This window comes from Myxine glutinosa, chromosome 14 (genome assembly GCF_964187855.1).
Source record: "Myxine glutinosa chromosome 14, kmMyxGlut1.1, whole genome shotgun sequence".
Taxonomy (NCBI): domain Eukaryota; kingdom Metazoa; phylum Chordata; class Myxini; order Myxiniformes; family Myxinidae; genus Myxine; species Myxine glutinosa.
Window position 1 is genome coordinate 64,365,693 of NC_136274.1, and position 72,089 is coordinate 64,437,781.

The 72,089-nt window shown below is 46.9% G+C and overlaps 1 protein-coding gene across 1 annotated transcript; it reads left to right on the forward strand.

Moving 5' to 3' along the window:
* Nucleotides 1-10,247: 10,247 nt before the first annotated feature.
* LOC137439271 (uncharacterized) lies at nucleotides 10,248-47,692 on the forward strand. The gene is made up of 4 exons (XM_078767897.1): nucleotides 10,248-10,649; nucleotides 39,529-39,961; nucleotides 45,851-45,988; nucleotides 46,116-47,692. Exons 1-4 carry the CDS (start codon nucleotides 10,617-10,619, stop codon nucleotides 47,105-47,107), a joined length of 1,596 nt encoding a protein of 531 aa, XP_078624023.1. The 5' UTR covers nucleotides 10,248-10,616; the 3' UTR covers nucleotides 47,108-47,692.
* Nucleotides 47,693-72,089: the final 24,397 nt, after the last annotated feature.

Below are 72,089 nucleotides of genomic sequence, written 5' to 3' on the forward strand. Positions count from 1 at the left end.
TGAATCATTTTCCTCAAAATTTTTGCAATCATCCTATGGGACCAAATCCCTGTCAGGTCGGCGATTTCACTTACGGATTTCCAACCATACCCTGAGTCATGTCGGAGATGCCGCACCTTCACAATACCAGCTGCTATAAAGTGTTGGCAAAAATCTCGACTCTTTGGAATGTCGGGAAAGAGAGGGTTATAGAACAAAGGCTCGTGTGCCAGCATTTTCGTTACATATGTGTCCGCCTGACGACTCACAGAAAGGCTCTGCCAGGCATTTAAGAGGCTTTGGTAAAAAGCAGGGAGAACCGATATGTCGACATGCTGGAGGTTCATTTGAAAGAGTTCAAACCCGTACCCGAGCGTACCCGCTCGCTGCAGTACAAGGCGTGCAGGGAGCCGGCCTGGCAGATGTTCCATGTAGAGGAGACGTTGAATGGACCGCAGCCGGAAGGCCATTAGGCGGGCTTTGATGTCGACGAGGTTGTGGCCACCCTCAGCCGAGGGGCGACATATCACATCGGGTCGTAGCCAGTGGTAGCCTCCCCAGAAGAAGTCCACCAGTTTGCCCTGGAGTGCTTTGAGTAGGGCCTCCGGCGGTTGCAGGCAGATGAACCTATGCCACAACATTGTGGCAACTAAGTTGTTGATCACTAGCACACGGCCCTTGAAGGACAAATGAGGTAAAACCCTTTTCCATCGGTTCAATCTTTCTCCCACTTGCTCAATTACCCCGTCCCAATTTCTTTGAGCATACTGTGGGGAACCAAGGAATATGCCCAAGTACTTAATTCCCTCACTTCCCCACAGCAACCCTGCGGGGAGGGATGGGGGCGGCTGTGGTACAGGCTGAAGAAGGTTGCGATAAAGGGAGGGTATCCATAACGTCTTGCTCTTGTTCCAATTGATTTTTAAAGAGGAGGCAGCGTGAAACTTTGACAGGCACTCAACAACGATATCGATATCATCCTTATCTTTTACAAAGATGCAGACGTCATCCGCATAAGCACATAGGGTTAGCGGTGCACTCATGGGAGTGAGTGCTATTCCAGAAATCTTCTTTCTCAGTAGATTGAGAAGAGGCTCTAAAGAAAGAGCAAACAATAAACCAGAGACTGGGCACCCTTGCCGGACCCCTCTCCGAACCTTGATGGGGGGAGCCAGCACATTATTAATCTTAATTAAACTAAATACATCCGTGTATAGCAAGGAAATGTAGGAACGAAAGTTTGCTCCGAGGCCGCATGCCTGTAACACATGATGCATAAACTTATGGTCGATACTGTCAAATGCCTTTTCAAGATCAAGCGACATCATTCCAAAGTCTTCTTTAACACGGTTACCATCAATGAGATCTCTGATTAAAGAAATATTATCATGGATGGATCTTCCAGGAACACAGTAACTCTGTTCTGGCAGTACTAGATCACCGATAACCTTTTTTAGTCGATTAGCTAGTACTTTTGAAAAAAGCTTGTAGTCTGTGCACAGCAGGGAGATCGGTCGCCAGTTCACCAAAAGTCGGGGATCTTCAGTTTTCGGGAGCAAGCACACTACGGCTCTTCTTAGACTCAGCGGCATTATACCAGTCTGTATAGAAGTGTCCAAAACATTCAGCAACTCAGGGCCTAAAAGGTCCCAAAATGTCAGAAAGAATTCGGGAGGTAGACCGTCAATACCCGGAGCTTTCCCTGAATCCATGGCAGCAAGAGCACAGGTTAGCTCAAGGAGGGTGATTGGTAGGTCAAGCTCCAACCGTTGAGCCTCAGTTAGGGAGGGGAGGTGAGAGGTTAAATCCATCATAGTATCATTACAAACAGTCTGCTCCTCAAAAAGTTTTGTAAAGAATTCAATAATGTTTATTCTAACATCATCTTCGTTGACAACAACGTTGCCTCTTGAGTCCAAAACAGAAGAGATTAGCCGTGATGGCTTGCTTAAGGATTCTAAATGAAAGAAAGACTTGTTTGGGGTGTCTGATAACTTTACATTCTGTATTCTAAGTCTAATTAATGTTCCGGCTGCTTTCTCTTGAACTAACTCCCTTAAAAGAGCTTTCTTTACAAGCAATAACCGGTAATTGGCGTCATTGTTTTCATGAGCCAATTTATTCTCCAAATGTAGAATATCCAATTCCAACCGGGCCATTGTAATGTGCTTGTCGTTTGTGCTGTGTGATTGGAAACATTGACAAAAAACCCGAATTTGAGATTTCATGTTATCCCACCATATGCTGGATGAAGAAAAGGAAGATTTCTTTGCTACTAGACTTGCCCAGAAAACACGAAAGGCTTCCTTAAACATACCATCTTCTATAAGTCTAACATTAAACTTCCAATAAGCTCTCCTACTTGCGGGTTGAGGAAAGGAAAGGTTTAGGGTTACCATATGATGGTCTGAAAACACGGAAGGAAAAATATTTGAAGAAACCGCAGTATTTTTAAAGGGTACGTTGATGTACCATCTGTCAAGCCTTGCCAAGGATACTCGACTATTGGCGCATCGACACCAGGTGTACTGGGATGTGCTTGGGTGGTGCAACCGCCAAACATCAACGAGGCCCATTGTGCTAAAAAAATTGGATAAGTGTACATGGGACTCAGGATGGGGTTCGGCAGAATTTCTGTCAACCGATGGGTCGAAGGTGCAATTGAAATCACCTCCGACACACACACAATGATCAAAATCAACTGATCTTAAGTGATTTATCATTGCGGTGAAGAAGGACTTACGCTCTACGCTATCACTTGGCGCATACACATTAAAAATAGTGTAATGGAAGTTATGGCTTACTAGTTTGAGAGAGCTAAGCCGACCATTTATTACCTCCTGAAAATGGCATGACTCACACACGAGGCCTGGCTTCAGCAAGAAGCCGATTCCAGCAGATGAAGCTGATAAATTGCTGAAATAGCATTGGCTCTTAAAAAGTTGATGCCAGTTATGTTCCACATTTGGTGTGATGTGAGTTTCTTGAAGTAAGATCACATCCACCTTTTTCCGTTGAAATATGTTTTTTACTTGGACCTGGCGGAGGTGTCTAGCACCACCACCGTTAATATTTAAGGTTGCGAGTTTTATAGTTTTCATCCTGTATTGATGAAATCAGCCTGTGGCTGGGAACACTCTACACCTGCACGTGTGATGAATTTTCTTAACCTGTGGTATTGTGACTTATTCAGGTCGAATTGTTCAGGCGTTTTAATTATGGATTTTGCAGTGTGGATGAATGCAGCCAAATCGTCAAAATGGTCTTTAATGACTATGTTACGCTGTCTGTACGTTTCGGCTAGAAACGACACGATGTGTTGGGGGGGTATCTGTGACTGAGATGCTGATGACTGTGACAGCTCAGTCACTTCCACCTCGTCCTCAGACTCTGACAGGTCTGATAATGTCCCACCTGGATCTTGGGCCTTACTTGCAGCTCTCACAAGCTCCTCTGGAGGCATCTCCTGAGATTTCGTTGGGTACTCTGGTGCACACTCACGAGCAGACTGGTGCTTACTTTCTTTATGTGTGCTTTGGCAAATGGCTGCAGATCTCTGCGTAGCCGGGGTTACGATTTCTGTTTGTGAGACAGAGCAATTTGTTTGGTCACCAGTCCGCTCAGCTACTGGAGGGGGGACCGGTGGGGCTTCGCGTTCAGGCTCAAAAATGGCCGCATTGTTCGGATCAATGTCGGCTTTATTCTCAGAGCTTGGGAAATCAGTAACATCTTCTTTACCACTTTGGCGTTCGATATTTTCGTTTGCTGTAAACGTTTTGCCCTCTTTTGCAGAGACAGTGTCTCTGCCCAAGACAGCCTTCTTTATCGCACCATCGGGGCTATTTGTTAGTGGTGCTTTCCGTTTTTTGGTCAGTATGACAAGTTCTTCATTCATGGGTTCGTCAGCAGTACTAGCATCACCAAGTGCCATCTCACTGGGTTTGGGTAGCACCGGGGCGTCGGGAAGCACGGTCGGGGCGTCGGGAAGCACAGTCGTGGCGTCGGGAAGCACAGTCGGGGCTTCGGGAAGCACGGTTGGGGCTTCGGGTAGCACGGTTGGGGCTTCAGGTGGCACGGTTGGGGCTTCGGGAAGCGTAGTCGGGACCTCGGGAAGCACAGTTGGGACATCAGGAAGCACAGTCGGGGCGTCGGGAAGCACGGTCGGGGCTTCAGGTAGCACGGTTTGAGCGCCAGGAAGCACGGTTTGAGCGTCGGGGAGCACGGTTTGAGCGTCGGGGAGCACGGTCGAGGCGTGAGGAAGCACGGTCGAGGCATGAGGAAGCACGGTCGGGGCGTTTTCTTTTTTACAGCCCACATTGGTGTGTCCCAATTTGCCGCACTTCGTACAAGATGCTTTGGGACAAAACCTTTTAACGTGTCCGAAGGCTCCACAAAGGAAGCACGTTAAGGTGCCTGACGAAGCGTACATTTGATATTGACGATCATTTACCGAAATTTTAAACGAGATGTTTAGTCCTGTATCGTCGCCGCGATCAGGAAGCACCATGAATACTTGTCTCCGGAAACTCATAACATGTTTCACTCGTTCATCCCGACATCCCAGGGGAATCATCGAGATTCGGGAAACAACAGTTCCATACCGGGTCAGAACAGCCATTAATTTATCATCTGTGATAAACGGAGCGACATTTGAAATAATAACTTTAATCGCCGGTGTGTCCATCGGGGAAACCATGACGATCTGCCCACCTTTCAATGACAGACCGGTACTAACAACATCATGCACGAACTTCTCGTCCGACACGAAAACAACAAACTTTTGGTTCATCCGCGACGCGGCGCGGACATTTTCATCGCCGATAACATTCCCTACAGCTAGGATAATGTCCTCGGTAGGAACACCTTCGGGAGGGACACACACGAAAGCATGCTTCCTTGTTAGGGTTTCAAACCCTTCCTGCCGTGCACGAACACTCGCCATAACGGCGATGTCTCACCTTTCCACCTTGACCAGGCGGAAAGGACACAAAATAAATAAAGTCGAAATGAAATAATGAATAATAAAGTTCACACGACGCGAGTAAGGTAGACAGCACCGACGGAGCAGGTAAACTGAACCGAACGGGTCTGCTCTCACCTTTGGGCTCTTCTCTCACTCTCTCTGTCTCAAGGGGGGGAAAGGGATACAGGTGGTAAAGAAGGACACGACAAAAGCGCGATAGGAAAGGAGGGAATGGGGGGGGGGACAACACAACACAAGCACGGAGCTACAGCACACGAACACCAGTGCACGCCATCTTGCCACGCCCAACACACGAACGGCCAGCAGGGGGCGCGAGAGAGAGAGAGAGAGAGAGAGAGAGAGAGAGAGGGGGGAGAGAGAGGAGAGAGAGAGAGGGGGAGAGAGAGAGAGAGGGGAGGAGATAAGGGTGGGAGAGGGGAGAGTGACACCTCTACCGTGACTTGATTGACGACTTGAGAGAGAGGAGAGAGAGAGAGGGGGAGAGAGAGAAAGAGAGAGAGAGAGAGGGGGAGAGAGAGAGAGAGAGGGGGAGAGAGAGAGAGAGAGAGAGGGGGAGAGAGAGAGAGGGGGAGAGAGAGAGAGAGAGGGGGAGAGAGAGAGAGAGAGAGAGGGGGAGAGAGAGGAGAGAGAGAGAGGGGGAGAGAGAGAGAGAGAGAGAGAGGGGAGGAGATAAGGGTGGGAGAGGGGAGAGTGACACCTCTACAGTGACTTGATTGATTTGACTTGAGAAGGGGGAGGGGGAAGGAACCTGCCTTGACTGATTTACTTCTATTGTTCATTCTTAACCTTGAATGCATCGAATATACTTCGATTTACAAATTAAAATTTCCTTAAAACTAAATGTTATCAGTAAATATTGTATTCACAGTCCACAAATAAAATTTTTTAGGTATAAAGTTTTTCGAAGTATGGTTTAATTCCATCATTGGAAAAGTTAACTCGCCTTAAATAAATTATATGTACTAGGGCATGCCCGTACTATATATATATCTAAAATTATATCCCCCCCCTCTATTTACATGAAATGGTTTGGTCCATGAAATGTTTTGGTCCATTCGCAACGCCAAAGCGAACGGCGAACGCTTTACATGAAATGTTTTGGTCCATGAAATGTTTTGGTCCATTCGCAACGCCAAAGCGAACGGCGAACGGCTTGCGAGTACAGTGACAATCCCCCCCCCCTCTATTTACATGAAATGGTTTTAATTAGTTTTAAAACATAGTTTAACGCCAACATAGCGGCAACATAGTTTGCCAACGTGAAATAAATGAATACGCTCTCAAATGTGCCGTCCGAGGCAGAGTGTGTTCGCCACGTTCGGCACACGCGATAGCTCGCTGCTCTCTGATTGGTCGAATCGTTTTTTGGACATAGCTCGGTAAGTAATTGTCCGATTAATATGAAACCTTGAAAGGCACATCCTCGGGTCCCCAGCAATATACCTGGCAAGTTTCAAGTATATCGGACCGGTAGTTGTCGAGAAACAGCGGTCGCATGCACACACACAGACAGAGATTAGTGGAATTATAGATAGATACTCTGGAAATTTGAAAAATATATACTTAGCCTACAGTGGCTGTACGTTTATTAAGTAATAATAAATAACTATTTCTCAAATCGGGAACCCTACCCTCCCACTCTCTCCTTTCCTCCTCCTCTCCTCCCTCCCACTTCTCCCCTACTCTCCACCCCCTCCCCCCCTCCCTCCTTTCCTCCTCGCCTCCCTCCCTCTTCTCCCCTGCTCTCCACCCCCTCTCCCTTACCTCCTCCTCTCCTCCCTCCCTCTTCTCCCCGACTCTCCACCCCTCTCCTCCTCCCTCATATCTCCCCGTGGTGGAGATTGAATTGTGAAGCCCCTACGTGAATGGACAGACTGGCACAAATGTTTATTTATATATATATACAAGATAGATCGATCGATAGATTATAGATGATGACGAGCAGGTAACCATGGATTTTTTTTCACATTTTCTAAATGTAATTTGTGAATGTAAAAAAGTTACACCTTTACATTGACATTTTCCAAACCGGGACGTGGGGGTATTGGGGGAAGAGTAGAACAACGGAGTGAATGGTTAACGAATGTAAATGGGTGAAGGGTAGATACTTGAACAATAATATATGGATGGAGTGTAGTCCAAAAGGATGGAGTGTAGTCCAAAAGGATGGAGTGCAGTACAAAAGGATGGAGTGCAGTACAAACGGATGGAGTGCAGTACAAAAGGATGGAGTGCAGTATAAAAGGATGGAGTGTAGTACAAAATGATGGAGTGCAGTACAAAAGGATGGAGTGCAGTACAAAAGGATGGAGTGCAGTACAAAAGGATGGAGTGCAGTACAAAAGGATGGAGTGCAGTACAAAAGGATGGAGTGCAGTACAAAAGGATGGAGTGTAGTACAAAAGAATGGAGTGCAGTACAAAAGGATGGAGTGCAGTACAAAAGGATGGAGTGCAGTACAAAAGGATGGATTGTAGTCCAAAAGGATGGATTGCAGGTGAAGGGTGGAACAGAGTCCAGCTGGACGTACTGAAGTTGAGCGGTAGAAACAGAAGAGACCACCAGGTGGTGGTGAGTAGAAGATGTGGAATCTTGGATGGAGTTGTTTGAGATTATGAACTCAGTAAAATGGATCCACAGGTGAGAAGAGAGGGATATCCTCCACCTTCATTTATATACCTTCTCTCCATCCTCGTTTATATCTTGCTTTGATGAAGGGCTCATGACCGAAGGGTTCACAGAGTTATGAAGATGTTTCCCCTGTACACATAACACAGAACAAGTGGTTTACTGACCCCTGCCGGAGACAGTAGGGATTGCTACCCATTTCTAACTGTGTTGGCATTTATAGCTGGGATTCAAATCCCAGCCAGACATCTTAACCCACCTGGAGTGTTATGGGTAGATGTCGCCCTGAGAGCACCACCTGTTTTCTCACGGTTTTGTCTCCCGCCAGGTAACAGGTAGGTATGATTTGTTTATCACAGGACGTGATGTGACACCTTCTCAGGTCCTCGCGTGATGACGCCACCTTTAACTTTGTGACGTCATCACGCCTATTGTTGAATTGTGATTTTATCTCTCGACTGTTACATCATCACAATTCACAAGAATCTCTTTAATGTGATTCGTTCGCACAGGGCATAGGTGACATGAAACTTCCACCAGGTGTACATCCTGACATGTACAGAGAATTCTCCACCAGTAAGTTTGTTTTTAAGCAGACAGTTTTGTTTCATTTATTATTTTAATTTATTTAAACGAACAGTTTGTTTTCTTGTCGAACAGTGTGAACATCGCAAAGGTGAACATCAACTACTACCTGTGAGTACGAAGGATCGACAAAATGTGATATGGGAGCAAGAAAAGGTACTCGGTGATGATGATATGGTACACCATATCCAGGTATATGGTAACAATTGTGGTGACATGATTGATAATGACTTCAGGTACCACAAGTCCTGTTTGTGTACAAATAAGACAAAGTCTCACCTGCAGATGAAACACACCTGTGATCCAGTAAATGATGATGCTTTGCAGTGGTTCACCTCTTACAAAGATGGTTTAACCTATCTGAAGATCTGAACAGTATCATCTTTCTGAGTTCACTTCACCACAAATACAGGAGCTGGCTGTCCGTACCTGGTATAGTGAATACCACTTTCTGCAGGTGCTCCATTCTCAAAAAGGAATGAAGAATACTACGCAGACCGTGGTTCAAAGGTCATGATAGTACCACCAAAAGGTCAATCTTCTATAATTTGTTCATCAGATATGTCAATGGGTTATCTTTTATCAAAGGTTACCAGCCTGAAGAAAAGTGCAGAGGAAAGTGATGACGAATCCACAACCACAGGTGCTGATCCTGAAAAGAACGTTATCTTCCACCATTCTGCTAAATCATTCCAGAATGATGTGAAGGACACCTCTTAGAAACTGAGAAGAAGAGAAATCCAGAAGATGCTCCATCGCTGTTTATTCATCGCCATGATTCTGCATCTGAATGTGTTCCTGTGTCACTCTACAATCATGTGACCTGGATGGTGTCGGATGCAACTCCAGAGATGAATGAGTCAGACTTAAAAGTGGAACTGAATGAGAGAAATCGGGAAAAAGTGCTCAATATGGATCAAGGTAGGCCTATTTGTGCACCTGGAGCAGGTATCCCCACTAGCCTTTCACATCTTGAAAATAACCAGGAGTAAAGAGTTAGTTCAAATATTGAACCGTTTTGAGAATATCATAAGATATCAAGATGTTCAGAGATGTAGTGCTTCCATGTCATGGACAAGTGAGGAGGACCAGGAACAAGATGAGCAGTACCTACAACATCTACCAACATTCAGGTAACAATGGGGCGGTTATCACACTTTATGTCTATAATCCTCAGAGGTCACGAGACTTGTCTTGGTTTCAAAATCGTGTATTTAATTGAACACAACTTGAACAAACAACAGCGAAACAAACCCAAAGCAATGTCTACGAATTCCCTCATTTGCAGCAGTTTTAGTCATAGCAACTTTCAAAACTGCCTCAGGGTAGAACAATTTATCTTGGATCTTCACCTGTTCAATTTGGGAGGCTCTTTGCTATGCCGGGCATCCTCTAACCTAAAGGCTGTGCTGTCATCCCAACCCCTGTTGCCACACAACAACCGTTCACTGGAGTAAAGGCTACGTTCGTGATCACCATTGCATCTACTACAGTATAGTTTACCCCAACAAGCAGGGGCAGTACGACCGGACTTCTGGAACTTGTAGCATCTACAGGGAGCAAGAATGTAAACATGCACTGAGAAAACCGAATATCCCAAAAAAGTATCGATGGGATGGCAGGGGAGCTGAAGGACAGAACCATCGAGGAGGTGTCAACCTTAACCCCATCCCTGACCGTGGTGACACGCCGAGGGTCGACAACTCCACTGTCCGGTAAGTAACACTTAATTTCATCCATTTCCATGGACTGTTCCACCCCATGGATTACTCCGGGTCTCTCCCTCATCCTGGTGTTGGGCTAGCGGCTAGGGTGCCGGCTTAGGATAACCTAGGATCCTGGGTTCGAATCCTGGTCGATTGCTACGTTAAATTAACGCCAGGGGGGTTGACTCAGCCTGTCTCATCCTTCCGAGGTCGGCTAATTGAGTACCAGTTCACTGGTAATTCCCTGTTTGTCGTTAAAGGCGGCAAAAAGGGTTGGTGTCAGGAAGGGCATCCGGCCGTAAAACATTGCTTCAAAAAGGGGACCAAAAAACAACAACAACCACGGTGCCCGAAAAAGGCCAACCCCCGCTTGTGGGGAAAAATGGCCTCTAAAGGTGGTTTTTTTTTTCTCCCTCATCGACCTAGGAATTTGAAACGAAACCCGAGCCTCGCCAAAGTGCGACCCTCTACTCTCTTATCCGCTGAGCGGCCGTTTTGCATGTGTAATGTCTATTATAAAGATGCAGACACCCAGAGAGGATCAAGCACCATCTTTTATTCCAGGCAACACAGGCCTTGCTCGGCCCCGCCCACAGCGGCCTCACTCGGCCGTACACGGCCCTACGGCTTTCAATTCATACATCGCCAGATCTCAACTTTTTAGCTGCGACGAGCAGCTCCATGAGAAGACCGCGTTGTTGTTCTTGTTGTTGGGGTGCCTTTTTGAATAGCGCATGCGCATACACTCGGACGTGCGTTGGTATGAGGTAAGAACATCGCGGACTAAAATCGCGATTTGTTTGAAGAAACCAGAATAAATTTAGCTGAAAGACAAAAAGATGCCAGTGCATGCGTATAATTTAATGACTGGTCGAATTTGGTAGCGCATATTGCAACGGATATCCTCATGATTCTACACGTCGCAGCTGGTGACCACACTGTGGTCATTTTTCTCTTGTTAGCACTGAAAACGTCGCCAAAACTTTTTTGACAAGTCCCGCCAACTTAATCGGATTATTAGGACCCAACGGTTTGGGCCCATCGGAGGCCGATACTATCACCAACAATTTGACATGGGGTTTTTATTTGGAAGGAGGAGGCCTATGCTTGGCTCCTGAGGGGGGAGTGAGGAATCCATCTACTAGGAATAGGAAGGACGAGCTGATTTGGAATGAACACCCCCCTCTTCATTGGTGTGTTCACTAGCAACTTTTTAGTATTTGCCAAACAGAAGATTTTTCAACTATTTTGGTTGATCTCGTGTGTTATTGTGAAATAAATGAAGAAATGATTTGATTTTGGTGAAGATCTGGATCCAGATGTGGATATGAGCATTTTTAAGAGACTCTTCACCATTGAGAGATCGGACAAAAACCGATATGTAGCACGAGATGTGAAAAACTTCTGGACGGATTGCAACAAAACTTGGTTCATGAGTTGGAGAAGTGACAAGAACAAGCGATTCGGTTTTGGTTCAAGTGGGATCCAGATTCGAGCTATTCGTGTCCGATCTAACAAAACAGAAATTGTCCACCTGGGGCAGGTGTGCTCTCTACCGAGTGCTGTTCTAGTTGAGCTATATTTCGCTTTTCATCATCATCCTCGGGTAGTTTGGTTGCATCATCATCCTCGGGTAGTTTGGTTGCATCATCATCCTCGGGTAGTTTGGTTGCATCATCATCCTTGGGCCAGGAGTTCTGATTTTAAAAACCGCAACGTTCCCGCCGAACTCACGGGTTATTCCATTTACTAATGAACCTTCTTTTGTCATTGCACAATATATTATAATGTGCATTTGATAAACAATATCGTTATGACTGTATTAACAATAGGAATTATGGAATTTGAAGTGTATCACGTGAAGCCAGTCCAGTAAAGGCAAAATGTTTAATCACCGTTCAATGCTCGAGCTACAAGCTCGCCACCATTGCACCCAATCTCCCGCTCGCCCCGCCCCTTTCCGCACCCGATCTCCCGCTCGCCCCGCCCCTTTCCACGCCCAATCTTCCGCTCGCCCCGCCCCTTTCCGCGCCCGATCTCCTGCTCTACCCACCCATTTCCACGCCCGATCTCCCGCTCGCACCGCCCCTTTCCGGAAGCCCAACCTTACGTTGGAAGCCCAACCCAATCAGGGACGTCGACCCGATTACCGTAAAGCACAATATGCTCCATTCCATTACCATACAGCACAATATGCTCCATTCCGTTACCATAAAGCACAATATGCTCCATTCCGTTACCGTAAAGCACAATATGCTCCATTCCGTTACCATACAGCACAATATGTTACATAATTTTAATGTGATTATTGTTGCATTTGTAAACATTCAATGAGTTATTCATTCTTCCACTTAACCTGCTTTTTTACCAATGCTAACTTCACCCCTTCATTTTATAATAGTCCCGTCTAGTTAAACATCAGGGAAAAACGTTTTTACGTTGTAGCCCATCGGGCAGAGCCGTCTCGAACAGTGTTTGTCCGTCTGTATGTATGTATGTACGCTACCTGTCAAAAGTTTTAGAGCACCTCAATTTTTCCAGTTTTTATTGAAATTTACGCAGTTTAATGTCTCAATGTACTCTGAAATTAAGCATAGAACAAATAAACAATTGGAGATAAAAAAAGAAATCATAGAATCATTTTGTTTAACAAAATTTAATTTAAATTTTTGACTCAGCAAAGTAGCCACCTTTTGCAGATAAAACCGCCGAACACAGTAGTGGCATTCTTTCTACAATGGAAATCAAACATTGTTCGGGAAGTTCTTCCCAACACTGTTGCAGGAGTTCCACAAATGTGTTGCACTTGTAGGTTGCTTTGCTTTCACCCTTCTGTCCAGTTCATCCCAAACCAGCTCGATGGGGTTTAAGTCTGGAGACTGTGCTGGCCATTCCATGATTTGAAGCCTACAGTCTTGTTGTTTTCCTCGAAGGTAGTTTTCACATAGCCTGGAGGTGTGTTTGGGGTCATTATCTTGCTGTAGGATAAACCCCTGACCAACTAGGCGTATACCAGAGGGTATTGCATGGCGCTACAAAATGCTGTGGTAGCCCTTTTGGTTCAGGGTGCCAGTCACTCTGTGCAAGTCGCCGACTCTGGATCCAGCAAAAGAGCCCCAAACCATCATGCTTCCTCCTCCATGTTTGACAGTTGGTGTCACACACTGAGGAACCATCATTTCGGCTACTCGACGGCGTATACAAACCCTGCGTGATGAACCAAAGATTTCAAATTTTGATTAATCGGTCCATAAGACCTTCCAGTCTTCAGTCGTCCACTGGCGGTGCTTCATGGCCCAGGCAAGCCTCTTTTTTCTTATTTTGCCATCTTAGCAATGGCTTTCTTACTGCCACTCAATCTGTCAAACCTGCAGCTCGAAGTCTTCACTTCACAGTTGAAACTAAGACTTGCTTACTTCGACCAGTGTTAAGCTGTGCTTGAAGCTGTTGTCCTGTGAACCGCATTTCCGCAAGCTGTTGACTCTCAGAAACTTGTCTTCTGATTCTGTTGTGGCTTTGGGTCTGCCAGACATCTTCCTGTCAGAGTTTCCTCCAGTTTCCAAGTGCCTTTTGATGGTGCAGGAAACTGTACTCACTGACACCTTGCCTTTCTTTGCAATTTCTTTGCAATGATTCTATGATTTCTTTTTCATCTGCAATTGTTTATTTGTTCTATGTTTAATTTCTATGACTTCCGCTTCCGGTCTTGACGGCGAGGTTTCGTTTTTTCGCAGCTGTCTACGCTCTCCATCGAAATCGAAGTTAAGTAATTGTTCCCATTTGTATTTTCGTTATAACTGTATTTATTTTATGGTGTTGTACGTATCGTGTGTCCCGAGGAAGATTTTCGGTGCAAATCTTTCATACCTGTATAGAAAATCGTGTTAATCGTGTCGTGTCTTTTGAGGCCTTGTACAGTGTCCAACCTTGAGGCTTTGTTTTCCTCTCAGCGGTCTGTCGTTTGTGCTCCAATAACTTTCGTTCTCTGCTTTTCCCAGTCTTTTCACCCCATAGCCTACTTCCTTGTTTAAAATCAACTAAAAAAAACCCAAAAAAAAACAAAAAACATTTCCTTCTCTGTTCTTATTCTTTGTTCTCATTCGTTTATTCGTTCTTATTCGTTCGTTCGTTCTTCGACCACGTGTTTCTTCCCCATTTCCCCAGATAGTTTTCACTATTATTAACCTTTAAATGTTTACACTTTCCCCTCAAGTTCTGTATTCCGTCGTATATTATAACACCTTTTTCTTCTTCTTCTTTAAAAGGCTGCTTTCGACTTGCTCACCAAATCTATTCATCCTCCCAAAAAATTCCATCTCTTTCAGTGCCTCTTTTCTACATTCCCCAAACTCTCCTGCACTCCATCCTCCCTCCAGCGTCCTCAAATGTATTTTTGACTCGAAGATCACAAGAAACTCATTTTGCAATAAATGTTCGTTTCCCATTAATCGTACACTTTCTAAAATCCAATCTCACCCCTCCCCTCCAAATCTTCCCCATCACCCCTCCCCTCCAAATCTTTCCCCTTGCCACTCCCCTCCTAATCCTCCCCATCACCCATCCCTTTCAAATCTCCCCCCTTGCCCCTTCTCTCCAAAACTCCCCCCACACCCCTCCCCTCCACGACTCCCCCTCGCCCCTCCCCTCCTGGACTCCCCCCTCACCCCTCCCCTCCAAATCTACCCCATATTCCATCCCTTTCAAATCCCTCCCCTTGTCCCTTCCCTCCTAAACTCCTCCCTCGCCCCTCCCCTTCAAATCTCCCCACCCACATTTCTTCTCAATTTCCCCCTTCTCACTCCCCCTCCTCAAAGCGTCCTCCCCGTTTCTTCCCCCTTCCAACTCTCACCTCCATCTCCCCCAACCTTCTGCCTCGCTCTTCCCCCTCCTCAAATAACACCTCATTGTGCCTCACCCAATCACCATCAAACCTTTTGTCTGCCCCATCCTTCCCTTTCTCCGAGCTATTCTGAAATCTCTGACACACCTCCAACAGCTCTCCCTACCTCTTCCACCTCTTCCACATCTTACCCTACCCCTCCTCCCCCCTGTTCTGTATCCGATGCTCCCCCTTTCTCTTCATTAACGGTATGGACCTCAAACATCCGGGGCCTTCGTTCAAACTCAACTGATCTCCCCATACAGGTTGCTTCTGTCAAACCAGATGTGATCTGCTGAACAGAAACTTTCCTCCTTCATGATGTCTCTGATTCCTTAGTATCTCTCCTGGGTTACTCCCTCCTCCGGTATGATAGACCTGAGCCTCGTCCTGGAGGTGGGGTTGCTATCTTTATCAAAAACTCTCTTCCTCACTCGCCCTGCACTGCACTCTCTCCACCTCACCCCCAGGAATACCTCTGGCTACGGCTTCCCCTTCGCTCCCACCTCTTGTTCATATGTATGTTGTACCGTCCACCAAACAGTGATGACTCCATCTACATCTTGCTGTCTGATAATATGGACCAACTTCTGTCTACTCATCCCAGCTCTCTCTTCCTCATATGTGGTGATTTCAATTGTCATCATGCCAGTTGGCTGGGTGTGGGTACCTCTCTCACCAGCCATGGTTCCTCAGCAAAGGACTTCTGCGACTCACTGGGACTGACACAATCTGTCAATTTCCCGACCCGGATCTCAGTCAACGGAGCATCTTCTCTTCTGGACTTGGTTATGACTAACTTCCCTGAAAATGTCTGCTGCTCTTCTTCTGCTCCGATCGGATCATCTGATCATGTCCTTGTTAAATTGGACATCTCTCTGACCATCCTCAGGTAGCCTGCTCAGCGTCGACGAGTCTGGCATTTCACTCAGGCCAACTGGCACGGTCTTCAAGCAGCCATCAATCATCTGGACTGGTCTCCCATCTCTACCACCTCTGACTTCAACTCATCCTGGGAATTCTTCCAAAGTAAATTGCTCTCTCTCATGCACAGATTTATCCCATCTCATCTTCAGTTGTCATACCCTTCCTCCCGTCCATGGTACACGGAATCTTGTGGTGAGGCTGTTGCCCAGAAACAACTTGCCTTCGTCTCCTGGAAAGCAAATCCAACGGAAGGAAACCTCATTTCCTTTCACAAAGCCCGAAACAAGTGTGTGTCCACCCTCAGGAGGGCCAGGAAACAATATCTCTCCGTTCTCAAGATCGAACTCTCTTATCTGTCTCCCTCTTTCAAATCCTGGTGGCGTCTGGTCAAATCTGTTTCTGGTGTTTGTTCCCCCTCCATCCCCTCCCTTACCTCAAACGGCTACACAGCTGACTCCGCACATGAAAAAGCTGAATGCCTCAACTCTGTGTTTGCCTCCAAATCTTGTGTCCCAAACCCATCCCTCTCTGTACCCACTGTACCCAGTCGTACCAAGCTCCTCCTGGACTCCGTGTCCTTTCCTCCTGACAAGGTGGAAATGTTTCTGTCAACCCTCGACTCTGATTCTGCAACTGGACCTGACGGCATCAGCCCACGGGTCCAAAAATCCTGTTCTTCCGCTCTTTCACTCCCTCTCTCTGTTCTCTTCACCCTCTCTTTTGCTCAAGGTCAACTGCCATCTGCTTGGAAATCAGCCAACATCACCGCTTTGCACAAAAAAGGTGCAAAAACAGATCCTAGCAACTACAGACAAACCAGCCTTCTCCCAATTATCAGCAAAGTTTTGGAATCCATCATTGCTTCGGATATGAAATCTTTCCTCTTCTCCAATGGCTTGATCTCTGATCATCAATTTGGTTTCAGACCAGGTCACTCTACTCTGGACATGCTGCTTCTGCTGTCTCAACAATGGATGGAGGTCATCAATGCCAAACAGGAAATTAGAGCTGTCTCCCTCGACATATCACGTGCCTTCGATACGGTCTGGCACCCTGCTCTGCTCACCAAACTCTCCTCCTTTGGTATCCATGGAAATCTCCACACATGGCTGGCGGACTTCCTCTCTCGTCGTAGTCAACGTGTGGCCCTGAATGGGTTTCTCTCATCTCCTCTTCCTGTTCAGGCTGAAGTTCCCCAAGGCAGTGTTCTGGGCCCTGTGCTTTATCTGGTCTTCATCAATGATCTCTCTGACTCTCTTGAAAATCTTCTCTGTTTTATACCTCCCCCCCCCCCCCTTCCCACGCCTCCTCCCCCCAAGCCCTCTCCCTCCCACACTTCTCCCTGCTCTCAAATGTTGTGGTTGTGTGCTTCCCCTTCTCTCCCCATCTTGTCTTCCGCTCCCTCTTTTTGTATATTTTGTTTGTCTGGTTGATTTGTTTGTGAAATAAATGTTAGCTCGTTCACGAGCCTCGACTCAGTATACAAAAAACAAAAAACAAACAAAAAAAAAACTCTTTGCTGATGACTCCACTCTCTGCTGCTCCATTCCTCATCTCTCAGATCGGCAGTCTGCAGCCTCCTCACTCTCTGCAGACCTGGACAAAATCACAGACTGGGCAAACAAGTGGAACATGTCTTTCAATCCTGACAAATCTCACTCTTACGATGTCTCTCTGAAAAGACCGACTGGACAACCCTCCCATCTACTTTCTGAATAATCCTCCACAAGAAGTTCTGTCACTCAAGCTTTTGGGTCTCACTATCTGCCATGATCTTTCCTGGGAAAACCACATTTCCAAGCTGGCCTCCAAAGCCAGTCGCCGACTGGGCATCCTCCGTCGTGCGAAGTCCTTCCTTGGCACACCTGAGCTCCTCACCACATACAAGGCTTTCATCCACAGCTCAATGGAATACTGCTCTTCCCTCTGGGCTGGTGCTCCTGCCTCACACCTAGCTCGTCTTCACGCTGTTGAAACCAAAGCGTTCAGAATCATTGGAATCTCCTGCGATGACGCTATCTCCGAGGGCCTTTCACTTTCTCACCGCAGGCAGGTTGGTGGTCTTTCTGTCTTCTACCGACTCCTCTCCAGCCTTGCTCACCCAGCTCTCTCTGGGCTCTTCCCCCAAATATTCCTACAGGTCGCACAAGATCTGCCTGCAACCCTCTTATGGTTAACCTGCCAAAATCAAGACTCTCTATTCACCTTCACTCCTTCATTCCTCTTTTCTCCCGCCTCTGGAACAAACTCCCTCACTCTCTTCAATCCCACTCCTCCCTCCAGGTCTTTAAAACGGCTGTTCACCACCATCTCTTATCTTCCCCAATCCAAAACCTTGATCTTTTCTACCCCCGCTAATTTCACCCCAAATCCACTTTTTTGAGGTGACTTTTGTCTTCTTTCTTGGAAGTCCTTGGTGTCCTTGCGTTTTATACCTATCCTGCCTCCTCCCAGGCCCTCTCCCTCCCACACATCTCCCGATGTCCCTGCTCTCAAATGTTGTGTTTGTGTGCTTCCTCCCCTTCTCTCCTCATCTTGTTGACCGCTCCCCTTTTTATATACTTTGTTTGCTTGTTTGTTTGATTTGTTTCTTTGATAAATGTTAGCTCTTTCACGAGCCTCGACTTTGTATCCAAAAAAAAGAAAAAAGAAAAAAAAAAGAGTACATTGAGACATTAAACTGCGTAAATTTCAATAAAAACTGGAAAAAATGAAGTGTTCTAAAACTTGTGACCGGTAGTGTATGTATGTTTGTCCCCTCAAACGTATACCAATCAGAGCTGAGAATCTGGTCACATGACAGGGTGATGTGATTACGTCTGATGTCATTACGGTGGTGCAGCGGGGCTGACTCTCCGCACACCGCCATGTTGATTTATATTTCGTTGGAGCTGAGCATATCGTCGAACCTGTCATATATCACAATCCCCATGCTCTACCTGTACGTTTTTCATTCAGTATGAAACACAAACAAACCGATTGTTAAAATGACCATCAAATATCGAAAGCATCGGAGTTATGTCTCGTCCAACAATACGGTATGTATAGGCCTCAGGCATTATGACTCACCGTCCGCTTCAGACAAATTAAACCCAGGTTTCTTAATACAGTGGTAAAGCACACGGTGCTGCACGCGTGACTTGCTACCAAGGAGGAAGCGGACAACGCGGTAAGTTTATAGTTCTTTATTCCAAAGAGGTCACTGTAGCACTGGCGCGCTCTGGGCTGCGCACCCGGTGTATATCCTGAGGCCACGCCTACCCCTCGGGCGTGGCCGCCGCACACTTGGTGCGCGGAATGATGTCACCACGCCAGTGGGCTTTCGTGTACGCCACACGCGCCCCCCCCCCAGAATTCCCGCGCACCTGGAGGGACAGTTTGCAGGGCAAACGGATGACCCGGCCGAAGCGCCCTCTGGCGACCGGCGGCGTCCGGGGTGCAGGGATGCCAGGTGGGATGCCCCCGGCTGTACCCGGGATGGGTGCCGGACCGGGGGGCGGCGTGCCTGCGGTGCTGGGCGGTGCCGGGGGTCCGCCCGCAGGGGGGCGGCCCCGACGCAGGGGCCGAGCCACCGGCGGTGGGTGGTCCACGTCGAGGTGGGCCAGCTTGAGGCGGTCTATGGAGACCCGGTCAGGAGTGCCGCCGATGTCCAGGGTGAAATGTTTCACCCCGGTCTCCAGCACGCAGAAAGGCCCGTGATACGGGGGCCGCAGTGGTGTCCGGTGGGTGTCGTGCCGGACGAAGACGTACTCCACGGTGCGAAGCTCCGGGGCGACATGTGTAGGAGGGTGCCCGTGGTGCGCCGTCGGCACCGGGGCGAACCTCCGGGCGGTCTCCTGCAGCACAGAACGCTCCTGCGCCGCGGACCAAGGTGCCGTGGGGTCGGGGAGGAACTCGCCCGGCACCCGCAGCGGTTGTCCAAAGACCAACTCTGCCGCGGATGCGCGCAGGTCCTCCTTGGGTGCCGTCCGGAGGCCCAGCAGGACCCAGGGGAGCCTGTCGACCCAGCCGCCGTCGCGGAGGGTGGCCCGGAGCGTGGCCTTCAACGAGCGGTGGAATGGCTTGCACAGGCCATTGGCCTGGGGGTGGTAGGCCGTGGTTCGGTGCAGCTGGACCCCGAGCCCCCGCGCGACCGCGGCCCAGAGCTCCGAGGTGAACTGGGGGCCGCGGTCGGACGAGATGTCCGAGGGGGTGCCGAACCGGGCGACCCAGGTGGCGATGAACGCCTGCGCGACGTCTGCCGCCGTCGTCGCCGCCAAAGGCACGGCCTCCGGCCACCGGCTGGTGCGGTCCACCATGGTGAGGACATGGGTGAAACCCCGCGAGGGGGGCAGAGGTCCCACCAGGTCCACGTGAACGTGGTCGAACCGACGTTCCGGCACCGTAAACGGGGCCAAGGGGGCCTGGGTGTGTCGGTGCACCTTTGCGCGCTGGCACGCGAGGCACGTCCTGGTCCAGCCGCGGACGGCCTTCCGGAGGCCATGCCAGACAAACTTGTCGGTGACCAACCGCTGGGAGGCCCTCGTGCCCTGGTGGGACAGGCCGTGGATGGCGTCAAAAACCTGGCGTTGCCAGCCTGCGGGCACGATGGGGCGAGGCCGCCCGAGGGAGACATCGCAAACGAGGGCCGTGCCCGCGCCGTCGAAGGGCACCTCGGTGACGCGGAGGCCCGAGACGGCGGGCCGCAGGGCCTGGACCCCGGGGTCATCGGCCTGGTCCGCTGCCATCCGGGCATAGTCGATGCCAAGGTGGACTGCGTGGGCGACGGCCCGGGAAAGGCAATCGGCCACCGGGTTGTCCTTTCCCATGACATGCCGGATGTCCGTCGTGTACTCGGACACGGCCGCGAGGTGACGCTGTTGCCGGGCCGACCACGGCTCGGCGGCCTTGCCCATCGCGAAAACCAGCGGCTTGTGGTTGACGAAGGCCGTGAACGCATGGCCCTCGAGCAGATGGCGGAAGTGCCTGACCGCCAGGTGAAGCCCAAGCAACTCGCGGTCGAAGGTGCTGTAACGGCGTTCGGGTGGGCGAAGCTGCCGGCTGAAGAACGCCAGCGGTTGCCAAGCTCCATGCACCCATTGCTCGTACACCGCGCCCACCGCTTAGTCCGAGGCGTCGGAGGTGAGGGCGATCGGTGCATCGAGCGCCGGGTGCGCGAGCATGGTGGCGTTGGCCAAGGCGAGCTTCGCGCCCGAGAACGCCGCGTCCATCTGCTCGGTCCAGGTAACGTCACCTTTGCCCGGCCTCCCTCAAAGGGCCTCGTGTAAGGGGCGCAGGAGCTGGGCGATGCGGGGCAGGAACCGATGGTAAAAGTTTACCATGCCCAGGAACTCCTGGAGCCCCTTGATCGTGCGGGGGTGCGGAAACCCCTTCACCGCCTCCACCTTGGCCGGTAGGGGGACGGCCCCGTGCCTGGTGACGCGGTGCCCCAAAAAGTCGATTTCAGCGACACTGAACCGGCACTTTGCGGGGTTCACGATCAGGCCGTGCTGGCCCAGACGTTCGAAGAGCGTGCGGAGATGGTGAAGGTGCTCTTCGCAGGACGCGCTGGCGACGAGGATGTCGTCCAGGTATACGTACAAAAAATCCAAGCCGCGCAAGACGCTGTCCATGAGGCGCTGGAATGCCTGAGCCGCATTTTTCAAACCGAAGGGCATCCGAAGGAATTCGAAAAGCCCGAATGGCGTGATGACAGCCGTCTTCGGGATATCCTCCGGCCTGACAGGGATGGTAGCCGCGTATGAGGTCCACCTTTGAAAAGAAGGACATCCCCGCCAACCGGGCGGAGAAGTCCTGGATGTGGGGGACGGGGTAGCGGTCGGGGGTGGTGGCGTCATTGAGGTGCCGGTAGTCCCCGCACGGTCGCCATCCCCCACCGGGCTTGGGCACGATATGGAGCGGGGACGCCCACGCGCTCTCGGAGCGCCGCACGATGCCGAGCCGCTCCAGCATAGCGAATCCCGCTTTAGCTACGGCGAGCTTCGTCGGCTCGAGGCGGCGTGCCCGGGCGTAGACCGGTGGCCCGGCGGTGGGGATGTGGTGTTCCACCCCGTGCTTGATGGTCCCCGCCGAGAAGGTGGGCCGCGTGAGGGCCGGGAAACCCGCGAGGAGGCGGGCGAATTCGTCCGCTGCCGAAAGCATACACATGAACCTGGCCGGAATGGAACCGCTCAGCAAGCCGCTTGGCGAGCCGCTCGGTGAGCCGCTCTGTGAGCTGCTCAACGAGGCGGGCAGCGCACATGCGAGCGAGCTGAACGTCTCAGCCTGGACAAGCCTTCTGCGCTTTACATCGACCAGTAATCCATTAGCACATAAGAAGTCCGCGCCAAGCAGTGCCATGGGCACGTCGGCCGTAACGAACGACCAACGGAAAACCTGACCTCCGAACCGCAGGGAGAGACAGCGTTTTCCGTACGTGCGTATAGACGTACCATTGGCCGCAAGCAGTGCGGGACCTCAGCCCGCGGTGTGCTTGTCGGACGTACCGGCAGGAACGACACTCACCTGCGCCCCCATGTTGCACAGGTAACGGCGCCCGGACAAGGTGTCCGTTATGTATAGAAGGCTGTTTGAATTGCCGACGCTCACCGCTCGCCCGTTTCCCGACCTGCCGAATGAGCACGGCGGGCGACACTGCCGAGCCTCGTGGCCGAACTTGGCGTAAAAGAAACACCAGGCGGGCAGCTGCGGCGTCGGAGGCCGTGGTTTTCTTCGCGGCGGCGGCGGTGGTGGTGGGCGGGGCGTGGCGGCGGACACGAGGTGCGGTGCATCGGGGAAAGCCTCGGGAGCCTCGGGAGCCTCGGGAGTGGCAACCGCGCCAAGACTCGCCTGCGTGTCCAAAGCCGCATAGTATTTGTCGGCCTCAGTAGCGAGCGCACGGGGTTCCGTTAATGCGGAACCAGCCAAAGTGAGGCGGACTCGTGCTGGCAGCTGGCGTCGAAACAACGCCCGGAATAGAGCGTTCGGGGTTTCGTCGCCCATGAGCGCCAGCATATGGTCCATATGGACCGACGGTCGCGTGTCCCCGATCTCGGGGAGGTCCAAGAGGCGATCGGCCCGTGCGTCCACCGTAAGGCTGAACGTGGCGAGGAGGAGACGCTTGACCGCCTCGTACTTGCCGTCGGCAGGTGGATCCCATAGGACCGATACGACGCGGGTGGCCGTGCCGGGCCCGAGGGCGGCGACCACGTGGCAGTACATGGTCTCGTCCACCGTGATGCCTCGAAGTCGGAACTGGGCTTCCGCCTGCAGGAACCAAACTTCGGCTTGTGACTCCCAGAATTCGGGGAGCTTGATGGAGACTGCGTTGGTAGCCATTGTTGCGGCGGTTTCGGGTAGTCAGCGACGGCTAACTCGAATGTCGGAGGTCACCAATAAAGCACGCGGTGCTACGCACGTGACTTGCTACCAAGGAGGAAGCGGACAACGCGGTAAGTTTATAGTTCTTTATTCCAAAGAGGTCACTGTAGCACTGGCGTGCTCCGGGCTGCGCGCCCGGTGTATATCCTGAGGCCACGCCTACCCCTAGGGCGTGGCCGCCGCACACTTGGTGCGCGGAATGATGTCACCACGCCAGTGGGCTTTCGTGTACGCCACAGTGGCATCGTTTCAGTAGTATCGTTTTCATAGTAATAATAATAGAGTAAATATAACCATAACACTTTCATCCCAATGTTGTAAATGGAAAGTTGATGTATTGAAGCGGTGTAAAAGCGGAGGTAAGGAATTCACCTCGGTTTTTAAAAAATAATATAATTTTTGTAATAATAACGCAACGTTATTATTATAGTAAATCTAATCGTAACACTAATCCCTGAGTAGTGACTGCAACGTTACTGGAGGTTAAATATATATCTTATATATATTAAAGTGGAGGCAGTTTTGTGTCCGGCCGTCATACTACGTCATTACCCTGCGCTCGCGAAGCGAAAAGCGGGGTTAAGCATTCAAATGCGTACGTGTGCCTTGTGCCGTACGTGTCTGCATTAAAAAAAAATCATTTTCTCGGCAACCATTTGTCCGATTGACACGAAATTTTACCATAGAAGTGCCTCCGCCTGCAGAAGTTTTTATTCATAATTATGACGTCATAGATCACGTGGTACGGGCGCCATCTTGGAAAAACGTTACACCTCTGTATCTCCCAAACCACTCAATGGAAAAAATTGAAAAATGTCTCATTGTCAAGTACTCCTCTTGGGGAATAAGATATGTTAATGATGATGCCATCTGTGCCTTCGTTATGACGTCATAATTCACAAGTACAACACATATCTGATCATTGTGAATTTTTTCCTCAGCAACTGTTGGTCTGATGGGCACGAAATTTTCACCATAGGAGAGCCTCCTCATGTAGAATATTTTAATGATAATCATGACGTCATAGGTCATGTGGTACAGGCGCCATCTTTGAAAAACCGAAAAATGTTGCACCTCTGTTTCTCCAAAACCGCTGCATGGAAAAAATTGAAACATGGTTCGTGGTAAAGAACTCCATATGGGGAATAGGTGTTGTTAACGACGTCATTGGTGCCATAATTATGACGTCATAATTCGACAGGGACAACGCTTAGTCTGATCAGTTTGAAATTTATTGGGCGTGATCTATGGAACAATATATTAGAGAATATAAATTTATGATGTCATCGCTCACGTGGTCTGGCGACCATATTGGATCAAAGAAAAAAAAAGTTCAAAAACAGAAGAGTTGGCTCACAACAAGTTGACTGCGCAGGGTAAGTATTCTATGAATACCATCTCGTTACGTATATGATGTCATTACGGCGTAAACACCCGCTCACTTCGCGAGCTGGAGGAAAGGTCATTCCTCTTTGGGGTACATAGATTACAGTCGATATATGGTCGGGTCTCAAGAACATTGGGTGTGTGTTCATTTACCAAGTTTCTGGTGGAGAGATCGCCAAGTGATTTAAGCATTCGAGCAAGCACTCCATTCAAAACCTTTAAGGAACGGCTGGCTTGGCAAGCACTAGCTAGCTGCTTGGTAAATGAGCACACCCCCAACCCTTGTGTGTATATATAGATTACAGTAGATATTCGCTCAGTTCTGTAAGTAAAACTTACCTCACTGATGTCGGGATTCCTCCAAATTTATTTGTTTAATGTTATCAGCAGCATTAGCGACTGTTTAAAGAGCCAATCATATGTGTTTGTGGTTTATAATATTTTACAAGCCCGGCTACGCCGCCGTTAGACTTTTGGTCTTGTTTTAACTCGATTCATCACGTGACAATGCTTTCGTTCCTCGAGATTGATCATTCCCTTTTCGCTGTGTTTTTCACCACTCACAAGGTGATATGTTTTGTCAGCAAAGTGAGACCCACCCTCGGTCTCATCTCGAAACATTGTGGCCCACGATCGGTCTTGCGTTACCTCTCATGATCTCGGGTTGCATTCATTGAATGACGTCTTGAAGTTGGGGTCTCTGCAGTGTGCACGTGACCATTGTGGACTTGCCCATTGTGGACTTGCCCATTGTGCACGTGACCATTGTGCACGTGAACGGTGTGCACGTGACCATTGTGGACTTGCCCATTGTGCACGTGACCATTGTGCACGTGACCATTGTGCACGTGACCATTGTGCACGTGAACTGTGTGCACGTGACCATTGTGGACTTGCCCATTGTGCACGTGACCATTGTGCACGTGAACTGTGTGCACGTGACCATTGTGGACTTGCCCATTGTGCACGTGAACTGTGTGCACGTGACCATTGTGGACTTGCCCATTGTGCACGTGACCATTGTGCACGTGAAGTCGTGAACTGTGTGCACGTGACCATTGTGGACTTGCCCATTATATACGTGCTCATTATGCACGTGCGTGTGTTAATCCGTCATTACGGACAGAAAAGCACTCACTCGCACGTGGTTTACTCCTCACCTGGAAGAATTAATAACAAGAAGAAGCAGAAGAAGGTTAAGCAAAGCAGGAATTGTTCAATTACGATGAACTACAGGCTGATTTTCTTCTAAACCTCGTGCTGTAAGTGTTATTGTGACGAAGGTTCACGTGATCGGATCGAATTTAATCTGACGATGTGTGTTCGGTATGAAGGTGTAAACATTCCCCGTTTTATCCCCGTAAACATTCCCCGTAAACATTCCCCGTTTTATCCCCGTATTCCCCGTAAACATGCCCCGTTTTATCCCGACACCGTGACCGCGGGAGTTACGGCTCAGGTCGGACGTCGCTGGGTTGAATCGGACCTGTATCTGGTCAATAAATGTGCAACAATCGATCGTAATCTGTCGACATACGTTACATGGCGACGAGGATAAACATCTAGAGCGTGACTTCTTTCGGCCATATCGATTAATTTGTCCCTCATGAGGGAGATTTTCACACGTATTCTGAGGGGTTGTCTTTCTACTTCGAGGCGAACGACATCGAGACGGAAGCCCGGATGAAGGCCGTCTTCCTGCCCGTTTGCGGGGGAGAGACGTTCACACTCGTTAAAAACCTGATTCGTCCTCGGACCTCCTTCAGTCATCCTTCAGTCATCCTCCTTCAGTCCTCCTTCAGTCATCCTCCTTCAGTCCTCCTTCAGTCATCCTCCTTCAGTCCTCCTTCAGTCATCCTCCTTCAGTCCTCCTTCAGTCATCCTCCTTCAGTCCTTCAGTCCTTCAGTCCTCCATCCTCCTTCAGTCCTTCAGTCATCCTGTGCCGGTTTAATTTTTACATGTGCAGACAGCAGCAAGGTCGGTCGATCGCAGACTTCATTGCACACCTCAAAAAATGTCATCTGTGTGAGTTTGGGGACGATTGACATGCTCCGTGTATTATATACTGAACTAACGCCTTCACGTCGACGTTTCAGTATAGGAGCCGGGCCGAGTAAAGGACCCAGACACTGTCGACTGACGCCATTACAGGACTTTATTTTGCGCATGCGCCACGCCCACGCCTCTCTACGTCAGTCGTCATCGCGTCATTCAACACAATACTGCACTCCTCCATCCTATAGACGCAATACCCATTCTAATTTAACATTGGTATTATACCATGACTCTGAACCTTTGAATAAAACGTCAATTCCTTTCATCTCTTCAGTTATTGCTTTCACCACAGTTGTTACCAGTTGAGTACCAAAAGGAACATCAGAACATTGGAAGAACAAGAACATTTTCTTTTTAGAACAACACAAAATTTACTTGAATCATCAGAATTATTTTACTCCCAAAGAAATCCCCAAACCCCACTGATGTACCATTCGAGTTGAAGAACTACAGATCTAACGGGATGGAGGTTTAATCACTCTAGTGGACCTTCTGACGGTTGTTGGTGTTATGGTTGCACTTTTACTGACTGCTGGTGAGGGAGAAACTACTGGTTTCTCATTTACACCAGTTTTGTCATTTCCTGGTTCTGGTATTGGATTTACCAACTTCTCTGGAGGTTTTAAGCTAACAGGAAAACTAATCGAGGGGACGTCTAGTCTTGGTACTGTTACGGATTTATGTGGATTTATGTGAATTACTATTCAGGTCTTTGCTTATCAATGTGTAGTCGATTGAAGGTTGTTGTGATTAAAGGGTCAGGAGCCCTTCTGGGAAAAAGGAGACCGGAAACGGAAGAAGAAAAGACACGAGGTCCTGGAGAAGCGACGATCTTCTTCCTCTTCCTCGCCCAGCTCCGACGCGAGTTGGGATCGATATAGAGCAGCGTGGAGGACGCTGCGTTTGAAAGCCCGTCTGACAAAAGGAGTTACCTGCGCGGGGTAATTACCCCTTGACACGTCAAGTTGCCGTGGGTTCGTGCACGGAACCCACCGTCCGGCACAGTTCGCCTCACCGTCTACAAGGACGCGTACGGGTCGCACCTTGGGCCTCGCGCGCGTTGCAAGCCGCGCTTGGTTTTGCCCTGTTGCTTGGCAAGGAGGTGTGCGCTGCAGCAGCTGTCCCCGGTGCGCGACGTACACGTTTGGAGCACGTCCGCCTGGGGTTCGTTCAACCGCCCGTGTGCGGAGAAGCCGACCATCATCTTGGTAAGGAGGGGCCCAGAGACATTGTGAGGGACAGAGACCAAAGGGGTCGTGAGTACCCAAGGGGTCGGGAGTGGGGAAAGGGGGACACATATGTAAGATGGCCATCTTAGTGATTGATTGTTGATTGTTGATGGTTGTTGATTCCTTGGGGGAATATATTATTGATTACTCTGGATCCTTGGTGTGGGGTTTCTTATTGACTGGAATTCATATTGATTGCGTTACGAAAGCGTATAAATCATATATCTTTCTGGCGGGGTGCCTCCCACGGTCCGGGGGTCACCGAGACCAGGTAGTCACCGGGAGGACCACGTAACAGTACCACCTCCGGTAGGTAAGCTCTCTCTAACGGATTTGGTGTTTGCTCTTGAGAGTCATCTGCGATCAAATGATCTACGTGTACAAATCGGCGGTTATTTCCCGGTATCCTGACTCGGTACGTATTAGGACTTTTAATGGATACGATGGTACCAGGTATCCACTTCTCTTTTCCTCCCCTTAAATTTCTAACACGTACCAGCTGATACATGTCATATTGGCGAACGTCCGGGTGTAATCCGTCGTGTTGGAATTTTGAAGCCCTCTGCCTCTTTTCGACTTTTCGTTGTGGACATTGTTTGATTAACGAAAGTTGGGTTCTCGGAGTGCGTTTCAGGAACAGTTCTGTGGGTGTTATCCCAGTTGTAGTGTGCGGCGTGTTCCTATAATTCAGGAGTACTTTTGCTATCCTGTGTTGTATCGACAATTGATTATCTGATTTCTTGAACATTCTCTTGAATGTCTGAATGTTCTTTTTGGCCAATCCATTTCAAGGATGGCAGGGAGGGCATAAGGTATGTTCAACACCATTGTATTTCAAAAATGCAACAAATTCGTCCGCAATGAATTTTGGTCCATTATCTGAGACTACGTTGGTGACCAACCCGTATCTTGCAAAAAGGATCGTAGAGCCTCGATCAAACCCCCCGCGGTGGCGCAAGACATAGGGAAGACTTCTAGCCATTTAGAGTAGCTGTCTACAACCACGAGAAAGTTTTGACCCTTGACCTCTGCATCGTCCACATGAATTCTCTGCCACGGTTCTGTAGCCCAAGGCCATAACAAAGGAGGAACTTTTGGTGCAAATTGTGCATCTGTGCATTTGCTACATGATCTGACCTTGTCTTCTATGTCCCCATCTAGCCCGGGCCACCAAACGAACGACCTCACTAACGCTTTCATTCGACAAACACCGGGGTGACTTCGTGAAGTTCACCGAGCATACCCGTTTGTAACGGGTTGGGAAATACAACCCGTCATCCCCACAACAAACATCCGTCATCGACCGACAGCTCGTCTCGCCATGTGAAGTACGGTTGTAACGTCTTATCCGTACAATAACTCGGCCATCCCGATAAAGTGTACTCGTACGCTATCGCTAATACTGGATTTTTCCCTGTACTCTCTGCAATTTGTTTTGCATTCAACGGTAACGAGTCCACCATTGTTTGGAAAACAAAGTTTTCTTCCGGATCTGCTGAACTTGGATCGTCGACTGGAAATCGGCTCAACATGTCAGCATTTGCGTTTTGTTGCGGCGTACGGTATTCAATGGCATAGGTGTGTACCCACTTAGTAACAATGCCCACCGTTGCATTCTAGCCGCTGCTAATGGAGGTATTTCTACTTTGGGACCGAATATTCGGGTCAGTGGCTTGTGATCTGAGATCAATTTGAACTTCCGCCCATACACGTACAAATGAAACTTCTTCAATCCATACATTATTGCCAATCTCTCTTTTTCAATTTGTGCTTAATTTCTTTTTGCTGCACTCGGGGTACCTGACGCGTATGCAATCGGACGTTCGGTCCCATCTGCCAATGTATGGCTGAGACAAGCCCCTAACCCTTTTGGGCATCTATGCTTAACACGAGCGGTTTCGTAGGATCGTAATGTACCAAGACTTTATCTCCTGTGAGAACCATCTTCACGTACTCGAACGCTTGCTCTAATTGCTGAGACCACGCCCACTTATTGGAATGGTTCAATAGGTCAAAGAGGGGTATCAGGTTTGAGGACAAATTTGGAATGAATTTTCCATAGTAGTTAACCATTCCCAACGGATTTAAATTCGGATACATTCGTTGGTTTCCCACTTTTCGAATTGCCTCTACCTTGGTTTGCAATGGACGAATCCCCTCAGCACTCAAACTATGACCTAGATAGTCAAGTCGTGTCTTTAAAAAATTGACATTTTACACCATTAAGTCGCACATTGTGCTTCTTCAATGCTTGCAACACCTTTCCCAACACCTTCACATGCTGATTTACCATATCGGTGGCTCCCACGATCTCATCCATATAGCAATGGACATTTTCTATTCCTAACAGAATTTTGTCCATGGTTGCTTGAAACAGCGATGGTGCTGTTTTTACACCAAAACTTAGTCTTTTTGGAGCTAGAAGACCTTTCTGTGTGTTTAGCACGAGTAATTTAGAGGAATCCTCATCAAGAAATAACTGATTGAATGCTCCCGTCAAATCAAGCTTGGGAAAACACTTTCGGCTGAGTGCCATTCTGTGTAATGTTGGCAAAGAAGTCCTGAGTGTTTGGTAGTTTGTAATTATCATCCTCAATGTCCTTGTTTAGGGCTTTGTAATCACCACAAACTCCGATTGATTTATTGGGTTTGGGAACATGTACTACTGGTGACGCCCAATCACTAACTGCTACTGATTTCAGTATTTCTGCTTTTATCAGCCTATCATACTCTTTGTCTACTTTGCCTGCCATAGAGTATGGAATTTGCCTCGCTTTCTGGAATACCGGTTTAGCATTCGGCTTTAATTTGAGTGTTGCTGGGTATCCTCTTATCCCTGCGCCGGTAGTCGAGAATAGTACCTTGTTCTGATTTAGCAACCTATTGAACTCTGGGGGGTAATCTTTTGATTCTAGGACCTTGGTTTTGGAGATGTCTGACACTGAGAAAATATTTTCCCAATTCAGTTTGATTTTACTCAACCAATCTCTCCCCAATGGGCATGGACGTGTCCCCTCTACCACCACAAGTTCTAACAACATCTCTGGTTTATCCGGGTATTTGACTGGTACCTTTACACAACCCAATGTAGGGACTACTTACCCCATGTAACTACGAAGAGTTATGTTTGTATCAATCAAGGTATACTTAGACAGGTTATTTCTATACACAGACTCTGAAATCGTGGAGCATGACGCCCCAGTATCCAGGTCCATGGTGATATCACAGTGTCCTACAGCGACATTTACTTTAATGGGTTTAACCTTATTGTGAGAGTCGTCACCGTTTCGGTGCAACCCAAATCCTTCATGGTCTTGTTCCCTATCTGATTCCTGATCGCTGTTGGAATCCATGTACTTGGCTGAATCTACAGTTTTTAAGCCTTAGTTCTTCTGTATTCGATCCTGTTGATTGATGTTCCCTGGACATACCTTGGAAATATGTCCCTTTTCATTGCAGGAATGACAGTTCACATTCCTGAGTCGGCAGTTTTCTGTGCGATGATTTGTCCCACCACAACATTTGCACCAGACTCCGGCCGCCGGCTTATTGTGTGCTTCCCTTTTCCTCCCACCTTGTACGAAACTTCTCTTCCCCTGCTGGACTCGATTCGCCTCCGAAGATGTCTGGACCATGTGCTCTCGGTTCGCTTTGCTGGCCATCTCGTCCGCCAGACATTTCACCCTGGCCTCCTCAAACGAGAAATCCACCTTGGACAATAAGTTTGTCTGAGTCCGAGACATTTTAGGGTGGAGTTCCGATACCAGCTTGTCTCGTAGGGCTTTGTTCAGAAAGGCCCCAAATGAGCATGTAGATGCGAGCTTCTTCAATTGCATGATGTAATCGGCCACCGTCTCGTTCTCTCCCTGGAAAGATGTCCAAAATTTATATCGCTTCATGATCACGATCGGTTTCGGCGTGTTCTGGTCTGTCAACAACGCCTTCAGCTGATGGTAAGTTTTCGATTTTGGCGCGGCTAGGTGACACAAGTTCTTCACTAACTTAAACGCTTCTGTACCAACCATGGCCAAAAATAAACTCGCCTGCAGCTCTTCCTCAATCCTATTCGCCGCCAAAAATGCGTCTCATCTGTCCGTGTAGTCCTCAAACAACTCTGCTTTTTCATCGAAAGGCGCAATATTCCCGAATACCGCCATATCTTGATTACGCCTTCCCCTGTCTGAACACCTTGTATCCTCGTCGCCAGTTTGTAACATACTGAACTAACACCTTCACGTCATTTCAGTATAGGAGCCGGGCCGAGTGAAGGAGACAGACACTGTCGACTGACGCCATGACAGGATGCTTTATTATGTGCATGCGCCATGCCTCACTCAATCATCATGTCATTCAACACAATACTGCACTCCGTGATTTGCTGGTGGTTGGCAGGTTTGATGACCGCACTCGTAGACGCCTGCTTGCTGAGAGAAGGCTGACTTTCCAAAATGCCAGAGACACCGCCATTTCCATGGAAAGTGCTGAACGCAACGCTACAAGCATCGGTGCCACTTGCTCGTCTGGTACCAGCCCTGCTGTGAATCGGTTGGATCATGTTCAGCCACAACGTTGGAACAAGGCTCCTCGTCAGAAGCCAGTGCAGTCTCAAACCCACAACAAATGTTTTCGGTGCAACGGAAAGCACCCTCCGGAGACGTGTCGGTTCAAAGATGCGCCATTTCTGTTCAAAAACTGGCCATATTGCTCCAGCTTGCATCACTCGCAAATCGGGAAAAGGGAAAGCTGCTGACAAGATTCATCAGTTTATCGGTTCGGAGGAACCTGAGCTTGACCAGGTGAGCTCTGTTTCCGACAACTCAGAATCGTATGACCTGTTTCATATTGATTCTTGCCATAAGCGGGACCCTTTTCTTGCCACTGTTATCAACAATCGACCATTGCAAATGGAGGTCGACACTGGTGCGGCTGTCTCGCTCATCAGCCGTGCTGTTAACACAAACCTGTGGAGTGATGCTGACCGACCCAACCTGAAACCTATACCTATGGACTATGGACCTATACCTATGGACTATTTACTGCAACCTATGGACTCTCCACCTATACAGGTGAGAAGATTGTTCCCTTCGGTACATGTGACGTCACGGTGGGCTACGATAACCGCGAGTTTCACCTACCCCTGATAGTCATTCCTCGAAAGGGCCCTTCCTTGCTCGGCAGGTACTGGTTGTAGTCAGGGCCCTTAGGGATATTTTGGGGCCGTTTGGTTCAAATTCTTCCAAAAGCACCAAATTTGGCCCAGATGTTGCCCATGCCATACTCTTTCGATTTTTGACGGGCGCCAAGACGGGCGCCCCCCCCCCCCTGGGGGCCTCATATTGGCGAAATACTAAATGGCCGCCACCCGGATTAGAGGAAAATCAGTTGAATAACCAAAAGGGTTGGAATCATGTATGATACCGCTTTTCAGGGGTTTTCGAGGTCGAGGAATCCAATTATGATGTTATTTTGATGATTCGAGGTCAAGGTCATCTTAAAGGTCATTTTTGAGTCAAACATGTCGGTTTTTTAGTTTTTTGTCAAGATTTACGCGAGGTTCACCATTTTATGTTTCTGGGTTGGGTAATCGAACTCTGACCTTATTTTTGACAATTAGAGGAAATATTTACATGTCTATTTCCTAATTTTCAGGCATATGCAGTTCATCAGTCTAATTACAAAGGTACGGATTTTGATGTTTTATGAACTGTATGCCATATCCTTGTGTTTAATTTTTGTGCGATCATGATCCGGGTTCATGTATACATGATTGTATACATGTCATCAATATGACGTCATAGGTCATGTGACCTGGCGGCCATATTGGATTTTATGAAAACCTTAAAAATGGATCCCTGCCTTCATTTTTCGATCGATTCATTTTGAACTTTGACCACTTATAGTACGCCATGTGATTGGATGCATATCCTAATTATGACGTCATAGGTCAGGTGACATGGCGGGATGGACCGGTATGGTCCCCGGATCATACCGCCCTTGGCGCCCGTCAAAAATCGAAAGAGTATGGCATGGGCAACATCTGCACCAAATTTGATGCTTTTGGAAGAATTTGAACCAAAATATCCCTCAGGGCCCTGACTATTGAGCATAATTCAACTGAAGTCGAAAGGCATTCATCAACTCCGGGCAGCCAATGTTTCGCCTACCGCAGCATACACACTAGAAAATGTGCTGGAGACATACCCGGATGTCTTCATGGATGAGCTTGGAACGTTGAAAGGACATATGGCTAAACTCAGTGTTGACCGGGATGCCAATCCTATATTTTTCAGAGCTTGCCCAGTCCCTTTTGCCCTGTGGGAGGGGATTGACAAGGAACTGGATCATCTTGAAAATCTGGGGATCATCGAGCAAATTCAGTACGCCGAATGGGCGGCGCCCATCGTTCCGGTCATAAAATCGGACCAGTCCATCCGCATATGTGGAGATTATAAAATGACCGTGAACAAGTGTTCTTCATTGGATGAATATCCAATCCCGAGCCCGAGGATCGAAGACCTCTATGCTTGTCTCATGGGAGGCAAGACTTTTACTATACTCTATCTCAAATTCGCCTATCTACAGCTCCGCTTGGACAAGAATTAGAAATGGTATTGTTACGGATCGCGGATTAAGATGTTATTTTACCGAGCGGTTGGTATTACCGCGTCCGAACAGTTACTCCCCGATTAGAACCCGATTCCACCCGACGTTGACCAGATCGCACCGCAGATATTCAATCGGGAAACCTCTAAAGCGACCGAAAGAGAATGAAAAGAGAAGAAGACAGAGTACGGAGGAAGAACAGATTTATTATACACACACAAGCAAAAAAAGAAAGAGCGACCAAAATTATTTACAGCAATGGATGGAAGAAGCAGTCACACAGTGCATCGTTAGCTTAAACTATTCATTTTACTTAACCCCAAGACAACGAGTAGGACAGACGACGTTCACACTTACACGGGGGATATTGCAGGCAGGTAGGGCTTGAGGTGGATTGCTGGAGAGGGAGGCAGGGTCGGAGGCAGCAGCTCTCAATTCCTCGCGGTTTTGGCAGGAAAACCCTCCGTCGCGTATCCGCTGCCGATGCTGTAGACGTCACGCGCTGGCTCGGTCACACCTGCTCCTCTCCTTCTGGTGGAGCCGTCTCCCTCCTCTCAGCGCGTCTCTCCAAAGCTGGTTTCCTCTCCTCTTTGGCTTGGAGCGTCTCGCCTCTCACCGCTCACAGCTCAGCTCACAGCTCCTTTTCGTATGTCACCTCTCCGCTCATCTCTCATCTGGTGAAGCAGTCCCTTCCAGTCCCTTTTATTACTCCGGGCGGAATCAAGCCGCCGGCTGCGAGGGCACGCCTACCGGGTCGCTAACCGAGGTGCTGGTTGGCCAAGTGGGGTTGGCTCACTCCTCCCCTCTATGACGAGGTGGAGACACGCCTTTCTTCTCCGAGATTAGCACATGGGCAATGGCGGCTTGCGGGATTGAATACCACTCGCACCGCTTTTGAAAGGAACTTTGGGAGAGTGGAGATGATTGGGGAAATTGAAAGGGCCTACACTTATTTCGTTTGATACAATGCAGAGTCAATCTGGTGGGAAACACATATTTAGCCTACATGGAATAAGGAAATACACTATTTAAAAAGATATATCATGGCCTACGTGTAAGTTTCATGGAATTAACTAGGAGGACGGCTGCGACCATTATTTACATTACGAGGGTGTTACACATAACAAAACCATACTTTTCACATTCGTTACACTTCCTCCAAAATTGTTACACTTCTCAAAAACCGTTACACTTCTCAAATTCGTTACACTTCTCAAAACCGTTACAGTATCTTACCATCAACACGCATCGTGGGTTGTACAGGTACCACCGACTCAGTTTTGGAGTGAAATCTGCACCTGGCATTTATCAATGTGTCATGGACAGTTTGTTTGCCACCGAACGCAATGTCGTTTGTTACCAGAATTATATTCTGGTTACTGGTCGTGTGGATGCTGAACATCTACAAAACCTGGATCGAGTTCTGAAGAAGATTTTGGATTCCGGCCTATGTTTGCGTCGAGACAAGTGCAAGTTTATGGTGCCATCGGTCACGTACCTGGGTCATACGATTGATGCCGAGGGTCTACACCCGACAGATGAGAAAGTCCGAGCTATCAAGGATGCTCCTGCTCCATGAGACATAACCAAATTGAAGTCATACCTCGGTTTGGTTCAGTTCTATGGTTGTTACATCCCAAATGTGACCAACGTTTTGGGCCCCCTTTATCGTCTCTTGAGGAAAGGAGTCTCCTGGAGCTGGGGGTCCACTGAACAATCAGCATTCCAGACCTCCAAGGATCTGCTCAAATCGTCCAATGTTCTCATTCATTTTGATCCAGAGAAGGATCTTGTGCTGACATGCGATGCCTGTCGGTATGGAGTGGGTAGTGTATTATCACACGTGATGCTTGATGGTATGGAAAGACCTGTTGCATTTGCTTCCAGAACGTTGTCTCCGGCAGAGCATAACGATTGCCAACTTGACAAGGAAGGATTGGGAATCGTTTTCGACATCAGCAAATTTCGCCAGTACCTTCTTGGACATCATTTCACGATTCGCACTGATCACAAGCCGCTGATCAATCTGTTTGGTCCAACTAAGGCGACGTCTGACACTACCGCCCAGGATCATCCGATGGTCCCTGCTTCTCACTGCTTATGACTACACCAGATGTTATAAGCCCGGTTCATCTATTGCAAATGCAGATGCCATGAGTCGGTTACCCCTTCCAGAATGATGTGATGTTGACCTGATGGTCACCTGAGGGTAACCCAGCTTTTGCGGCTTTTAAAGCACGTAAAAACGAACTCTGCGTGGAAAATGGTTGCCTACTCTGAGGATGTAGTGTTGTGATCCTGGAAAATCTGCGTTCCAGGGTCATGGATGAAATCCATGACTCTCACCCTGGGATTGTGAAGATTAAGTCACTCGCTAGAAACTACGTGTGGTGGCCGAATCTTGATGCTGATATCGAACATCATGTTCGACATTGCTACCCCTGCCGGAGCACCCGGAGAGTCCGAGATGGGTGTCAGAGCACCCCAAAATAGGTATTTGCTTTCTTCTCAAACGACATGCGCAATTTCGATGAAACTTCACCACAACATTAATCACCCATGATGTACCAATATTTGTTCAAGGCATTAGAAAAATTGGAGTCTTATGAGGTATATGGGGTTGGGGGAGGGGCAGTTGCCCCCCAAAATAGTTTTTTGTTTGTTTAAAGTCTTATGATTATGTTAGTATGGTTCTACTTGCTTCCCTGTCTTCTAGCAACGATTGAAATTGGTTTAAAATACCCTTAGTCGGTGCAGTATACTGTTTATTCTACCAGGTGAGTGCCAGGGGTATTTCCCCGATGTTTATTATATGCCGTGAGTAAACTTTGGTACATCACAGGTGATGAAGATTGTAGTCGTTTCGTTGAAATTGTGTGTGTAGTTTTGGAGAAGAGAGCAAATACTTATTTTCAAACCACGCCCTCCATTTCAAAACTATTTTCAAACTTATTCTCGGCCCCTCTAATGAGCGCAGATTTTGATACGATCAATACACCTTCATTCAGCATCAGATATGAAGTTTGTGGCCAAGTTTCATCAAAATCCTATGTTTGGTTCAAGTGATAATGATGGTGTTTATGGACTCGGTGGCGACTCACTCACTGACTTACCTCCAGACACTGCTCGATCGCATAAGCTCCATTGGTGTAGTGCCAAATTTTGAGGTGCCAGAGCTTTGCAAAAATGTCGGCCATGACGTCATTGCCATCTCATACGATCACTTCAAGTTTTAATATGACACGAACCATTTGAGTTCCCCTAAAATGAGTGATAAATGAAATACGTACCTTTTACCTTGATTAATAAAAATACACCCATTTTACCGCACATGCGCACGCACACACATACACACACACACATGCATGCACTGTCTCTGCCGTGCCTGTTTGTGTGTCTCTGTGCTGCCCCAGTCTACGTCTACGTCTATGCCTGTCTCTGTCGCACCTGTCTGACTGTGCCTGTATCTGTCTCTGCCGCACCGGTCTGTCTGTGTCTGTATCTGTGTCTGTCTCTGCTGTGCCGGTCTGTGTCTTTCTGCCCACTGGTGTGAGTCTGTCTTTGCCGCACGCCAAGTGAACAACATCCAGCCTTCCATGCACACATCTCCCATCCAAGCACAAACCTAGTCTCCGAGATGGTTGGATTGTGCTTGTTGAACCTGAAAACTTTAACTTCCAGCAAAGTGGAGACTCCTTGGTGCAGGTGCGTGAGACAATTGCAGTGAGGGGAAAATAAAAACAGGTTTATATGTTAGTGTGTATTAAACAAAAGGATCAACTCTGACCCTGAACGCAACATGATGCTGATGCCGTGTGCGTAAATTATGCCAACACATCACCTTCAAACTAGATAGCATCCATGTGCTACTCAGGTCTTTGAAGACAGATTTTTGGTCACAAATACCTGAAATTAGAGTGGCTGATCAGCTTACCCTCTTATGGGCTCATCAGGATAACCTGCTGGTAAATCATTGATTTGTGACCATGCTTCACAGCCCAAAGGTGAGTGTGGGTGTCTCTTTGGTATACTGTCAGTGTAAATGTGGTGATCAAGCTGGATACTGTTACGGATTTGTCACTTCCGTCGTTGTGGTTTTCATCCACTGTAAGCATTTTTGGTTCCATGTACTATTCTTGGTATAGTTTGAGTGAAGTGGAAATAACTGTCTTCAAAAGGAAAAAAGTGTTTTAAAAGAAACCGGAAACCGGATCGGGAGAAACCGGAAGAAGAAGAGTAGGAAGGAAAAGCGGAGCAAGTGAGGTCGGGAAGAAAAGCCAAGCTGCTTTGAGGTCTCGAGCAGACGCTGGCGAACGTGGGTCACGAGCGAAGTTTGGTTTTCCCGGGAAAGGGATTCCTGTGACAGTCGTGATCGCTGTGACAGATAAACCTGCGTGACGGGTTTTGCGGTCGATTCCGAAGAGAATCATTGTTGGAGAGCAGGTATGCCTCCATTACGGGCCCGCCCGCCATTTCACCTCGCTCCCGCCATTTTGCCTCGCTCCAGCCATTTCACCGCGCCCAGCCGTTGGTCTGGTTTGCGTGTGTAACGTGGATTTTGATTGGGAATTTGCGGTTCTCCGTTTGGGTGCCGCTGAACGTTCCTACCAGCGTCATTGTCTGGTGAAACGAAGGTGTGATTTCCCAGTCGTCTTTTGGGTGCACCTTTGCGGCTCTTCGGCAGTGTTGACTGTCAGCCGACCTGGATTCTGGTCTCGATACGACCTGTTTCTTGTGATCACAGGAGCGTGGATCGACTTTGGCCTGGTGCCGGGACAGAGACTTTGGGGAATGTTACTTTGCGCTCACGTGGAGCACAGTGAGTTATCGAGTAAGAAACTGATGGTACCATCATAGGAATTGTATGGTATTTTGGTTGTGCAATTGAAAGTATATTGTACTTGTGCTGTTATTCTTGTGTGACATTAATACAATACTTGGGTTTTTTTTTTAACAATTGGTTGGTGTGGTTTCAACATTGGTCATTGACACACATAATAACACATCTTTCTGCCGTGACTCCTTTCAGGGCTTGGAGGTACACCGTGACCGGGGTGTGGGGAGGAGCACGTAACAATACGTTTACCGTTTAGCTGGACACGTGATCAAATTGGATAAGATAATAACTCGCAAAACTTTCCAAACTGAGTAAAGAAAATAACATGTTAAATTTTTTGTGATTGACATAAACATTGTATCCCTGGCAGGTCATCGGTGAAATGGTGAACTTCTTGGAATGGCTTTCGTCCCAAGGCCTGAGAGCAGAAACAGCCCAAGCAGTGATTGATATGCTTGGAATTGAGAATCGGAAGGTTATTCGAGCTTGCACTGAGTCGGATCCATTACGGACCGAGCTCCTCTCTCTCGCAAAAGAGAAATTACAATTTGCGATGTATGCTGACTTCTGTAAATTTATGAATTCTTTTTCAAAGCAGCAAGATGTCCAGATTGCAGGGTCTTCTCTTTTGGGAAGTATTTCCGTCACCTTGGAGAATGTTATTCGGGAACTTTCCAGTTTCTGTGAAAAGAATTTCGGATCCCAAAAGGCGCATCGGGACAACGTTTCTGGTTTCTATGGAATCGGGCCCGGTGATTTCTGCAGCCTCCAATTTCAGGATGATGGATTAACACCCAAGTCTGGTACGTGACGTATTATTTAAATGCAACATAGCATGTCAAGAAGTAACCTTAATGTTCTGTGATTTAAAAAAATTTTTTTTTTAAATCTCTGCCACCAAAGGTGGATGGAGGTTATGTTTTCACCTTTGTCTGTCTGTGAGCAGGATATCTTGAAAGATTGTGGATGGATTCTGATGAAACTTGGTGGACAGGTCATGTGTGTGACGACGTATTGATTAGATTTTGGTGAAGATCCGATGCAGATCCTATAATTAGCTCTTCAGCCGCACGGCAGGAGACAGGGTTTTGTGATTGTGTGCGTGTCTGTCGCTGGTTTTTATCTCCACATGCAGGTTTCAGAAGGTGGAATGGAGTCTTCCCAGTGTCAAAGTATCCACCTCTTTCAGTAATACTGTGAGAACCAACCTCACTAAAGTGGCTAATATTGTGATTTTATTCATGCACCTGTGCACATATATACCTTAAACCCATTTATTTGACTAGAGGGGACCATTTGGGACGAGAATTGCCCAGTTGTCATTATCTGACTGTTTACACAAACGAGTTGTGATCATATTCATATGGCTCGTCATGTACGTGATTCACGATATTTCTTAATTTGTTAAATTTTACATGCATGCACTAATATTTACTCAAGATACACACAGATGGTACCAAATTTTAGATAATCATGCCCTCTATGCATATAAACCCATGTATCATGATGATGGGGGAAGTTCTGTTCTACCCCCGCTAATTTCACCCCAAATCCTCTTTTTTGAAATACCAACTTCTTTCCTGGAAGTCCTTGGTGTCCTTGTGTTTATACTTCTCCCACCCCCCCCCCCCCACCCCTCTTCCCACGCCGCCTCCCCCCAAGCCCTCTCCCTCCCACACATTCCCGATGTCCCTCACAAATGTTGTGTTTATGTGCTTCCCCTTCTCTCCCCATCTTGTCTACCGCTCCCCTTTTTATACACTTTGTTTGTTTGTCTGTTTTATTTGTTTGTGTGATAAATGTTAGCTCTTTCACGAGCCTCGATTATGGATACAAAAAAAAAAAAATCCAGTTTTCCACCCTTCAGGAATCCAAAACCAAGTTTCACGGGCCAAGTTGTGAAGTTTTCTTGTTCTCAGTTTTGTTCCGAGGGTTCTTTTGAGGATCGTCATTGAGCACTCAACAGCTTCCAACTGCAGTTTGTTTGTTGTAATATTCCCAGGGATCATTTTAAAGATCTGTTTGGTTCTTTTTTTAAATCATTTCCATTGCTCCAATAACACTGGTACAATTTCAGCGCTCTTCGTCTTTTCACTTCATTTTTGCGATTTTGCTATTTCATCATTTTCTTGTCCTGTGCTGTTGAGACTAATTTGGCTGGGTCCTGACACCTCAATTAGCAATGCCTTTTTTTTTTTTTTGTGTACACAAGTATGATATCTGGTCACAATGCTTTCCTTTCTCTGCTCTATGGGATAATTAGGTTGTATGTGAGCCAGGGATTACTAAATTGTTTTTGCTTTTGGATAATGTTTCCATTAGTTTTCTGGAACTGGAATATTGAGTCTTTTGTGGATGGGTTAGTGGATAACTTTATTTTGAGAAGATGGAGAAGACAAATTAATAATTTGGTGAAAAGGTCAGTGTCACATAAAATCGTAAATTTGTATCTAATTGATCTGAAATTTTAAGAATTTGCTTACTGGATCACTGCATTGGTTCACCAATCAAAAGCTAGAAGCTGATTGTTTTTTTTGGTTTGTTTTTTTGAACAAAAGGTCAATGTTACATAAAATCATAAATTTTCATTGGATTGACTTTTAATTTGAGCAGGGTTTGCATATTGGGTTGCTGAAGCCTATTGCTTTTGTGGTCAAAAGGTAAAGGTCAAATCTTCCACCTAAAGTTGTCAATGTTTTGGTATTTTTCCTTGGCATTTTTCATCATGTTTCACAAACGGAAGACGAATAAGAAGTCTGGATGTAAAGTGCACGAGGATGGGCTTTACATTTTCAGATGCTTTCTCGTTTTTTTTTGTTTTTTTTTTTTAAAGTGATTCGTCACTTTTGAGAGAAGCCTGGTGTTGGCTTCGCAGTTAAGTTGGCTGGCTAGGATCTTCGGGTCTGAGTTTGAGTTCCGAAACGAGTTACTGAAAACGGGTATCTTCACTTGCACCACCGAAGGTGGATGGAGGTTGTTTTCACCCCTGACTGTTACTTGGGAATTTTAAAATTTATTTATTTATTTTTGACAAGTATGTTGATCACTCGGGTTTGTGCGTTTTTGTCTGTCCGCTCACTTATGCTTGCCTGCAGGTCACTTTTAAATTGATCTTCACGAAACTTCACCAAATGGTAGAGTGTAGAGTTGGTGGTCCGACAGAATCCTATATTTTTGAGGTCAAAAGGTCAACATAGGCCAAAGGTCAACCACTTCTTTTCAAATTTCTAAAATCCTCAATTTCCATCCGATTGGCTTGAAATTTGAAGAGGATTTTCATATCGGCTAACTAAATTCAACCACAAACTCTTTTGGAGATCAACATCGGCCAAAATGTCAACATCGGCCTGGACTTAAAACAAATGGAAACTACTTAGACTGTCAGGAAAGAAGTCAGAATTTGAAAAAGGTGGATTAGCATGGTTATAAAAGATCAAGGTTTTGGATGGGGGAAGACGTGAGATGGTGGTGAACCTGGAGTTTTAAAGACCTGGAGGGAGGAGTGAGATTGAAGAGAGTGAGTTTGTTCCAGAGGTGGGAGTAAAGAGGAATGAAAGTCAAGGTGAGCAGAGTTGATTTTGGCAGTTTCACCAGAAGAGGGTTGCTGGCAGATCTTGTGTGTCCTGGAGGAATATTTGGGGGACAGAGCAGGGGGAGCTCGGCCGGAGAAGAGAATGTAGAAGACAAAGAGCACCGACCTGCCTGCGGTGAGAGAGTGATAGGCCCTCAGAATCGGCTTCATTGTGGGAGATACCAATGATTCTAAAAGCTTTGGTTTTTACAGCATTAAGCTGAGCTAGGTGTGAGGCAGGAACACCAGCCCAGAGGGGAAAGCAGTATTCCATCAAGCTGTGGATGAAAGCTTTGTATGTGGTGAGAAGCTGTCGTGCCAAGAAAGGACATCGCACGACGGAAGATGCCCAGTCGGCGACTGCCTTTTGAGGCCAGCTTGGAAATGTGGTTTTCCGAGGAAAGATCATGGCAGATTATGAGACCCAAAAGCTTGAGTGACAGAAGGTTTTCCAGATGGTCTTTACGAAAAGAAATAGTGAGGGTGTGAGATTTGTCAGGATTGAAAGGCATGTTCAACTTGTTTGACCAGTTTGCGATTTTTATCCGGTCTGCAGAGAGTGAAGAGGCTACTGCCTGCTGATCGCAGTGTTGAGATATGGAGCGGCAGAGGGTGGTCATCAGCAAAAACAGAGGATTTTTCAGAGAGTCGGATAGATCATTAATGAAGACCACAAAAAGCACAGGGCACAGAACACTCCCCTGAGGAACTCTAGCCTGGACAGGAAGGGGAGATGAGATAATTCCATTCAGGGCCACACGTTGACAACGACCGGAGAGGAAGTCTGCAAGCTATGCGTGGAGATTTCCATAGATACCATAAGAGGAAAGTTTGGTGAGCAGGGTAGGGTGCTTACTGCATTGAAGGCATGAGATATGCCAAGGGAGAAGGCCATGATTTCCTGTCTGACGTTGAGACAGCCGAAGCAGCATGTCCAGAGTGGAGTGGCCTGATCTGAATCCATTTGGATTATCTAAGATCAAGCCATTGGAGAAGAGGAAGGATTCAATGTTGGAAGCAATGATTTATTCCATCACCTTGCTGATGATTGGGATAAGGCAGATTGGTCTGCAGTTGCAGGGACCTGTTTTTGCACCTTTTTGTGTAAAGCGGTAATGTTGGATGATTTCCAAGCAGATGGAAGATGACCTTGAGCAAAAGAGGGTGAAGAGAACAGAGAGAGGGTGAGATAGTGGCACAGGATTTTAGGACCTGCGGGCTGATGCCGTCTGGTCCAGTTGGAGAATCAGTAGAGGTTTGACAAAAACTTCTCCACCTTGTCGGGAAAGAAGGACGCAGAAGAATCCAGGAGCAGCTGGGTACGACTGGTTATGGTGGGTACAGAGAGCGATGGGTTTGGGACACAAGGTTTTGAGGCAAACACAGGGAAGAGGCATTCAGCTTTTTCACGTGCAGTGTCACATGCAGCTGTAAAGCCATTTGAGGTAAGGGAGGGAATGGAAGGGGAACAAACACCAGAAACAGATTTGACCAGGCACCACCAAGATTTGGAGGAAGGAGATGGGTTTGAGAGTTCATTCTTGAGAGTAGCGATGCTATTTCTTGGCTCTCCTGAGGGTAGACACACTAATTCTGAGCTTTGTCAAAGGAAATTGAGATTTTTAATGGCAGTAACTTCCAGAATATTTTTTGATGAATTTTACATTATTGTTACGTTTGTAGGGGTTAGGCAATTGTTACCTTAGGCCAGGTAGAATTGTATAGGTCGTGTGCTCCGTATGGCTCGATGATTAAGAATAAGAAGAAGAACCCCCATGTATCATATGTAGGATATTGACCAGATGTCGTGGAAGCGCGTATAAGTGTCCCCATGAGAGGGGTGGGGTTATGTTAATTAGTTGGATTATGGGTAATGAATCTCCTGTATGTAAATGGCCTCTGTTGTTCCTCTGTTCCTTATGACAATGCAGCACACACAAAGCCACGCAATGGCGCATTAAAAGACACGAAATAAAAGCTAACCGGAAACAGGACTTTGAACTCCAACGATGATACCACTGACGTGTGATAACATTCAACAGGCAGGTCCAGGAGACCACGCTCCGGAGAGCAGTGATTGGTGAGATTTGTCGATCAACGAAGAGAGGGACTGGCTGATAGGAGCAGGCACGGGTGGTGTCAGATGACGTCAGAGCCTTGAGTAGAACGTAGTGGGGGAGGGCGACATTTTCTCTCAGCTTCTGGATCTGGAGGTGAACGGTCGCCGATAAGCTCTCTTGTGGTGGGACAGTCTCAATGAACGGTCGTGTTGTGACATTTTCCTTCTTCTTGCGTTGGAACATTGGTGCCGTACAGTCACAGTTCATAGCGCTCTCGTGCTAGGGACATTGGAGCTTTCGACGATCATGAGGAGGCACGAACTGCTGTTTCCCATGAGTGAACTGCACAGAGGCCTATGCTGTTCTCGCAAAGGACACGGGTTTTGACGATTCCCGAGGGGGTTCTGGAGATGCTCAGAGTTAAGTACCTGAAAACGCGCACACATTAATTTTCACCTTTATTTTTCCCTTTGTGTGTATATGGGTCTGAGGGGGCATCCCATTTAGGAATCTTAGTTTTGCGAGGTGTTATTTTGTTACTGGCATTTCTTCAATACAGCTGGTATTTTTGGACATTTTAAATCTGTCAGTTTGAATTAATCATCACAGGTTAGAGGACATCCAGTGGGACTCGTGAAGGTAAGTTTGTCATTCTCCTTTCCCTCGCTTGTAAAGAACACCATCATTTTTGACTGAACGCCTCGGAGTGTTAAGCTTGATTGGCCAATCCGTCCAAGACAAGTCTATCGGCCACAGACAGGACAATACTTTGTCTAAATTGAATTAAATACTTGAACACTGTTGAACACAAATCGCCTTCTTGTTACTTCCAATAACCTACGGTTTGGCAGTACTTGGACATGTCAAATAGGGTGCTGAATAAGGGTGAAGTCGTGACTGCTTAAATAGTTAACATCCAGAATTTTTCTTTTTAACAATCTTTAGCTTCATTATTATATTGAAATTGAAGTAACATTCCATGGCGTAACATGTTCTATGAACTCTCAAGATGGTTCTCAATCTCATTTCCCTGCAAAAGACTGATGCTGATTTGTACACAGGTGATGTCTATCCTGTAAATGTCGAAGGCAGACAACACAACGATTCATCTGTAATAGAAGATTCCAAATGTGCTTCTGCAAAGGAAGGTTCAGATGATATTCACATGACAAATGGAAGCGCTGCCTGTTTTTCAACTGGTGAGTGGAAATGTAAACGATTAACATACAATCTTTTAGGTTGAGAAAATATACAATTTTCGGAAAAGTGTTAAATATTTTGCATTTTGCGCAACAAAATAAAATGTTGTGTTCTTTGTTTCTGTAGAACAATTCAGAAGTAATATGGGACAAATAAGGTCCAGTCACAGCTCGACAGTGAGGAAGAAGCCTTTTTTGAAGAAACAATCACAAAATGAAGACTCACTTTCTATAAAATACAAGTGCTTGTCTGGGCCTCGCATCCCCAAGAGTAATATCGAATTAAGCGAACACAAAAAGGTTGTAGAAAGGCGAATATGTTATAAGTGTAATGTGTGCAGAATGGATTTTGCTTCAAAGAGTAACGTCAAAATACACATGAGGATCCACACTGGTAAACACCTCCACAAGTGCTTTATCTGTGATAAAGGTTTCTTGACAAAAGGCAATTTGAATAAACATATGAAGATCCATGCAGGAGAGCATCCTCACAAATGCTCGACATGTGATAAATGTTTCTCTCTCAAAGGCAATTTGAAAGTGCACATGATGATCCATATGGGACAGCGACCTCACAAATGCTCGATATGTGATCATGGTTTCTGTCAAAAAGGCAATTTGAAAAGGCATATGAAGATCCATACAGGAGAGGGACCTCACATATGCTCGATATGTGATGAAGGTTTCTCTCAAAAAGGCGATTTGAACATGCACATGATGATCCATATGGGACAGCGACCTCACAAATGCTCGATATGTGATAAAGGTTTCTCTCACAAAGGCAATTTGAATAAACATATGATGATCCATACAGGAGAGGGACCTCACATATGCTCGATATGTGATAAAGGTTTCTCTCAAAAAGGTAATTTGAATAAACATATTATGATCCATACAGGAGAGCGACCCCACAAATGCTCGATATGTGATAAAGGTTTCTCTCAAAAAGGCAATTTGAAAAAGCACATGATGATCCATACAGGAGAGCGTCCCCACAAATGCTCGTTATGTGATAAAGGTTTCTCTCAAAAAGGCGATTTGACTAAACATATGAAGAGCCATACAAGACAGCGTCCTCACAAATGCTCTGTGATGGTTTCTCTCAAAAAGGCAATTTGAAAACGCATATGAAGATCCATCCAAAAGAGCTGAAAATCAAATACCAGGATATGAAAAATGAGATTAAGAGGATTTTGAATTTGATGAAACCTGAAAATGTACCAGTGATGCTCGGAGCAACGGAATCCGGATGATGAAGAAAACCCCAATGGAGTACTTAAAAAGCATTCTGGGGAATATCATGACAAACGAGCTACAGGTGGAGGCTGTCGGAGGTTGTTAGTTTTCTGAAAGGAACCCTTGTAACAATGCTACGAGGATGAAGTTTCACAAACTGGTTCATGAATATTAATCCTTTACTGAAAAAGGAAGTGGAGATTTTGAGTTCTGGGAGAACTGCCTCCCACTTCCTAAACTTGAATTTGTTTTTGTTTGTTCTTCTTGTCCCTTTTTGGTTATGCTCAGATGGCGTTTGAACATCAATTTTTACTCATTTTTGCTATAGTACTTTATTTCATTGCCATGTTTGATATTGGAAGAATACCCTTTTTGTAAAATTGTTTTTCAGAAGAAGTCTCTTGCCTGTTTTTCATGAAACTTGAATTTGTGAAGGGTTTCACAATAAAGAGAGGTCCTCAAAGCACAAATGCGCACTGCCTGTGTTATTGTGAAGATGTAATGGCACATTATGATAAATTAATTATCAGTCTTTGGAGAGTTTGGAGTTGTCCATTTCCCCATAAGTAATCCTGATCAAACCGAGAGTTGTTAACCAAACCAGTCGAAAACCTTGCATAGCATTTACCATCATGGCTTGACTGCACTTCATGCCATCACTGATTCCTGCCAAGCAGCTCAGTTCCACAGGTCCCAACTTAGAAGGCCACACAGCTGGTTGCTCCCACATTTTTCTCAACATCAATGTTAAAGCATTGTTGATGGAGAGAATACCTTTGAACACAGACTTCCAAAGAAGAGAAGAGGGGAATGAACCCCTCCTCTCCTTTTCCCCTAAAAGGTTGAGATTCAAGTCGATGTGGCCACTGGCCAGACCAAGCAGTAATTATTCCAAAAACTAAAAATACAAAAATTCTAAAAACAGAGCCTTGCAACTACAGACCCCAATCAGCCTGCTCCCAATAATCAAGGTCATGGAATCCCTCATCACTTCTGACATAAAATCCTTCCTCTTGTAGAAATATAAAGACCTCTACGAGCCAGGAGTAGGTGGGTTATCACAGGCATTCAAATTCAAACCTGTCCCTGGTCCTCTTAATTAATAAAATATATTGTAATTACAATAAACTTTAATGTATTGTTAATGAGATAGTATTATTAAGATTCATCAAAGAACTAAACTATTTCTATGCTTATAGTTCATAATGATCTTGAAGAAAAGGATTAATTATATTATTCAGATGTGTGTATTTCTATGTGTTACAAACTTAGGAATTCAAGAGTATAACTCGGACTTTACTTTGACTCAACAATTGCCTTGTGATGGAAAGATATACATGTTGTTATGAATTTTTGTGTCGTGATATATATAGATTTATGTAGATCTGCATAGGTAGGTGCTCCGATGATCGTAGGTAGCAAGAACCACTTCGATGTATAGTAAGCTGGGACCTGTCGAGCCCGGATGTCGGCTTTGGTGTATATTTATCCCGATTACGAGGAATGGGGCATGTTAACCAGTGTCGGGATTATGTTAATTCCCGTGTGTGAAATCTCTGGAGTTATCCCTACTGTTTTTGCCATCACCAGTGCTCACTAGTTACCCTAATTAATAATTGCCCCAATAAAACTCACCCGAAGCGCCCACGCATTGCGCCGACTTGGAGACAAACATTGCTCAGGCAGGCTGAGGCCACGCTCACCTCGTGATGGATTGGTCAAAGGGGTTTTATGGGGAGATCACACCAATGGAAGGCAGGGCCAATCGGCATGCAGCTGAAGCCCAGAGGCAAGAAAGCCAGCTGATTGGCTAAGGGGAGATGATAAAAAGTGAGTGCATCTGACATTTTCTCCCTTTGCTCCTGGGTTTTGGCGAGATTGCTCCCTGTGCTCTGTGTTAGACTGCTGAGATTGGTTATCTTGCTCATCGGTCTCTTAGTGCTGAGTGGATTGCGATCGTCATGCCTGGGGCATTCCAACAAGCGTTCCACCATCACACCACAGAAGGAAGGTTGCCGGACTGCGGTGCGTTGGGCTCGACGGAGGCTGGTGCGTCGAGTGGCGGAGCAAGCGCGTGCAAGGCTGCACCACTAGTCCAAGTTCTCGCAAAGTTGTCGCAAGTTCTTGGGAGCAAGGAAGCGTCTTCGACCTCTGCATGGCAGCAAAGTTATAGTATTTTTTTTCCATTCGTGTCTTTGTCAATTTCTACTCGTTTTTTATTGTGCATGTGTTGCAGTGTGTTTTCTAGTTGGTGTTGATTTGCAATTCTTGCAAACTTTTGTATAATTTAATCGTTTTCTGTCCCAACGCGTGCGCGGCCTGGTTTCTCTCGGCTTCCCTACCCCCATAGGTGTTCTGTGAATTTAAGTTCTTTCCTTCACTGTATTGCTTATTTCTTAGATTTTCTCTTCTCCCCCTAACTTCCCCGAACATCGACCACTTGTCTAACGTTTTAAATACCGTCTGGCAAATACCGTAATTAATCGTGTTCTGCTCCTCGTGTGCGGCCTTGTACCCCTGTCGTTGTTTGCTAACTTAAGTCCCCTACTTCGTGTTTTGCTTGGCTCTTAGATTTTTCCCTTCTACCCCGAACATAATACTCTTTGTCTGACGTTTTAAATCCCCACCCCCCCAAAAAAAACCAAAAAAATAAATAATAATAACCAAAAACATTTATTTTTCCTTTCTCCACGTGTGCTGTTGTCTCATCCTGTACTTCTGTCCAGGTGTGCTGTTCACCCCGCCCCCATTATCTCCTTGGCATCCACCTTTTGCTCTGTTCACGTGACTCGTGGTGATCCCTCTCGGCCCTCCCACCGTCAGAATTTTGTGCATTTAACATTGTTCACGGTTCTGTTTAAATATTATTTAAATATGTTTAAACTTTCCCCTTCAGTGTTTTATTCAGTGGTATATTACAACAGTACAACATGCTGTTTTTCTTCATATTTAAAAGGCTTTCAATTTCCTCTCCAACTCATTCCACTTCAAAAAAAATAAATTCAATCCCTTATAACTCTAAATCACTGCATGCTCTAAATTCACATTCTTTCCATCGTTCTTAATCGGATTGCTAACTTGAAAATCACAATAAACCCAATTTGTTATCAATGTTCGTCTTTTATTAATCATCCACTTTCTAAACTCCCCTCTTGCCCCTCCCCTCCAAATCCCCCCCCCTTGCCCCTACACTCTTAAACTCCCCCCTTCCCCCTCCAATCCTAAACTCCCCCCTTGCCCCTCCCCTCCTAAACTCCCCCTTCACTCCTCCCCTTCAAAACTCCCCCCCAACCCCTCCCATTCAAATCTCCTCCCATACCATTCCTCTCCAATTCTCCCTCCCCATCCTCCTCCTCAAAGCTGCCTCCTCCCCACTTCGTCTCCATTCTATCTCATACCTCCACCTCCCCCAACCTTCTACTTTCCTCTGCCCACCCTCAAACAACCCCTCACTGTGCCTCATCCCTTCACCATCAAACCTTTCGTTCTCCTCATCCTTCCTTTTCTTGTAACTCTTCTGTAATCTCTGACACACTATCAATTGCTCTCCCTACCTCCCCTTCTCATCCTTCATCTTACCCTACCTCTCCCCTCCCCTGTCCTGTACCCGATGCTCCCTCTCTCTTCATTAACGGTATGGACCTCAAACATCTGGGGCCTTCGCTCAAACCTGACTGATCTCTCCATACAGGTTGCTTCTGACAATCCAGACTTGATCTGCTTAACAGAAACTTTCCTCCTTCAAGATGTCTCTGATTCTTTAATATCTCTTCCTGGTTACTCCCTCCTCCGGTATGATAGACCTGAGCCTCGTCCTGGTGGTGGGGTGGCTATCTTTATCAAAAACTCTCTTCCTCACTATCAAAAACTTATCCCTACTGTTTTTACCATCACCAGTGCCCACAAGTTACCCTAATTAATAATTGTCCCAATAAAACTCACCGGAAGTGCAGGCAGGAAACGCCCACGCATTGCACCGACTTGGAGACAAACATTGCTCAGGCAGGTGATGGATCGGTCAAAGGGGTTTGATGGGGAGATCACACCAATGGAAGGGTGGGCCAATCGGCACGCATCTGAAGCCCAGAGGCAAGAAGGAGCCAGCTGATTGGCTAGGGGGAGATGATAAAAAGTGAGTGCGTCCAACATTTTCTCTCTGCTCCTCGGGTTTGGCGAGATTGCTCCCTGCGCTCTGTGTTCTACTGCTGAGATTGGTTATCTCGCTCATCGGTCTCTCAGTGCTGGGTGGATCACGATCGTCACGCCTGGGACATTACAACAAGCGTTCCACCATCGCACCACAGAGGGAAGGCTGCCGGACTGCAGTGCGTTGGGCTCAACGGAGGCCAGGGCACTCATGCAAGGCCGCAACACTATTCTGCAAGTTCCCGCACAGACCCGCTTCTCCGCGGAGGGCGAGAGGCGAGGGATCTGTCGGCCAGACGATCAAGCCGGACCAAACTGAGTACCCATAAAAATAATCCCTTTCATCCCGTCCCTTTATCCTTCGTCTTGTATCTGTGTTCTGTCTGCCAGAGTACTCCAATTTAAGGGGGTTTTAGTTACCGGCGCGGTTCATTGTTATTGGCATCCATGGCAATAAAGCCTTTATTTTCACTGTACATTTTAACCCAGATTCCCATTTGAGTTTATTTCCTGCAGGCTTTGAAGACTGCCCGGCGAGATCGTGTCAGGTAAAAGCTTTCCGCTTCTTCCTGCCCCTTCCTCCCGCGCATATATAGTGAAATCCGCATTCGATCGTCGCCTCACATTAACGCTTGTTTCCATCCGTGATTTCCCGGTCTTCACCGAGGGGAATCGCGACAATATCTTTCATAAGCAGTCTTCTGTAAATATTAAGTTGGGGATAAAGTTTGTGAAACAAAGACAGAACTTCTTCTCTCATCAAGTTACCCGCTGAGAAGATAATGACTATCAAGGTTTCTCTGCCCCCGATCAATCCCCTCCCACGTGTCGCTTCCTAATCGGTGATCCCCGTCCCCCAGATCTACCCCTCCCTAATCTCTTATCAGAATCCCTCGCCCCCCGATCTCCTCCCTCCTACTGTGAAGACCCAATCAAATATTCTCCTATTGTTCTGAATGATATAAATTGGGCTAAGTTCACTCAATTGAGGAAGAATACCTATGTCGGCCCGGAGTCCTTGTGCGGAGTGAGTTGATTACATCATGTATTGCTATTGCAACAGAGTGAGTATTCTTCCAAGTGATATTAAATTATACAAATATTCAATGAGTGGACATGACTCTGTTTATGTACACAAAATTGTTACTTCAACACTCTTCTCCAATGGCTTGATCTTGGATCATCAATATGGATTCAGACCAGGACACTGTACTCTGGACATGCTGCTTCGGCTGTCTCAACAATGGACGGATGTCCTCGATGTCAGACAGGAAATCATAGCCGTCTCCCTTGGCACATCTCATGCCTTCGATACAGTAGGCACCCCGCCTTGATCACCAAACTCTCCTCTTATGGTATCCATGGAAATCTCCACGCATGGTTCATGGATTTTCTCCTGGCGTATTCAACATGGGGCTCTAAATGGAATTCTCTCATCTCCTCTTCCTGACCAGGGTGGAGTTCCTCAAGGCAGTGTTCTGGCCCCTGTGCTTTTTCTAATCTTCATAAGTGTTCTTTCTGACTATGGAAAATCTTTGTCTTTTTGCTGATGACTCCACCCTCTGCCATACCATCTCTTATCCCTCAGATCGACAGTTTCGGGCAAAAAGCAGCTTCTTAACTCTCTGCAGACTGATAAAATTACAAGCTGGTCAAACACATGGAACATGTCTTTCAATCCCAATGAATGTGACACTCTCACCTTGTCTCTCCGAAAAGACCGTCTGGAAAACCCTCACATCTAGTTTCTCAACAATCCTCTTTGAAGAGGTTCTGTCATTCAAGCTCCAAAGCCAATTGCCACTGGGCATCCTCCATCCTCCATCCTGCAAAGTCCTTCCTTGGCTCTGCTGAGCTGCTCACCACCGACAAAGCTTTCATCTGCACCTTGATGGAGTATTGCTTTGCTCTCTGGGCTGGTGCTCCTGCCTCATACCTAGTGTGGCTTCATGCTGTAAAAACCAAGGCTTTTAGGATTGTTGGTATCTCCCACAATGAAGCTGAATATGAGTGCCTTTCACTCTCTCCCCATAGGCAGGTTGGCGGTCGTTCTGTCTTCTATCGACTCCTCGCTGGTCTTGCATCACCTGCTCTGTTTGTGCTCTGTCCCCCAAATTTTCACGCAGGATGCACAAGGTCTGCCAGTAACCCATTTCTGGTGAACCTGCCACAATCAAGACTCTGCTGACCTTCACTCTTTCAGTCCTCTTTTTTTGCCACCTCTGGAACAAACTCCCTCACTCTCTTCAATCCCACTCCTCCCTCCAGGTCTTCAAACAGCTGTTGACCACCATCTCTTATCTTCCCCCATCCAAAACCTTGATCTTTTCTACCCCCGTTAATCCACCTTAAATCCACCTCCTTCAAATTCCAATTACTTTCTTGAATAAAATGTCCCTGTCCTGTCTATCTTGTTTATGCCATATACCCCACCCCGGCCCTCTCTTCCACAGATCTCCCGATGTCCGTGTTCCCTACTGTTGTACTTCCCGCTTTCTCTCCCCATGATGTCTCCCGCTTCCCTTATTATATGTTCTACGTGTTAGCTCCCATAGGGGCCGAGACCAAGTATACAAAAAAAAGTTTCACTGTCAGCCCAACTGGCCTGCACTGTTCTTGGTCAGTTTCTCAGTGTGGGTGTTTTGACCAAGTGGATGAGAACGAACATGAGGGATATTTGTTCTCCCAGGAAGAATTTATTTGAGTTTGGCGACAGCCTGTATGCATGGAAACTGGTCCCTCCTCTCGATTTTGCACAGTCTGGTTGACTGTATATTGTTATGTCTGGCGGGGTAGTGATATGTAGAGCAGCTAGATCTGAATAGGTAACATGCCTCGAGGTGTCGCGGTAAGGAAAACTACCTGTAATTTCTTCATGTGTAGGCGTTTTGTCGGGTAAGGAGTATACTTGTGAATCTACCAGGAGGTTCGTGTGTTAAGTAGAGTTAGGGATTAAAGAGTAGAGCCCCTGTGTGTCCTCACCTGGTTAGCCAAACCTTTGTCCCTTTTGGCACTGCAGACCAACATAGACATTCCGACAGGTCCATAGCGCAACACTAAATAACGCCCTTCCCTGACATGACTTAGGAAGAAACCAGGCCGGGACACCGCCGATAATGGCCGCCGCCATTTACACCTCCGACAGGCCGATCCACCTCGATTGCCACGTGCTATGACCACACCACAGGCCTGTGATTCGGTGGAGGCCACTGATTTGGTGGCGTGCCAAGGCTGACATCACCGCCGCGGAGTGATACGAGGCGCGGCAGGACTTTGGTTAGAGAGAGTGAGTTGGTTCGAGAGAGAGAGCACGAGAGTGAGACGGAGTTGGTTGGTACTTGGTTTGAGTGAGTGAGTTGCGCAGCAGTTGGTTTGCGGTTGTTGGTTCGAGAGGAGAGATCAGCGAGCGCCGAACGCGAGTCTGAAAGTGAGTTGGTTCAGAGCAGTTGACCAGTTTGGTTCGCAGTTAACGGCTTGAGTTGGCAGTCCCGATGCGATCCCGAGTTTGGAGAATCCTGGCCCTGGTCGAGTGGAGAGTTACAGCTCGAGCAGCTTTAGTTCCGGCCGGCAGCCCGAGTGGAGTTCACTTGCTTCGTGCAGCCCTGCGTTGGACCTTTGGAGCGGGGGACCTTGTGGTGTGCCGTTGAACCGACGAGGCCTGGTGGTGCTCGGAGGCGGACGGAGAGGGCCGTGGGGCCGTGTTACACTGAAGACGACAAAGACCAGATAAGCCCGAGCTCCGCGATTACGCTTTACACGACGAGACATTTTCGTTCGTATTCCATTCCTTTGTTCTTGTTTCTGAAGTCGGTGTGTGGGATCCCAATTTAGGTTTCTTATTAGATTTATTACCGCATTTTCCTGTCCTTGCTTTTATTGAACACAGTTTTCCGTGTGATTGATTCAATAGGTACGGCTGCAGGGCTCTCGCCGCTTCCCTCCATCCCGCGCACTTTGGTGTATCTTTTTGGTTCCGGAGTCCGCCATTGAGTTTTTGCCTCAGGGGTTAAGGCCTTCGCGATCGGCATGCGTGACCACCTGATATTAATCAAAGGTGGCCGCGCGACAATATATTTGTGCTCGGCTCGGTTCCGGAAACTAAGAAATGAATGACTCCGTGTCACTACTATATCATCGGACTTGGCCTTGTTCTGAACCATCAAGTCTGAAATTATGTTGAAGCCAATTATTGGGTCTGTTACCGGTCCCTTACTGACCCAAACAGGGACTAAAATGGACTCTTTTCTATCACCGTTTTAAGCTTAAACTCTACTTCAAACCATCCTTCAAATGGAATGAGGCTTCCATTTGCAGCCTTTAATCACAATCCATCCTGTAGGATTTCTTCCACTGATCTTACAATGGTGTCTGGCAAGTTATCTTGTAGCCAGTCTCTGCTTGCTCTGCTTACTTGGGAACCAGTATCCCAAAGGGCCTGAACCTCGATGCCATTCAGTTTACAGTGCTTTTTGAGTTAACCGTAGTCGTTTACTGACGAACATCGACATTATTTAATCTAAACGATGGACGAGATGGTGAAATCAAGCAATCAGTTCAACATTAAAATGAATAATCAGAAATAAAAACGGGACTGCAGGTCCTGAAGCTTCCTGGATCAGGAGCAACAGTCACTCTGTAGTGAAACGTAGGAACTCTAAGTTATAACCCAGGTGTAGTAACATCTCTTGCCCACTGAAGTGCTCTTATAAATACCCATCCGCTGAAAGCGAGGGGCAGACCTGTGACCATTACGTGCTTACTTAGGATGGTGAGGAAATCATATTTGCATGGGGCTTGCTTAATTGTACCCGATATTATATATATACTCCTGATGCCTATTAGTGCACATGAATGATGGATGTTATGTATTCTTCCTTAGATGCTGTTTGAGATTGATTCAGATTAAACTCGGATTGAGAAAGTGGTTGTGAGACTGATTTTACAACACACTCAAACCCCACAGACCTCCTCAGACTTTGATATATGTATATGTATATTTTTTTAATATCATGAACAAACTTTGGTGGATGTTGGAGTCTAGTTTCATCGAAATTGTGTGTTTAGTTTCGGAGAAGAAAGTAAATACCTATTTTGTTCCGGGCAAACGTCCCCCTCAGGAGGCTTCCCCAACAAGCGTAGATTTTGATGCTGTCAATCAATACACCTTTATTCGGTGTCAGATATGCAGCTTGTGGTCATGTTGATCAAAATCGTGTTTGGTTCAAGTAATGACAGAAGTATTTGTGGACTTACTCACTCACTGCCTGACTGACTCACATTCACTGCCTGACTGACTCGCACTCACTGCCTGACTGACTGACTCAACTCTGACTGACTCACTCACTCACTCATATATGCACTCACTGACTGACTCACTGACCGACTCACTAATTGACTCACTCACCGATTCACTGACTGACTCACCCCATCACACTGACTGACTGACTGGATTATTGGATTTGATGAAATCTGTGTTGTAATGCAAATATACAATGTATTGTTTTGTCTGGGGGGTAAAGCAATATCTAGAGCCAGGTAGATCTGAGTAGGTAACATGCTTCGAGATGTCGCGATAAGGAACACTTCCTGTGATAAGTCCATGTTTAGGCGTTTTGTCGGTTAAGGTGTATAATTGTGGATCTACCAGGAGATTCGAGTGTTAGGTAGTTAAGGATTAAAGATAACGCCCCTGTGAGTCCAACCTGGTCATCAAACCTTTGTCCATTATGGCACTGCAAACCACATAAACATTAGTTAGGACCTTCAGTACAACACTAAATGACGCCCTTCCCCCTGACATGACTTAGGAAGAAATCGGGCTGGAACACCGCCACAATTGGCCGCCACCATTTACACCTCCGAAAGGCCTACCCACCTCGCATAGCACGTGCTATAACACAAGGACCACGGGGTCGAGGAGTGGGGAGAGTTGCAGTGGTGCAGTGGTGCAGTGGGCATGCCCCTGGACGAGCCGGCGAGTCGTGGGAGGCTCTGATTGGCAGAGCAGTGCGCCAATGTGACGTCATCGGCCAGGGATATGATCGAGGGTCAGACGCCATTTTCGGCAGTCGAGTTGAGGGAGTCGAGTTGAGGGAGTCGAGTTGAGTGCGGTTCGAAGGAGTTCACAGCTTGAGAGAGTCCCGGTGCGATCCTGAGTTGGCTTGTGAGCAGGGTCCTGGCCCGGGTTGAGTTGGCTGTCACGTGGAAGATCGCCGTCGAGGTGGTTGGAGCTCGCTCCTTTTTGCTGGGTGGATTCATGCTAGCCTGGAGCGGGACCTCGGGTGCAGCGGCGAGGGCGTTGGCTCGGGCCTAGCGGGGTGTGCGAGGCGGACGGAGGATTCGTCCAGGCCGGGAAGAAGACGACAGGGACGAGATAAGTCCGTATCCGTGAATATACTTTACATAAAAGACGTGTTATTTTCGTATTCATCTCCCTCGTCTCGTGTTTGAAATCTTGTGCGTGGGATCCCAATTTAGTTACCTTGGGTTTATCATCATATTTTCCTGTCCTTGCTTTTCGTTTAATAAATCGTTGTATTATTTTCTGTATATACCTGAACGCAGTTTCCTGTTTGATTGTATTAGATAAGGCTGCAGGGCTCTTGCTGTGTCCCGCCATTCCGCGCGTTTGTGTGTGATTTGGAATCCGCTATTGAGTTTTCGCCTCGGGAGTTAAAGCCTCGTAATCGGCCTCTGCAACTGTGATGTTAATCGCAGTTGCGCGACAGTATTATTCAAATGTATAATGCAAGTATACTTGATGCATGTATGCACATCACGGGATGTTGTTATGGGTGTTGACTTGTTGCATAACACATACACCGCCTAGTGGCTGATTATGGCATGCATGGCAATACGGTGTGGATTTACTTCCAGAGTTGCCTCCTGGCTGGATGTGGAACATGGCTTGCTTGGACTGACATCGGCTCCGTGTCCTTTCATACAAGCGTCTGAAACGTGGTGTTACCCCTCCTATTCAGTAACGGACTCCTTCAAGCACCCGCCGCATGTGCAAAAGTGAGAAAATAACTGAAGACAGTGATTTCCCACCGCTACGCACTTTGCTGAAACATCACGGGCATAGGCTTTGACCAACATAGCTGCTAACATTCCACCCCCAGATGCAATGTAAATGAGTGGTGACTGGGGCAGTAATTGGGACAATTTTAGAGCCAAATTTGAAGATTCTTTTCTGGTAACCGGTCTTAATGATGTCAGACGAAATACAAGCGGCAACTCTGAGAAGGGTGATGGCAGTGAATGTCGTCGTCCGGGCATTGTCGGCGGTTCCGGTGGTTGTTGTTTAAATGGAGGTTTTATGGCCAGCCTTGTTGTAGTTGCGAAAATGTAGGGAAAAGCCACATGAGGCAATCACATACTGGGGAAACTAGCCTTAGTCCCTATCTAGTGAGCACAGCTTCATCCCCCCCCCCCCCCCCCCTGTGTGAAGACGCATAAACACTTTTGAGCTCCAGGTTCCCTACTTAAATACATCGAGATGTCTTCTACGCATCTACAGTCCATGCTATAATTACACAGTCCTACCTTTACGATGGGATTCCTCCATCTACGCCACAAACGTAACAATATATACAGAGCTGATTTTCATAAGTGCATTCAGGTGCTTTCTCTGTGCAAGGCATGTTAAGATGAAAAACAACTGTTTGCAAACTGTAAATAAATATTTAAATAAATGATTCAGCCAACTTGTTTCTGGTCTCATTCGGGGCATGAGTTTTTCCACAACACTAGCACCTAATGCTCGAATCTTACCAAGAGACTGAAGTTGTATACGGGTGAGCTGATGAAGTCACTGGGACTTTTCAAAACAAAGTGTGCAATATATGGACGAGCACACAAGCTTGATATTTGAAATTGTGGAGGCCAATCAGAATCCCCTATTGTCAGGCTCCACATGTGAGTGCTTGGTACTAATGCACTTTACTGTCACTGTCACTGCTGAACTGAACAAAATTGAGCACCATTTGACTAAATAACAGCTGATAAGCATGTATAATGATGTTTTCAATGGGCCTATTGAGTCATTTCCAGGAGAAGTACATTTTGAACTGAATGCTAGTATCCGTCCAGTACAGTGCACACCATGCAACGTACCCATAGCCATGAAGTCTGCCCTGAAGGCACAGTTGGACAGACATGAGGCAGATGGCCAAATTGCCTCTGTGACTGAACCGACAGACTGGACAAGGAACATGGTCATCGTGAAATAGCCTGAGGAGCTGAGAATTTGCATAGATCCAAAGTTTTTGAATCGAGCACTGCGAATATCTCACTACATCATGCTAATACTCAAATGTGTCTTGTACAAACTACCAAAAGCATGGGTATTCACACTTGTAGATGCGTGCAATGCCTTTTTGCAATGCAAGCTAGACTAGGAGAGCAGTTACATGACAACATTCTGGACCACCTGGGGGCAGAAAACGGTGCTCAAACTGCCTTTTGGAGTCTCCGTAGCACCAGATATGTACCAACGCAAGCAGGAAGAGCTATTGGCTGGACATGGTGGAGTTAAGCTTATTACAGATGGCATCCTCATTGTTGGTTACGGAGGCACAGATGATGAGGCAGACAACGACCATGATGCAAAGTTACTGGCGTTGATGGACCGCTGCAGGCAGGTTAATTTAGCTGCAATTGAAAGTGTTAATTCCCGTTTCCATGGACACATACTGTCTTCAAATGGCCTGAAAGCTGATCCCGAAAAGGTGAGGCCTATCCTGGAAATGTCACATCCAATATACGTGAAGGCGCTCCAGTGCTTCATCGGCTTTGTGACCTCCCTCGCCAAATTCATGCCACGCCTTCCTGAGGTTTGTGATCCGTTGAGACTGCAGGACAAGGATGCGATAAGGCATTGGCTACTGAAACGTGATGCTTCCGTGCAGGAAATAAAGCGCTTGGTCACCACTGTGCCTATATTAAGGTACTATGATATCTCAAAGCCAGTCACCATACAAAGTGACAGAAGCCAAAATGGATTTGGGTAAATACCTGGTTGCAGTTGCAGTTGCATCAAGGGCACTAACGCCGACAGAACAAAACTATGCACAGATCGAAAAATCATGCTTGAGCATAGTGTTTGCCTGTCACCGCTTCCACCACTGACTGCATGTCCAGGAAGTGATCACGGCAGAGACTGATCACAAGCTGCTCATTGCCATTTTCTGCAAGCCCCTCCTAAGTACACCTATGTGACTCCAGAGCATGCTGCTCATGCTCCAGAACTACGGCCACAGGGTTGTGTACAAGCCTGGCCCTAAAATGTACATCAGCGACACACTCAGCAGGGCAACAGCAGCGGTCAGGACTCCCAGTGCGGAAAATGAGTGAAACTCAGTTTGTAGCATGCAGCAGGAGCTGTATATGTGGAGCATATCAATACCTGAACATCACTGATCGACGCCTGCTTCAGATCAGACAGCACACAGACAGACATATACATGCAAGCACTAAAAGTTGTGGTCTTGGCCGCATGGCCTGACTAGAAAGAGGAGACATATCTTGCTGTTAGAGAAAACTGGCTATACAACAACAACAACAACAACAACAACAACATGCATTTTAAGGACATTTTCCCTGCTAGAGCAGGGGTTAGCCTTGCGGTTCCCATGACAATCTTCTCCATTTTGCCCTATTTTCTGCATCTCTCCTTGTTAACCCCCTTGCTCGCATTTCTTCTTCCACCATCTTTAGCCAAGTCTTTCTCGGTCTTCCCCGTCCTCTACTTCCTTCTACATTAACTTCCATCACTCTTCTCAACCAGTCACTTTCATCCTTCCTCAACACATGACCAAACCATCTCAACCTGTTCCTCTTCACAGCATCAATCACAGGCAATATTCCCATCATCTTTCGCAATTCATCATTTGTCTTCCTCTCTCTCAACGATACTCCGCACATCCATCGAACCATTCGCATTTCCACCCTTTCCAGCCTTCGTTGCTGCTCTACGTTCATTACCCATGTCTCGCTCCCATAAATCATAACACTTCTCACACATGCAGCATACACCTTTCCCTTCAGCTTCAGCGACACTCTCCTCCTCATCAGCACGCCACTCAGTTCCCGAAACTTCTTCCATGCACATCTCACTCGAGCAACTGTTGCCGAGTCTGATCCACCTTCTCCATTCAGCATGTCTCCGAGGTAGCAAAATGTTTTCACACCTTCCAGCTTCACGCCATCTCCAAGATCCAACTCAACATTTCCTCCATCTGCAGCTCCCTCTGTGCACACCTTACATTTGAATGTAACTGCCATACTGGTAAATGACCCTCTCAGACCACGACATTTTTGATGAACCCACTCAGCGCACATTGTACATTGAATGGAGTTCACTCCGACACCCTTCCTGCACACAGCACACGGCCACTTCCCAGTTCTTTCCACCTCACCACATGCTTTACCACTTGCCATCACCTTCGTCTTTCCGATATTCACCTTCAGACCTTTTGTCTCCATACATTCCTTCCACTTATTCATCTTTTCCTTCAGTCCATCCATACTTTCCGCAATCAACACCAGATCATCTGCATACAACAACTCCCACGGTAAACCCTCCTTTACGTTCTGAGCCAGCACCTCCATCACAGCTACAAATAGTAGTGGACTTAGTACCGACCCCTGATGCACTCCCACCTTCACCTCAAACTCACCACTGTTCCCGTCCTTCGTCCTTACAGCTGTGCGCGCTCTTTTGTACATTGCCATCACTACTCTGATCAACCATTCCTCCACTCCTAACTTCCTCAATGCCCATGTCAATACTTTGCGTGGAACCCTATCGAATGCTTTCTCCAGATCAACAAACCCAAAAAACAACTTCTTCCTCTTATCCATGTACTTCTCCTGCAACTGCCTCACAATGAAAAGCGCATCTGTTGTTCCTCTTACTGGCATAAATCAAAACTGCATTTCGTCGATCTTCACTTTCTTCCTTATCCTCCTCTCCAACACCCTTTCCAATACCTTCATTCCATGCTCCAATAACTTTATCGCTCGGTACGAGCCACACTCCAGAGGGTCACCTTTCCCCTTGTATAGAGGGACGAGGGTACTCAGTTCCCAATCCACTGGAATGCGGCCTTCTTTCACCACAAGATTACAGATCTCTGTCATTCTCTTCACACCCCAACTTCCTGCTGCCTTCAACATATCTCCCACAACTCCCGTCGGCCCTCCCGCTTTTCCACTCTTCATTGCTTTTATCGCTTCCTCAACTTCCTTCTCAGTTATCTTCTCTGCCGGTCCTAAAACTGGGTTACTCTCTATGTTGCCATCCCATTCATTCTCTGTATTCAACAGCATTTCCATATATCTTTTCCATCTTCCTTTAATTCCATCTGGGTCGACAACGATTTGTCCCACTTCATCCTTCAAGCAACTCACCCCCATCACATCACACCTCTCTTTCGCTATGTGCTTTGCAATCCTGAATACTGCTTTCTGACCCTCTTCCGAATCCAAGCGTTCTCCGAACATTTTCCTACATGCCTCCTGTGCCTTTGCTACCTCTTTCTTTGCAGCCTTCCTGGCTGCCTTATAACTTTCATGCTCTGCTGTTTCTGCTCCCGTACCCTTCGCCTTCTGCCACTCCTTGAACTTCTTCCTCTTCTCGTCAATCCTCTTTCCAACTTCAACATCCCACCACCATGTTTCCGAGTGCCTCGGTGGTCCTTTTGTCCATCCACATACCTCACCAACGGCTCCCAACAGACTAGCTTTCATTGACATCCAACCACTTTCAAGCTCAACCACATCATCCTCTACCCTACTCAGCCTCTCTTTTAATTCCTCCCTTACTGTCACCTCTTTCAACCTCCACACCTTCATTCTCGGTTGGTACTTCACCCGCCGAGCTCTCCTCGCACCTTTCACCGTTATGTCGCAGACAACCAAGTGGTGCTGTGAAACAGCCTCCTCCCTCGGGATCACCTTTGTGTCCCGGAGGTGCCCCCTATCTCGCCTACGCACCATCAGGTAGTCAACGGTTGTCGTCGACCCACCTGGCGTGTATGTAACAAGCTTATTATCCTCTTTCTGGAACTGAGTATTACAAATCAACAAATCAGCTCCATCAGCAAACTCCAAAATCCTTTCACCTTCTCCATTTCTCACACCATACCCATAACCCCTATGAACTCCCTCAAAACCATCCATACTCCTTCCCACATGTCAATTCAGGTCTCCCTCCTCCCACCACAAAAACTTCCTCATCTTTCACGTTTTCCATCAGCTTCTCTATCGCACACCAGAACTTGTCCTTCTCTTCATCGCTCCGACCAACCTGCGGAGCATATCCCGAGATGACGTTCACCAAGAGCTTTCCAATCATCATTTTCACCATCATCAACCTATCACTCACTCTAGTCACACTCACCACACTGTCGACAAACTCCTCAGAAAACAGGACACCAACACCATTCACGCCCTCCGGGCACCCTTGCCACACAAAGTTGTATTTCTGTCCCTGCCTACCCTTCACCATTCTCACACCACTTCCCTTCCATCTCGTCTCTTGCACACAACATCTGTCCACTCTTCTTCTGACCAATACTTCCACCACTTCTCCTGATCTCCCTGTCATTGTCCCTACATTCCATGTCCCAAACCTCAGAAACCGATCTCCACTTCGGGCTGCACCCTGCCCATATGTACTTGTAATTGTCATGGTTCTCTTTTTTGAGGCAATGTTTTTATGGCCGGATGCCCTTCCTGACGCCAACCCTCTTAGTCGTCTCTTACGACACGCAGGGATACGGTGTACCTATTCTGACCAGGGTACACACTGGGAAACGTTTAAAACATGGAAATTCGGGGGGGGGGGGGAGGGGGGAGGTGCGTCAGCATCACGGCTGCGGTTTAAACATATTCCAACAATATCCAAACAGAACCATGAAAAACAATCCGGGAAAAGTCTCCAAGCAAGAACGTGGATTTGAGAAAGAAGGAGCAGAGGCGGAAGAAAACGAGATACAGGGGGCGGGGCACAAGCCGAGACGAGGAGGAGAGCGAACAAGCACGTGTCCGGGAGGAGAGAAAGAATCAATATAGAATTATTTGTCTAGGGAGGTGAGGTGAGGGGGAGAAAATAAAATAAAAGAAACAAGCAATACAGCGAAGGAAAGAACCGAAGCCGAGAAAACACCGACGGGGGGAGGGAAGCCCCAAGTTAACAGGCCGCGCACGAGGTACGACCCAGAAAACGATTAATTACACACAAGTTTGCACGAACCACAAACCAACACCAAGTAGAAACACACAATAACACGTACACAGCAAAATAACCAGTGGAAATTTGACAAAGACAAGAATGGGAAAACACTCAAACTTCGATGCCGTGGAGAGCTCGAAGCACGCCTCACTCGCCCGAGGAACCGGAAGTTCCCAACTGGCTATGCAGAGGCGAAATCGGTGTGCAGAATGGCGTGCTGTTCAAACATCATGGAGTTATCATACAAAGTCACTATGCCCAGATCTTTATCATACAAAGTCAAAATCTGCAAATCTTGCAAAAATCAAATCTCTGAATCTGAGATGGCCCAATATCCAGATCTTTTCATGATATGATAGTCTACTAGTGTGCCAAATTTGGTGCTTTCCTCACAAAATGCACAATTGTTATGCTAAGTTGCCCCACTATATTCCAAATTACATACATGTACATAATAATAATAACAATAATAACTTTATATAGCGCCTTAGCATGAAATGAACAAAGCGCTTCACAACATATCTTGAAGACTACAACTTACATTACACAATCTTAGAAGAATATGACTTAAAGCTACTTTTCAAAAAATACAATTAAGTTACTTTGGAAACAAGTGAATCCTCTTGGATTGCGCTGAGGTTCGGGCATGGAATTTCTAGGAGGAAGTATAATTTGTATGCAATGAAAGTACATGTAATATGGGATCGAGTAAGATCGAGTAAGCTTCACCAGTGCGCGTGCGCGAATTTACGTCACGTCGGCAGCGAGAAGGCGTTCCCCAACACGAACCAATCAGGAACTGCCACGCCCACTTATATGATCTCAGAATTCCTGTGACAGGAATTAGCGTTACACTGGCTGGAAGTCAATCGCTAAAGGCGCTTCCTCAGCGCCAATAAATGTGTTTGAGTTTTGATTTGAAAGTTTTTATGTTGTGTGAGGTCCGAATAGAGTTATAGGTAGTTTGTTCCAGAGGGCAGGTACTGAGTTGCAAAAGGCTTTGTCCCCGTATGGAATATGAGTTCTATTACAGACAAGGAGAGTCTTGTCAGCGTGTGATCTTAAGTATTTGGCGTCATTAGAATGAGTGTGAGTATTAAAGACAATACTCACATTATTAAGTATTATTAAAGACAACAAACAAAGCCAGACAATAAAATAGAGCGTTCCTCGTATGTATTCAATGCAAGGCCAGGAACACGCGAAGATCGGACAGGAAACAACATGGCGTCCACAGACCACGTGACCAATTTTTTTCGGACTCTTCATGTCGCAACTCTCTCTGTAGAGGGATTCTAATGCCTAAGTCACACATAGGCGGATATTTTGGCGACTACTGGCGACTGCCGGCGATCAAGATTTTTCGGCGACTGCTGGCGATTTCGGGCGGTCAAATATGGTCAGGCGGCAGTATGGCGACTGCAGGCGGCCACATTGCGACTGCATTGCGACGACGCCCCGAGTGGGATGGCGACTGTCGAAGATCGACGACGACTGCATTGCGGATGCACGGCGGCAGCGTGGCGACAGTCTGGCGGTTAGATTACGACCGATGGCGGATCGCGGCGACTGCATTGGGCCCGGGTGGCGGTTTACTCCGACGTCCGCAAGACTGCAATAAGACCGCCGGCGATTGGAGACGATTCACACAACTTTTTAAATCTTTATTTCTCTATTTTACATTTCACTTTATTCATTTCAATGATGTATGACATGAAGCATAAAGATGTTTGATGTACAATAAGAAAGTTAATGAAGATGTCTCATTGTAATGTAATAATCAAACTTTTCTGCAGGGAGAGAGAATGGAAATAAAGTCCAACAAATTATTTCCACTGGTCCCAAGTCCCATAAATAAAGTTTCCAAAGGACCAAAGTCCCAAAAATAAAGTTCCCAAAAGTCCCAAGTCCAAACAATAAAGCCATATCCTTGTCGGCACCACAGGACCTCACTCCACGGAGACCCTCACACCATCCTGTCTTGCCATGGAATCGTGGTATGTCGTAATGCAGTCGCCAGGCAGTCGTATCTCTGTCGCCAGTGGCCGTAACTTGGCTGCCACTAGTCCTACTGCTGTCGTCGTCAGTCTCCCATAGCCGCAGGGGAGACGTGGCAGTTCTTCTGTAGTCGATATGCAGCCGCAACAGTGTCGGCCCGTAGTCGGGAAGATGCCGCAGGAAGGCCGTATGGCATTCGCATCTCTGCCGTGCTAGCTGGTGGGGCGATGCTGGGGCGATTGCGGAAGACTATGAGCGACTGGGTTGCGGCCGCTTTATGGTCTTATTACGGATACCGACGACAGCATGGCGGTTCCATCACGACAGCATGGCGGATTTTTTTCGAGTGCGACTGAGCGCGCCGTTTTTAAACATTTAAAAAAATATTTTGCCCCTTTGCGGCTCTTGCCGACTGCAGCCGACCTGGGGAGGATAACCACGACTACAGAAGACCGTCCATTACGGTTGCATTACGATTGTCGGCGGGTGGTGGCGATTTTTCCAGTCGCCAGTAGTCGCCGACAAATCCGCCTATGTGTGACCGAGGCATAACATTGCCTATCTGAAGCATGAACCACAGACACGCGGCCGGCGCAGACGCGGCAATTGTCGAATTAAGCTTCACAAAGCAACCTGAGAAGATGTTCCACTTGAAGGAACATGCGGCGCACCTCTGGCGCCATGTTACCAAACACCTTCCGGTATCCCTGTATAAAAAGGGGGGGACATGCCCCCCCCATCCCCCACCTTTCGACGCCCATGGATTCAGGAGCGCTAAACTTCCGGATTTTTAAACGACTTTTAAAATTATTATTTTATTAAAAGTGAAGTTCAAGAGGGTCTTGCCATTCGTGGGTTTCCTCTCAACACAATAACCCCCTCAAACCTTCCAACATCATCACCACCACCACCATCTCCATCAACGCGTCTTCAGCGTCGCCATTATCAACATCACCGTCGCATTCATTAATTTGATCAGGTTTATTGTCCACCGCTCCTTTCCGATGCCATCTCCAGGCGCTGCATGACGTCATTGGCGGGCACCGGAGGGGACCCGGCAATGACGTGCGCTGAAAGGGAGTACTCAGTTTTCACTCCGGTTGTTTTCTTCTTTTTCCAGGCGATATCTCAGCCATCCTTTGAGCGAGGAAGCTGAAATTTATGCACAATAGTGAGCAAGCGCTTTGGCAAAAACAGTATTTTTTGTTTTTTGATTAATCAATTAATTGATTAGTTATTTAATTATTATCGATTTATAATGTACCTATTTATTTCCTTTCTCATCTGGGCAATATCTCAGGCACCTTTTGAGCTCGGAAGCTGATATTTGGACATGACAATGACCAAGTGATTTGGCTGTAAAGGCTATTTTTGATTTATTGATTCATTAATTAATCGATTAATTATTTAATTATGTGATTCATGACTTGATTCATTACAATTTTTTAAGTTATAGATTCAGATGAAACGGTGGTGGTTTAGGTATTCTATTAGCCAATTGATTAACTATTTAATTTTTTATGATTATTATTTATTTATTTTCATTATTAATTATTAATCATTTATTAATCATTTATCGTTTTATTAATCATTTATTAATCATTAATCATTTATTAATCATTTATTATTGAGTACCAGCTTGCTGGGATGAATGATCACGGTGTGTACCCCGATTTAGAATAGGTACACCGTAACCCTGCGCATCGTAAGAGGCGACTAAGGGTTGGCGTCAGGAAGGGCATCCGGCCATAAAAACATTGCCTCAAACAGGGAACCATGATTGTCATGGGGCCCGCAAGGCTAACCCCCGCTCTAGCGGGGGAAAATGGCCTTAAAACGATCATTCATTCATTCATTCATTCATTAATCATTTATTTATTTATTTCTCATCTGGGCAATAACTCAGGCACCTTTTGAGCTAGGAAGCTGATATTTGGACACGATAGTGACCAAGTGATGTGGCTCTGAAGGATATTTTTGATTTGTCGATTAATCAATTAATCGATTAATTATTTCTTGATTAATCAATTAATGTTTTTTTTGATGAATGGCTTATTTAATTACGTTTCAAAAAGTTACAGCTTCGGATGAAGCACTGGTGGTTTAGGTATGCTATTAGCCAATTGATTTCGAAAATATTTTCATGATAATTATTTATTGATTTTAATTATGCAATTAATCAATCAATTTTTGTACACCTCTCCCTCCCAATACAGTCACTATGAGTTGCACGGCGGTATTGCCGGGCACCAGAGGTGCCCGGCAATGCCGCACTGGAGGATATTTAATTATTTGGCATGGGGCGGTGTACTTTGAATGTATTGGTACTTGTCACAATTATTAACGCACAGGTTGTAAACCTGGTGCGTTATAGCGTTTGCCTGGGAATTTCGGGCGCTCAAAAGTGAAGCTAGTTTCTGTCACCCATTTCTGTCGCTCATTTCTGTCGCTCAGATGTGTAAACATGACGTCATCAAATCTATATTTATAGGATAAGTTATAGGAGATATATATGTTATAGGATAGGAATATAGGACCCAAATGACCCAGAGGACCCAAATGACCCAGAGGACCCAAATGACCCAGAGGACCCAAATGACCCAGAGGACCCAAATGACCCAGAGGACCAAAATGACCCAGAGGACCCAAATGACCCAGAGGACCCAAATGACCCAGAGGACCCAAATGACCCAGAGGACCCAAATGACCCAGAGGACCCAAATGACCCAGAGGACCCAAATGACCCAGAGGACCCAAATGACCCAGAGGACCCAAATGACCCAGAGGACCCAAATGACCCAGAGGACCCAAATGACCCAGAGGACCCAGAGGACCCAAATGACCCAGAGGACCCAAATGACCCAGAGGACCCAAATGACCCAGAGGACCCAAATGACCCAGAGGACCCAGAGGACCCAGAGGACCCAGAGGACCCAAATGACCCAGAGGACCCAAATGACCCAGAGGACCCAAATGACCCAGAGGACCCAGAGGACCCAAATGACCCAGAGGACCCAGAGGACCCAGAGGACCCAAATGACCCAGAGGACCCAAATGACCCAGAGGACCCAAATGACCCAGAGGACCCAAATGACCCAGAGGACCCAAATGACCAAGAGGACCCAAATGACCCAGAGGACCCAAATGACCCAGAGGACCCAAATGACCCAGAGGACCCAAATGACCCAGAGGACCCAAATGACCCAGAGGACCCAAATGACCCAGAGGACCCAAATGACCCAGAGGACCCAAATGACCCAGAGGACCCAAATGACCCAGAGGACCCAAATGACCCAGAGGACCCAAATGACCCAGAGGACCCAAATGACCCAGAGGACCCAAATGACCCAAATGACCCAGAGGACCCAAATGACCCAGAGGACCCAGAGGACCCAAATGACCCAGAGGACCCAGAGGACCCAAATGACCCAGAGGACCCAAATGACCCAGAGGACCCAGAGGACCCAGAGGACCCAAATGACCCAAATGACCCAGAGGACCCAAATGACCCAAATGACCCAAATGACCCAGAGGACCCAAATGACCCAGAGGACCCAAATGACCCAGAGGACCCAAATGACCCAGAGGACCCAAATGACCCAGAGGACCCAAATGACCCAAATGACCCAGAGGACCCAAATGACCCAGAGGACCCAAATGACCCAGAGGACCCAAATGACCCAGAGGACCCAAATGACCCAGAGGACCCAAATTCTATGTATGTTTCTATGATGATGTATGTTTTGGTGAAAGTACATAATGTGAATACTAGTAGCAATTTTACAAAAACCATGGCATAATTTCAAATCTTGACCCGAGATGATAATTATGCTACATCATAATTTCCATGTGCCAACCTGGGCGGAATCCAAGTGGATTCACTTGACTTGTTATTAAAGGGAAGTTTCATGTTCTTAACTCAAGAAAATAAACGTAATTTAATGTTCTTGATACAGGAAAATCAGCTTCGTGTTGGCTTAACGATCAAGTTTCCTAGCTTAAGACATTAGGGTCATGTGTTTGAGCCCCTGTCGGGCCTTTAGCTAACGCCACGTGGGTGGGTTGACAGCCTGTCATCCTTCCGAGGTCGGCGAAATGAGTATATCTGCTTCCTGGAAACAAGACACTGCCGTGCTCCCAGAAATGATGCAATCCACAGCCACACGCTGCACATGAAATAATGACTAAGGAAAATAGATTTTATTTTATGTTCTTAATAACTCTTGTACTCATGAAAATAAAAAGCACAAACACAATGCACAAACATGTTAATGAAGGTTACAGTTTGGATAAATTTAAAGCTAAAGTCGCCAAACATATTTTCCCGTTTTCCCCCTAAGTTCGCAGTGTTCTGCTGTTCGCAGGTCTCAGTAAAGTCCACATTTCACATTAGAATTGGAGCATCGTCCACCACATGACCTCAACGCATGCATTTGGTTACTATTGCTTTGATGGGCCCATACACCCCACAGCCCACAAGCATATCATTACGAAACTAGCTGGTACCACACCTGTTACTGCGGCAAAAGCTGAAAGCTGGTTTGGTTTCAACAAGACGAGGCACCTTCTCATTTTACATTGAACGTTCAGGACTATCTCAATGAAACGTTCCTTTAATCATTAATGGATGTGGATCACTAACAGCACGAGCTCCTCTACCGTGGCCACCACATAGTCGAAACCTAACGACTCCAGACAACTTTGTGGATCATCATCAAGGAGGAAGTGTTGACAAACTGGCACATGCCAATTGAAGAATGGCGCCCTCCAGTCATGGCCTATTTTGCACAGGTGACTCCACAAGATGTCGAAGACGACTTGGTGATGAATTCAGTGGTGCAAGAAGAATGATGGAGCGCATATAGATACAATGTCTGATTAAATATTACAAACTAATAAAAACAAACAATAAAACCTGTATATCAGAAGAGTTTGAGAACTAATTTGGAACAGGTGGTGTGAAGGGAGTGGGAAGTAGTACTGGGGAGTGGTAAAGTGACTTTCAAGCCACCCTATTCAAAAACATGGCGTTGTTTGTATCATGTCCTCACAATCTGCTGATTGGCTCTTGGTAAATATAGACTGGGTCATATTTCAGAAAAATCGACTTTAATGGGCATTTTTAGTACAAGTTTGCAACATGACTCTCTAACTTGTTGTGCTGAATCTAAAAATGACGTCACCAAGTTTCCTTTTTAATTTTTGACTGCAAAACAAGCAAAAAATAAAATGGTGGCCAGAAACATATCAGTACGAGGGCGTTTTCAATTTTTTCATGTAAAAATAGAATGGAATGTCATAGAAACATCTGGTTTGGATGACAACACTCCCTTGTTATTCCCGTACATTTAAGAAAAGTTGGTGATAATGCGATGACGTCTGTATGTACGTCCGTCATGTCATGCAACTCCTCCTGCACAATTTGAGCTGGAAAATTAAAACTTTGGTGAATGACTGCACTGGTGGTGAGGACTGTGCTGCTGA

Excerpts from the sequence above, each read along its gene's own strand:
- LOC137439271 (XM_078767897.1), top strand. The coding sequence starts at position 10,617 with ATGCGCATACACTCGGACGTGCGTTGGTATGAG. Across the intron at positions 10,650-39,528 it reads CGGACGTGCGTTGGTATGAG|GTCATCGGTGAAATGGTGAA; the intron begins GTAAGAACATCG and ends TATCCCTGGCAG. Across the intron at positions 45,989-46,115 it reads CGCTGCCTGTTTTTCAACTG|AACAATTCAGAAGTAATATG; the intron begins GTGAGTGGAAAT and ends TTGTTTCTGTAG.